Here is a 72,089-nt window from a genome sequence, read left to right as displayed (position 1 = left end):
GAGTCCAAGTCTTTATTACTGGAAGCTGCAGCGACTGCTCCAATAACTGTACTACCTTGGTAGTAATACAAGTTATTTTTCCTGATGCCCTTCAATATCACAAGTGCGCCAGATGTCACTTTCAAAACCCCATCTCTCATAGTAACAACTGAACCATTGGATTCCAAGGCTCCCAATGAGATGAGATTTTTCTTCAAACTGGGCACGTACCGAACATCAGTCAGAACTCTGGTTGATCCATCTTTATTCTTTAATTGGATTGAACCTATCCCAACAGTTTTACAGGCATTGTCATTGCCCATATAAACAACTCCTCCATTTAGTTCTACTAAATCAGAGAACCACTCCCGGTTAGGGGACATATGATAGGTACAACCCGAATCCAATATCCACTCATCTGAATGGAACGACGATGATGATGCAACTAGTATAGTTCAGAGTCACTAGTATCATGCTTAGCAACACAAGCATCTACAGCAGCTTTTCCCTTATTCTTCAGCTTTGGACAATTTTTCTTCCAGTGGCCTTTCTCATGACAAAAAGCACATTCATCTTTCCCGAGTCTGGACTTTGACTTTGATCTCCCCTTTTGAGTTTTCTTTCGAGTGTATGAACGACCTCGGACTACTAAAGCTTCTGTATCTCTGATTGAGTTTTTCTGTTTGTCCTTCTTTCTCTGTTCATAACTGTATAAGGCCGCACAGACTTCGCTCAGAGATATATCACTCCTGCCATGAAGTAGAGTAGTTTCTAGGAACTCAAACTCCTCAGGAAGTGACCCCAACAGCATCAAAGCCAAATCTTCATCTTTGAATGTCTCATCCATATTCAGCAAATCAGTGACTAACTGATTAAATTTGGTGATGTGATCATTCATTGTGGTACTTGGGACGTATGTGAAGCGAAACAGTCTTTTCTTCAAGTGGAGCTTATTTTGACTGTTTTTCTTCAAAAAAATTTCTTCAAGTGCCACCCACAACTTATTTGCAGAAGTCTCCTTTGAAAAAGCATACCTCTGCTCTCGAGAAAGGCATGATCGAATTGTGCCACATGCCAACCGATTGATCGCCTTCCAATCTTTCTCCTGTACATCATCTGGTTTCTCTTCATCAATGGCAATGTCTAGACCCTGCTGAAAAAGGGCATCTAGAACCTCACTTTGCCACATACCAAAATGGCCCGTGCCATCAAAGATCTCCACGGCCAATCTTGCATTTGCAATTGTCGGTCTTGTCCACATGGACGATGTTGAAGCTCCTACACCGACTGTTTTCTCCATAATATTTCAATATACCTAAGGAAATCTTTTCTGATGTGGAAGATCAGTTCAAACTGCAACCACAGAGCATACTACGATTAACCTTCGGCTCTGATACCACTTGTTGTTCCAATAGGGTCGGAAGCGTGTAAATTATTGTACTAAAAAATCACACAAAGTTTAATTCCCAGGGAAGAGAGGTGGATCACAAGGATCTCTTAAATACCAAGTATTTCCTTAGTCAGAATATTCCTTCTAACGTAATTTAATAGCACAATTAAATACTACTATTATACCCTTAAATATTGAAAGAAAAATAGGACAAAAAGAACATAAGAGTTTTAACGAGGTTCGGTAAATTATACCTACGTCCTCGGGCACTAACACCAGATGATAACTTTACTATCTCCAAAATATTACAAACAAATAGGATTCCTTAAGAATTCTCAAATGGGAGAAGAGAGAAAACTAAGAGAGAAAGATTGGTTGGGATGAATTGAAATGAGAAATGAGAAGGCCTATTTATAATTGAGGTTTAAGGACCAAACAATAAATAGCCCATTATCTCAAGGACCAAAAAAAAATTTATCCCATGCCACTTTTTCAAAGTCAACTTTAGGGTACTAAACTTGCACCACTTTGTATTGTTTGCCATTAATGTTGTCTCCCATTAATGTTAACAGCTCTAAGGTTACTGTCAACAGTAATGAACTTGGAGATTTTGATTTATTTTCTTTCCACTTTTCGTTAACTCTTTTCATTTTTTCCTCTCAACCAAACAGACCTAAACGTGTTAGAGAGTATAAATATTCTCACTTTTTCTGATATTTTAACATAAGTATGATTAGAAAATGAAGAAATGGATAAAATTAGCATACCTTGACCAGGATTTCAGCTTTGTAAGGCCTGCTGGCACCCCAAATAATCAAGCAAAACACAGTAAACAATACCACAAAAGTGAAAAGAGCAATCAAGGCCTGGCAACGCCTAGTGAAAGCCTTATCCTCGAACTCATCATAGGGCCCTTCTTCCATAATTACCCCACACTCAGGCCACCCTTTATCATTCCTCTTCCTCCCCCCTTTCCTACCGGAGGACGAGCGGAATATCCCCGAAAACCGACTAGCCGAAGAGTTCCTGGAATGGCGGCCAACGGAGGAAGGGTGTGAAGGTGACTCCATGGGACTCGGTTGCATGGTGGATGACTTGTCTCCATCATGAGAGTCTCGTGATGGACTCTGAACATAGTATACGGGACGTTTGGGAGACCTCGACGGTGATGATGGAGCAAGGCTTGTGATATCCGATTCCGACTTCGTTCACAGCATCTTTTCTGCTTGGGGTGCACTCCAAAACTCTAAGAAAACAACTAAAGCATGCAGAGCAGAGCACTAAAAACAGAGAATTTAGTACCCAATACAAAGAAAATTCATGGAATTCTTGCCAAAAACTTTAAGCAAGCAAGGAAAAGAGATGATACAAATTAATAACTGAAGAAGGAAAAGAAAAACATTACAGATAATATAAAGGTGAAAGAGGCAGCAATTGAGTTCACTAACTCTCTGTTTCACTCTTTGTCTGTCTTTTTATTGTTGCATACGGATAGAGTAAAGTAATCCAAAAGAAAGACAACTGGTTTTTTTTTTTCTAATTTTAAAAAAGTCCATGAATTTTTATATTAAATAGACAAAGTATCATATTTTAAAATTTTTATTACACTTAAATAAGTCATTTTCTTCTAATTTGTATTAAATAAACATTTAATCTTTAATTTATATTCAAAGTTCTAGTATTTTAATTTATATTTAAATAAACATTTCATTTTGCATAAAAAAATTATTTAAAAAATCAAACACATTTTCTAATAAATAATTCAATAAAATTTATAATTTTATTGACCAAAAATAATTTTATAATTAGTGTATTATATTTTATATTACTCATATAAATTAATAAAATAAATTATTTATATTAATTATATTTAGATATATCATATCGTTTTTTTAGTCTATAATTATTATATTTGTTTTGACTTTTTTAAATAGGGCATGTTTTATATCATATATATTTTTATTTAAAATTTTTTTTTTTAAAAAAGTGAGATGATGTAACATAGAGAAGAGGTTTGGGACCATAGCTGGCTCCTCGCACTGAGTGGTAGGTTCGGGAATATAAGTGTCGGCAGCTAATTATTTTTCTATATTTTGGAAAAATCAGATTAAATAAAATTTTGGTAATATTTATATATTATTAAAAGTATTGAACTAGTACCTAATTTTGATTGGATTCCTTCACTCAACCACCTTTTCTTGTCGTCGTTTCTTCTGCCAAATTATATTAATTTATTAATTCTTTGTATTATTTGGGTAAATATACATTTTGGTATGTAAACTTGCCTTCAAAGTTCAAATTGGTACCTAAGGTTTTTTCAATCCAATTAGGTACTTGAACTTGGCTTTAACATTCAATTTGGTACTTAAAGTTTATTTTGATCCAATTAGGTATTTAAACTTGGCTTCTTGGTTCAAATTGGTACCTAAACTTGGTTTTTTGGTCCAAGTTAGTACTTATGGTAAATGACCTTTTTGAACCAATTTGAATTATGAAGCCAAATTCAAGTACTAATTTGAACAATTTTGGGTACCTAATTGGACCAAAAAAAGTTTAGGTACCAAATTGAACATTGAGGCCAAGTTTAGGTACTCAGTTGGACAAAAAAATAAGTAAAGCCAATTTTAAGTACCAAAATGTATATTTACCCTTATTATTTCTGGTATAGTGGCTGTATTAATTAAATTTATTGCTTTACTTTAGCACCACAAATCCGAAGAAATATGCATTGTTTTGATAAAGAAGCATTAGCCTACTAAGAAAGTCTTATTTTACTTTTTAATGTATATTTTATTGTATTCAAAATAATATTTTACTTTTTTTTTCTTGTATCTAAAAATAATTATTAAAAAAATAGAGAGATTTATTGTATTTTAATAGGTCAATTTAGTCTTAATTTGATTGACATATGCATTGTTGCCAATGTAAGAGGACGTGGGTTTAAGTACGTTGAAGCACATTATCCTCCTATTTATGGGTTGGGGAGGGACTATGGGTAGTTCTAAACATGTATTTCTATTATTATGAAATTCATAAATGAAGTAATTAATCGTGGGGTTACAATTATCTTGTTTGTAGTGACGAATCTTGTATGTGTTCCTAATAAAAGAAAATAAAAGAAATTTGTCAAAATTTTGAGGTCTTAAAGGGTTGTGGAAACACATAAGAACTCTTGAATGGAAGTGTAAAAGAGATGTAACTCAAGTTCTTTCGTAAATGGTAAGATCTTTGGCGCAAAAAGAAGGGGTTGATTCATATTATCTTGACTTGGTTCTGATTTTTCTATTTTTTTAAGAATATCGCTTCTCCTACTCGTATCGAATGGAACATGCTGAGGCAAACCTTCTTCATGTAAAACCTGTTTGATTTAGATCAAGAGAATCGTATGGTTGTATGAAACCATGTGTGTATCGCTCGAATCCGTAGTCAATCCTATTTCTGATAGGAGCAGTTGACAATTGAATCTAACTTTTTCTTTTATTTTCGTATCTGTAATATATTACTTTTTTCATTAACTAGCAAAATTAAAAATAAAATTTATATTATTTTAGTTTTAATTATTTATATAATAAATTTATATCCCATATATAAATTTATAAAAAAAATTTATATAGCCGAATGTAATATAATATTTTATATTTATTATATACTGTCTATGAATTATTATAGTCAATTTATTGATTATTAAAAAAAGAAAAATAATAATTGAAGAGTGAATAGTATTAATTTATAATACGTCACAAATGCTTTAATAACAATTAATAATTCTTATATTATTATAATATTTAAATTATCAAAATACTTTATATATTTTAATTATGATTATTAGTTATTCTACTTTAATTAAATAAAATAATATTGTTTAATAAAATGATAAAAAAAATTTGTATTTAAATCTTTAATTCACATTCATGAACAATTTCTCTCTCATGATATGATATGATATTAGGGCTTTTACTCTCCTCTTTTTGTAAAGATTTTCGGGCAAAGTTGCTTTTAGAATATTTTTTATGACATGAGAAAAACGTTTAACAACCTTTTCTTCTTTGTGCTCAAGAAATCTATAATATTTTGGTTAAATATGCTTTTAAGTCTTTCTACTTTTCATAAATTTAGAGTTTAGTCTCTCTGCTTTTATTTCATGAAATTTAGTCTTTATACTTTTCAAATTTTAAGTCTAATTATTAATGCCAACTTAAAATTTTTGAAATTTGAAAAAAATACCCACTTCATAGTTATGTAACAAATAAATAATGTTTTAGTGACCCTGAATTTAACAAAAAAAATTAATAGTGTTAATCATTAGACTTACATTTTTAAATTTGAAATAGAGGGACTAAAATTTAAATTACAAAAAAAAGTAAGGGTCTTAGAGCACTTTTTAACCTAATTTTCAATTTTGTAATACACATATAGTTAATGTTAAATAAAATAGTGGTGTATTGAGTTCAAATAGTATATGGTCCCATCTACCTATCTATATTTGGAGTTACAATAGTTTCAATAGAATGAATTATTAGAAGGATTTAATGAATAATTAATTCAATTGAAATTGGCTAACTAACAAGCTAACCAACATAAATTTAGAGAGAATTTTTATATTTATACAAAGTAAAACTCAAATATGGTTTACAAATTTTCGAAAACCTAAATTTTACTAATGAAGCAAAGTAAATATAAATCTATATTTTTAAGTTTAAGTGATTAGAGTTGTCCATGAACCAAATCGAGACCTTGTTCCAAAAATTTCTTATATTTAGGCTCGTTTTCAGATTGGTTCGGCTTGCCAAAAAACTCATTTTACTATTAAAAATTAATAAAAATATTTTTAATTGATATTTTATGTATTTTATAATTATATTTAAATTAAATTCAGACTCACTCAACTCAAGGTACAAAATCTTTATCGAAACTTGACTCAAATAAAATCAAATCTATTGAATTGGTTGGGCTACCTGGCCGTTGAAGCTTACAGGACAGATCCTGTCACAGTTAAGTCGCACCCTTCGTTTACTCATTTTTGCCTTTTATATAATTTGTATCTTTGTTGCTCTTCCGTGTGGGATGTTGTCGATGAGGCAATCAATGCGCTCATGTCCTTTGCTTATTATTTAGAACAAAAAGTCAAATTCCCAGCACTTTGTTTGTGTTCCATTGGAACACCGATTGGTTAATTTGTTTATATAATAAAAAACTTACCCCACCACTAGGTCAACATTTCTAGCACTTTGTTTGTGTTCCATTGGAACACCGATTGGTTAATTTGTTTATATAATAAAAAACTTACCCCACCACTAGGTCAACATTTCTAGTTGCTTTTCCCTCAAAAATTTATCTTAAACATAAGAACCTGACATAAGATTTCAAATATGGATTCTACAACAAAACTATTTATAGGCTAATAATTTCAATATATATTCTTAAATTATCTCTAATAATTATCTCAAAATAAAGTAGAATAATTTTTTAAAACTAATACATAAATCCACTAGAATAAGGATAAAAGATAAGTATAAGTTTTATCCACACAGTTAAGTTAATATTAATCTCTTCAAGACTCCAAATTCGATCATGACTATGAGACACAATGAAACACATCCATAAATCACAATACAAGTCAAATAAGCCAATAAACCCCCCCCAAACTATTCTAAAATCTTAATTGATCAGGTATTAACTGATCAGGCGTCGAGTTTTCAGTACTGAACAACCTTGATCCTATAAAGAATTGCTCTTAAAATTTTTTTACAATATTATTCATGTATTGCACATTAAATTAAATGTTGCGATTAACTACAGTATCATAATACTCATTTCAAATTTATTGCTAACCGATCTTCATTGAATTGGGGTGCCAACAATTGATATATATTGGCTAACGGATGCTACAAATAACATAGAGAACAATTATAGAACGACTCCGTTTCTTCACAAACATTGCAACCAATTATAAACATGGTTTATGAAATGATTAATCAAAACCAAGTAAAAGTTGAAGACATGCATGCATGCTATTGCAACCAATTATCGCAATCTTGCGAAAACATTCGCATTGAGTCTTTCGAGTTTGGTGTTGGGTAAACTCTGGCAGCATTGCCATGCGGGTTCCTCCGCAAAACCCACTATGTATGGCTTGCAGTAACCTAGGAAACCCGTAAACACTCCAATCATGTTGCTTCTCGATGAGCAGCAACCCCTTTCTTCAATATAAACAGGAATATATAGTACTAACTTAGCATTTAGAAAGTCACGTAGTAAATAGATTTTAGAATAATTACTTGTAATTATATAAGAATAGCATGTTTGAGTAACCATTATAATTGATAGGTCTTCTTGAATTGAGTATAATTAGAGCATCCAATTACACTTTCTAATTCTTACCCTAGTACTTACACTCAAATTCAATTTTTAAAAAATATTATTATACAAGTTATAAAATTATTATAAGCATGACAGGTATAACACCCCTTACCCGAGACCATCGCCGGAATCGAGTACGAGATGTTATCCAACTTAACTTACCAATTCGGAGCATAAAAATTTGCTTTTAAAATTAAATTCACTGTTCACAACAAAATTGTCCACCTGCGCGACTGTCACTAATTTAATTATATCTTGAGTTACGAAACTCGAAATTTAAATCTGTAAATTTTCCCTGAAACTAAACACATATACCTTCTTACCGTAAAATTTTTAGAATTTTTGGTTTATCCAATTAGTACATTTTATTCATTAAAGTCTCCCCTGTTTCACTACTTGATAGTTCTAACCTCTTGGAACTAAAAATAAATTATCTCATTGTACAGAATTTATATAAGGTTATCATTTATTTATTTTGAAAATAGACTCACCAAGGAATCTAGACATATAAATTATGACCTATAATTCTTTCTGTACAATTTATAATGATTTTCTAAAGTCAGAACAGGGAACTTCAAAAACCATTCTGACCCTATCACACTAAAATTCAATTATCTCAAAATATAAAATTCCTTTGCCTACACCGTTTCTTTTATTTAAAAATAGACTTGATAAGCTTTAATTCTATATATCATTAACTCTCTAATTCCATTTCTACTATTTATGGTGATTTTTCACATTCACGTCACTGCTGCTGTCAAAGAAACTGCTTCTTTGTATTAACTACCATTTACACATATATAACACCAAAACATAATCTTTACTAACCATTTCAATAGCTAATCTTAGCCATATCATATGAACATACTCAAAATGATTAAGACTCTATACATGCCATAGTTTTAAACATTCTGAAAAACACATAATACCGAGATGGTTATGATAGTGTGATACGAGCTCCGACGATCCCCAATTCGAGCAAGCTTAAATCACTATAAAACAAAGGAAAGGAGAAAATGTGTAAGCTACAAATAGCTTAATAAGTTACATGTAAACAATAATTACTCATTTAATAATTAACACTTTTAACATATAACTAATCAAAACATTTCTTAGCAATTTCAATCACTTACACATGCACAATCTTACCAATTCACTTGCATATACATTTTCACACTTAACATTTATCACATATGCTCAATTCTTTCAAATTGTACCTGCATACACACTTCATTTCATATTCACTTTAACTCATTATTAATCCCGTTGAACACTCGGAATATACACAGATACGTAGAGATTTAGCACATAAGTGCCACACTGATATGTAGCCGAAGCTACCACTGAAATGTAGCCGAATCTACCACTAATCAATAACACTGGAAATGTCCACGGGCCTGCTCACACAAGCTGTCAGGTGTCTGCAACACATGCTAGATCACCCAGCACCCGGGACTCACTGTAACACTGTAACATTGATCTCTAGTGACATGTCACTTGTATCCACTTCTATTCCTAAGTTCAACCGGGAATTTACACTTAACACTTTATTTTCAACACTTTATCACTTGAATAATTCATGAACAATTTTCCTTCCACATTCAATATTAATTCACATATCAAATATAATTCACAATTTATAAAAATATAACTATTATTTACACGTAACTTACCTCGGATGCAAAACGACTATTTTTGTAAATTAGTCGATAACCTTCTCTTTTCCCCGATCACTTCCACTATTTCTTCTTTCTTGATCTATATTAACTCAATTTAATGCATTTTATCAATATTCCATTCAAATACAACTCATACACAATATTTTGACGAACTTACATTTTTTCCCATAACTTTTCAAAAATTCCACTTTTGTCCCAAAGCTCGTAAAAATAAAATTCACTAAATTCTTAAATTTCAAACTTCACTAAGTCATATTTCATGCTCATAACAGCCCCCAATTTCACAAAATCACAACTTCATGCACACTTTACCATCTTTCACAATTTAGTCATTTTTCAACATTTTCATTGAAATTCATCTAGTAAAACTTGTAATTAACAATTCAAACATTCATTATCTAACATCACTAATCAATTTACAATTATATCATGAATGGGTCAACTTTTAAACTTTAATTTCATTTAAATTAAATGGTAGAAACATGAAATTCAAGCTTCAATAAGCATAAAAATACGAAAATAATTAAAAACGGGGCAAGAAATCACTTACAATTAAGCTTAGAAAAATCAAGAACCCTAGCTATGGTGACATGAATTTTTTTTGGCAGCAAACGTCTGATTTTGAAGAATATGGACACTTGTTTTCACTTTATTTTGTCTTTTTCTCAATTTGAACAAAAATGCCCTTGACTCATTACTTAGATATTTTTCTAGAATGACCCTTTTGTGTCCATATCACTAATTTATGGTCTAATTGCCACATAAACACTTCCAAATTCATGCAATAATTCAATTAAGTCATTTAATCACTAATTAGACACACTTTGCATTTTTCTCAATTTAGTCCTAAAAATTCAAGTATGCACTAAATCATTAAAATTTCCTATCCATATTTTCACACAATATTTCAATCAATCGGAAATTAATAAAACTTTATAAAATTAAACTATTTCACTTCGGATTTGTGGTTACGAAACCACTATTCCGATTAGGCCCTATTTCGGGCTATCACAACAGGTATACCTATTTATGGGTGAGCTGCTCCCCAAGCCCGAAGGCCTATCCAAAATTTGGGAGGGTTTAGGTAAAAATATTAGGCTCAACCCTTTTTTAAGTTTATAATATTTTATATAATGTAATTCTTTATATATTATGTAATTTAGAACACATTAAAAAATAAATCTATACTAAATATATAATATTACTCTAATGTAAACATTAAAATAATATTAAGATGACTATATAAAAATTTTTAATAAATAAAAATATATAAAATTATTAAATATTAAAATAAAATAAAATAATTATTTTTAAAATTAAAAAATATAATATGGATGGGCCTAAAATGGGTTTGGGTTAGTCTTTTGTAAATATGGACGGATTTAGTCAAAAAATTAGGCTTATATTTTGGTCGGGTCAAGCTTGGGCAAGCATAAAGTATGTTAATATCATGTTTAGGCCTGGCCCAAACCGACTTATGAGTATCTCTAATGACATGTATGACTCTTTGGAATGGTTATGACAAAAAAATTTCTTTATTATAAATCCTAAAAAATAATATTATAGAAATAATTTTGTGTATTTTATAAAGTTATAAAAAATATTATTTAAATTCTAAAAAAATTAAATTTATGATAAAAAAAATTGTTATAAAAAATAATTTACATGTTATAAAAGTTTTATAATATATTATTTATAAAAAATTATGGTCAAGTATGAATATAATTTATTTATGTGTCATTACTATATATTATAAAAATAATATACTTATTCACAAAAAAATATTATACTTTTTTGTCGTAATTTATTTATAAAAAATTAAAAGTAATGGCAAAAAATAATATTATTTATAAAAAAATATTATAAAAGTTTTGGGCAATTTATATTTTTTATAAAGGTGAAATACTATAAATATTATATTTTTAACTTAATTTATGCATTATAAAAAAATTTATATAATCTATCATAAGTCTTTCTCCAAATTAAGTATATATAAGTTTTTATAATTAGAATTATAAATTATCTGAACTGTGAAGTTAAATATTATAAAGTCAATACTAATTATGTAGATTTAGGGATTTTTACGGATTAAAATACTAAGTGAAAAAAATGCGTAATATAGATTGATAATGACAGATGAAGTCTAGGTCAATTCTTTCTTGAGTATTGTCTCGCTTCTTGGTAGTTAATAATTTATTTTCTATCGTGTTCTTTAGTTAGTTAATTTTAATTTTAATAAATCACTCCAAATTTTCGGTTAAATAATAGAAAATGGGTAATTACTAGTACTTTTAGTCTTCGTGGGAACTAAATCTTTGCTCACCGTAGCTATACTATTAATTGATAGATGCACTTGCCTTTGTCGAATTTTTAATTGGTTTACAATTGCATCACAAATATAAAAAAAAAATTACAATGTAATTATATTTTACCAACCAAACACATTTAAAAAATTATAATTCTTTATAATTATAAAGAAGTATAATTATTATCCTGATAATTATATTTGTATTGCGTTGCAGAATTAAAACCTAAATCCTTGCTAGTTGCTACTCTTTGACTCTACTTAGTGCAACCATTTAATATAGGCCTGTAGAGTTCATGCATTAGTGCACAAAATTGTTGCAGAATTAATGTTCATATACTAGGGTTGTATTTACTGACTAGACTTCATGTATTAATATAGGCACATAATCAATGTTCAGATTTCATCTATTAATGCAAATAATTATTCATTTTTGGGGACTCTAGTTATCTTTAATTTAATTATTTGATTGAAACCCATCTCTATTTTTTCTTCTGGAATAATCAGTATGTCATTTTTAAAATTTTATTAGATTATGATATATTGGTGAAAAAAATTATGTAAAAAATTATATTTATTAAAAATTTACGTTAAAAAACAATATAAGTAATGTAAATTTATTAAAATTTATTTTTTAACAATTTTATTATTTTAAATATCTATTTTTAATGGTTTTAATTTTTTAAATATGTGTTTTAGGTTTTTTATTTTCACTGTATTTTAAATGTGTTTTCAAATATTATTTAATTTAATATTTAAATCTATTTTTATAGATTTTGTAATTTTAGAAATTTGGTTAATATTTTAATTTTTTTTGCAAATTCTTTTTAATTTGATTTTTGTTTTTATAGAAGTATTTAAATTTATTTTTAAAAATTATTTTAATCTATTTTTAATGTATTAAAATTTAATTTAAAAAAAAATAATACTACATCTACCTTATGCATATTGACATGCAGACTGCGAATACTCGTATGAACATGCTTTGCATGACATACTTAGACGACAACAATCAGAACAACCATGGTTGGAGTTTAGAAACTCACCTAAAGCTTCATCGTTTTCACAACTTAGCTTTCTCGAACGCCAAAGCTTACATTCTCTTGACAACAGCTTGTTGGTTTCCCTACTTTTCCATCTCCATCCTCATGGAGTCTGCTCCATGCAGACCCTTCCATGGCTATTCACTCTTCAAGCTATTGAAGAAGATGAAGAATAGAAGAAAATGAAACAAATTCGGGAAGGAAATCATCCTTGGGAAGCTATTTTCCAACTATTTATAGTTCTTCTCGCACTAATACCAACCTTATAAGAACCATCCATTTCTAATCATGTTGTCCCCCACTAAGGAACCGACTGGTTCCATTCTAATCAAACCAGATTTGGTTTTCAACCATGTCTAGTTTAGTTTCTAACTTTCCTGTTCCTTTTAATAGAGGCTACCAACCTGTGGTCTTTTTCAATTTAATCCTTCAATTATTTTAAGTTTTTGGGTCAATTGGAAACCGAGTGTTATAGGGCGAGTACCTCATCAGTTCTTTCTCTATCAAGAGTGCCCATAGGGTGATTAAGAAAAGTTCGTGGAATTTGAGGGAGGATGCGTGGAACGTGCTATGGAAATTTTAGGGACCTCAGAGGGTTTAGGTTTTCATTTGGCTGGCTTTCAAGCAACGATTGCTTACTCAAGTGGAGTGGCTAAGGCGTGACATTAGGATTGATGAACATTGTATGAATTGTGGGTATGATTTGGAGGATATACTTTATACCATTAGAGACTATAGTGTAGTGGATGGTGCCTGGTCGTAGATCGTTCTAGTTGAGGAGCATGGATGCTTTTTTTTCCAGGAGCTTGCAGGAGTGACTTGTGTCTAATTTGCAGACTCGTCAAAAAATTTCCTTGGGAGGGGTTTATTGGCCATGTTTTTTTGGCCTAGTTGCATGGCGTATATGGAAGAACAAGAATACCTACATTTTTCAGGGAGTGTCGTGGAGTGTAGAAGAAATTATCAAAGGTTCGTATAGTTGGGCACAACAGTATGTTTCTATTTGCAGGGTAAGTTCCACTGTGAGGCAAGTTGTAAGGGGGAGTCCATTTGGACAGGTAGTTAGATACGAATAAAATCTGATGGTGTTGTTAAGGTGGATTCAGGGTATGCTGTTGTAGGAGGAGTTTTGAGGGATCAACATGGGGAGTGGATTCTTGGTTTTAACCAACGTTTGGAGAAATGTTCAGTCTTCGATGCTAAATTATGGGGAAGTTTAGATGGCTTGACACTGTTGCAAACCAGAAATTGCGATAGAGTGTTGGTGTAGATGAACATCTTGGAGGTTATTGTGGCTATCTAGGAATATACTTCGAAGACTTCAAGCTCGACGTTAATCATGTGAATGCATCAGCTCCTAGAGAATGTGGGGAATTGGATGCTAGAACATGTCCCTAGAGAATAAAACGGAGAAGCCGACAGAATAACCAAAATGGCGTTTGATAGAGAGGAATGATTGCAGTCGTTTGTAGTAAGTCCTTTTGTTTTAATTTAGTTGGTTGTAATCCTTTCGTTTGTTCTTCACCAAAAAAAAATTATTTAAATTAGATTTTAAATGTATTGATTATTATTAATTTAATTCTCATTAAAGTTACAAATTTGTATTTCTATATATGGAGGTTTTGTTAAGCCTAAAGAATAAAAATATGCATTGCTAGAATCATAATATTACGTTTTGTTCTTTAATCAATAAAAGAAAGGTGGATTAAACTTTCTCGCATTTTAACTTTAATTCCTTTCATCTTTTGGTTAGTGTGGCTTATGTTGGAGTTAAGTTCACTTCTTTTTTTCTATTTAAAGCAAATTTGACAGATGTGGCACAGATGAAGTGGGGCGAAGTCAACAATTCGTTATGGGAGCAAAATAAAATTTTAAAAATTTAGGATCAAACGTAAAATAAATTTTTAAGAAGAGTAGTATAAATTAAATATTTTTTTAATTAAAAAGGACTAAAATTGATATGCTGTTGACTCGTTGCCCATTAGGACAACCTTTTTTACTTTTGAATTTTTGTTAAATTTTGGCATTTAAATTTTAATGTTTTAACTCTACGAAATTTAAAATTAGTTTTCCTTTAATTGCACATTTCTTTTTCCAAATATCAATTTAGAATATTAGAATCCGAAAAATATCAAATTTATATATAAATTTTGATTCAATATACGATGTCATGTGAGAAATTTGATTTGCAGAATTTTATATGATAACTTTTTATTTGATCCAAATTTCATAAATCACAAACAATGTTATCGAGTTAGTGCCGTTTTATGTTAATATATATATTGCATGCACAGACAATGATATTAATCTAATATGAAAATCAATCTATATATTCATTTCTTTAAATATGTAGAATTAAATCAAAATCAAAGCTTTTATATACGCATATGATCAACAATTCGAGGTTTTTTTTTTGTTGAAACCAGGGTATCCACCACCGGTAGCAATGACTAATTCCCTCACTGCAAGTGCTCTTCGAATAGGTAAATAGCTGACCATGAAATATGCTCCATTTTCATGAGCGGAAATTAAAACTTCGACCACATAATTAAAGGATAAAGTGAGCAATCATCCCATTATACCTCATAATTATAATTGTACTAAATATATAGTTACATATTAAAGTAAAATTCATGTATGAATTTGATATTTATCCTTTTAAAACTATTATATTTATTTATGATTTTAAGATTCAAATTTTGTCCCTTCACCATTTGCAAATCTGGTGTTTGGCTGTTTAACTCTTAAGATATATTTATAACTTCTATTTTTAAATTATTAAAAAAAAACCCTTAAGTTCGGGCCTTGTATTTTCTCCGTAATTGAGTTATACGTTCATTCAATGATTTATTTTTATTTAAAATTATTGTTTAATTATACTTTTTTTTCATTAAATATATATACCTAAAAACAAATTCAAGATCATCAATTTCTTTTTGGTATTTCCATTTGTAAAAACAGTATATATTATATTGGATAAAATAATCGGTAATTTTAAATTTTTGAGGGAAAAGAGAAAGAGATGTTATCCTAGTGGTGGGGTAAGTTTTTTTATTATATAAATAAATTAACCAATTGGTGTCAAATGAAACACAAACAAAGTGTTGGGAATCTGACTTTTTGTTCTAAAAATAATGACTAAAAGACAGGTTCAAATTTACAATCTGACATCAAGCAAGGACCCAATCACTGCATCATCGACAAAATCCCTCATCGAAAGAGGAACAAAGATATAGATTGTATATAAAGCAAAAATGGATAAACCACTGTCACGACCTTACTTGAACAGGATCTGTTCTATAGGCTCGTACTTCTGTTACCTTTAGCACAAAGGTGACAGGATTCCAAGTTTGGTTGATAAACTGAGACTGTGCGATCAGAGCGTGATTATTGGTCTTGCCTTCCTGTTGATGGTTGGCTTTGGCTGCAGAGGATCGTTCTTATCCAGCTTGGTCTGGCTGAGATGGTCACACAGTTGTCTGACAAACTACATATTTCTTTTTTTTTTCCCCTCAACAGAGCTGCTGCGACGATAGAGTAAGGATAGCTTGCTTACAAATCTTGGAGAGGAGTAAATTAACTGGACTCAAAACTCACCTGAAAAAACATCAGACAGTCAGTTGGAAGAGAGAAATAAGATCCATGAATGAGAAAAAGACATTTTTGAGAGCACAAAGAATGTCACACTATTACAACAGATTCTAACCCTTTTCTTCACAAAACCAAAAAAAATATGCAATGCCGACGTTTCATGTAATCATCCACTCTAATCATTTTCGCAGCTCTTATATTTATGTAGTTATTGTTCAATTTCTGGCTTTTCTGAATTGGGAGTTCTTTGCTACAGATGCTGGGTTGAGAGAGAGGCTTAACAAGATCATGGCTTTGGATTATTTTACAACCACGCCGGAGATAGAGGATCCTGCTGCTGGGACCTATACTTCTTTCCAGGTTCTGGTGCACGCTGTGCCCATTTTCGTGCCTGTTCAGGTGGAAGATTCGGTTGGGCAGTACCAGCAGAAGGAATTAACTTTGCTTCAGCTCAAAAATAAGAGGAGTGCATTTTGTTTCGGATAAATGTTTTATGCACTGTTTTTTATTGCGTTTGGGGTTTAAAAGTATTTTTTCACTACAAAGCAATGAGCAACATTTTGCTTTTGATGTCAAACTGTGGTGGAAAAAATGTTTTTTCACTCAAACAAAACTTAGAATATAAGTGCATGAAATTTATATAAAAAAAACTATTATTTATATTATCCAGGTAAATAAAAAATAGATTAGCTTATATTATATGTATCATTATATTAAATTAAAATTTATATTTCATGTTTAAATGATATACAATTTGTGATACGTACTAACTCAATTGACGACATTATCGATAAGATTACAGCATACTCATAATGTGGGTGTAAATAATTATATAATATATTTATTAAGAATTCACATAAAAAAAATACTACTTTAATTAAAATGGTAAAGTTGGAAGAGTGAATATTTAGTGTTTTGAGTTTTAATTCCATCATAAGCAAGAATTTTTTTAAAAATTTTATATAAAAAGATAAAAATACCCTTAAATTAATATTTATTGCTTTGTTAAAATAAATATAAGTTGATAGTTTAATAATTAAATTGGAACTCGATTATGGGTAACACCAACTCAATCAAAATCTTTATATATAATATAGAAAATTTAGTACAAATTACACCTTCATTGTGTGAAAATTAATAAATAAAAATAAGTAAAAACAAAAGAAAATTGTTATCGGTGTTTGAGTAAAGAAAATAATTAAGTTTCTATAAATACAAAGAAAGTGCAAATTAACCAATGCTTCACTTATTAATGTGGTATCTATGTAATTATTAGACCCCAATTGAATTGGTGTCATAAGTTAATTGGGCACTAATTCAGTCAGGAAAATTACTAAAATATTTTTTTTCATATTTAAAATAAGTTATATTATTTGAGGGTATTTTAATTTTTTTTAGTTTAACAAATGTATTAGTAGGATCTTAAATTTACCACACAATCAAAGTTTTATTTTGATTTTTTGTACATTTTGTTTTTATTATGCACGAGTTATTGTTAATTAGTTTCAAACTAAAAATTTCGTTATTTATTGTGTGCTACTTTTAAACACTCTTCTTTGTTCTAAAAACGTGGTTTCCACAGACATACACGTGTGATAAAATTTCTAATATTGATAATGTTGTTGATTGAGTTGGTGTACAAGTCAACTTGACACTAACTCAAGATTGATGATAATATATTCAAACTATTCCAACTTCAAAAATAGATAGATAGATTCACATATGAGACGATATATTATTTAAACTCAATACACCATTGTTTTATTTAACATTAACTATATATGCATTACAAAATTGAAAATTAGGTGTCGATTGAATCTTAACTTGGTTGGTTGGTATTAATGTTGTTGTCAATGCAGGAGTATATGTGTTCAAGTGTATTCAAACATGTTTATCCTCATATTTAAGGGTTGAGGAAGGGTTATACCTAATTCTAGGCATTCTATAAAAAATGAAAATTAAGTTCACTAAAACGTTAATTTTTGTTAACACCACTAAACTTTTTTTTTTGTTAAATTTAGTTTCACTAAAACGTTAATGTTTGTTACATAGCTATTAAGTTAGTTTTTTTTTTAATTTCAAAATGTCAAACCAACGAATTTGACGGAATAATTTTAAAACGCATTAACAATTAGACTTGAATTTGAAATTTTGAAAAACATAAAGACTAAATTTGATGAAATAAAAGTAAAGAGATTAAATTTCAAATTTACGAAAATTACAAAGCTTATAACATATTTTAACATGAAAATTATAAAAAAAATTATTTAATAAATATGCGGTTATGGTTAGTTAGTTAATTGAGGATTTTGCTCTTATTGTTGCTATAATTTCTCTTGGAAGACTCTCATTTGTGCTTGGAGTTAAAAAAATTTCTTGGAATTGGAATTTGGGTTAGGATTAACTTGATTATTAAGAGTTGGGTATGGTCGAATTGAAGAACTTCCTGAGGAGATCTTTGAGGATTTGTTGTGGGATTTGCCTTGGGAATGAGAGTTCTTTAGTCATATGGATCTAGTAGGTTATAAGATTAAGCTGTGACCGGGGGATAACTAGTACTAGCAAAGAGGTTTTGTTGGTGGGTGCGCTAGCTTCATTAGGGTTCTCCATTGAAGTGATTGAAATTTCTAAAGCTTACGTGATATATGTTCATACTTATCAGTCATCATACCAATTGTTAAAGTTGTGCTGATATTTGTTCCTAATTCCAAAATTAAATTTGTGCTTGGTTGAAATGAATCCATGGCAATAATGTTGATCTTCACCGGAGAGAAAGAGCACAGACGGCTACTTGCACTCTAGCTTCTCCATCTTTGGTGTTATCTGTTTATTTTATTATTTTGATGTTATTGTGTTTTTATGGTTCATGGCTTGTTGTGTTTCTCCGTTCACACCACCATACCAATTGAAAGCTCTTCTTCCCTTTCTCTTCTACGGTTTAATTTTTTTTAATGAAACAATTTAAAATGTCAGGAATCTATAAATCAAAATCCAAACAACTTTCTTCTTTGATCTCTACCAATGACTGTGAAATCAACTTAGATTTAAGGTATGCTCTTTTACTCGTTGATGGGTAGAGATTCTGTTGGAACTAAGAATGTGAAATGAATGAAGTTAGAAGTTTCTTGAGCTTGAAGGCTCGATACTTGTTGAGCAAACAAAACAGAATCGAGCTTGAAAGATAAAAAAAAAGCAAGAAAAGAGAATTTGATGATAAATTTTGATGAATTTTTCATTAACTTGAAAGAAGGCATAATGCCAATACATATACCAGACATAAGTTGGTCAAAATAAGAAAATTGTTACCTAAACATTACCTGCTACCACTAAATATCCTTGAAACTAATGAAACATAACTTGCACACTTAGTAAAACTGATTTATCAGCTCAAACATTGACAAATTACATCAAGTACATTAACAACTTGGTTTGAATCTAACTAAGTTACAAAATGCTAATTAAAGTAACAAAACTAAACAAAAATAGCAGCACCATCTTCAGCTGCAACATTCATGGCTCGGGCTGCTTCTCTGCTTCTTGGCTGTATGCAGGCTAACTTCAACACTCCTTCTTGGCTTGCATGCTGCATACTCCCATTTTGACTCTCAAATGCACGAACCTTGACACATTAAAAGGATTTGTCAAGATATCAGCAAGCTGATCCTCAGAACTGCAATGAATCAATTTCTCCTCTTAAGCTTGTTCTATTTCTCTAACAAAATGAAACTTAATCTTGAAGTGTTTTGTTCTCCCATGGAACATTGGATTCTTTGCCATTGCAATAGCTGATTGATTGTCACGTTTAATCTCTATTGCTTCCCTTTGGTGAAGATTCAAGTCTGTCATGATTTTTCTTAGCCAAATGGCTTGGTTAATAGCACTAGCAGCTGCTACATACTTAGCTTCAGCAGTTGATTGAGCAACTACATTTTGCTTCTTTGAACTCCAACAAAAACTGGCTGAACCAAGGGTAAATAGATACCCTGAGGTGCTCTTCATATCATCCACTAATCCAACATAATCACTATCAGCATAACCAAGTAACTTCATCCTATCAACCTTGGCAAACATCATATCATACCTGAGAACTCTTGTTGCAGCTTGTAAATGTTTCACATTGTAGCAATGCATGAATCTAGATAGCAGACTTATAGAAAACATAATTTCTGGTCTAGTGGCAGTAAAATAGAGCAGACATCCAACCAAACTCCTATAGGTTGATTCACAAACCTTCTCGAAATCATCTTGGCTTGATAACTTCTCTCCAACAGCAACTAATGAGCTTGTTGCCTTGCAGTTCAGCATGGAGAATTTGTTTAGAATCTTCAAGGCAAATACCTTATGACTTAGAAAGATTCCTTGCTGAGTTTGAGACACTTTCATGCCAAGAAAGTAGGACATTTGTCCTAAATCAGACATCTCAAACATTTTCTCAATTTTGCCTTTGAAATAAGCTAGTATTGCATAATTTTCTCTTGTCACTAGCAGGTCATCAACATATATGAGCTGTGATTCATTACCTTCCTTCTTCATATACAAGGTTGGCTCACTGATGCTTCTCTCGAGCCCCAAGCTAGCTAGGTAGCTATCTATTCTTTCGTACCAGGCTCTTGGTGCTTATTTTAAGCCATACAAGGCTTTCTTCAGCTTGTAGACACTATCTTCCTTGCCAGCTACTTTGAAACCTTCAGGTTGTTCAACATATATCTTATCATCAAGAAAACCATTGAGGAAGGCGAATTTTACATCGAGTTGATGAATATTCCAATGATTCTGTGCAGCCAAGGCAACCGACAATCTAATTGTGTCAAGCCTAGCCACTGGTGCAAATGTTTCAAGGTAATCAATGCCATACCTCTGACTGAATCCCTTCACTACCAATCTTGCTTTCAGCTTGTTCGAAGTTCCATCAGCATTATGCTTGGCTTAAAACACCCACTTCACTCTTATAACCTTCCTGTTGGTTGGTCTTACAGCTAGCTCCTAGGTCTGATTCTTGTGAATTATGCTCATTTTATCAAGCATGGTTTGTTTCCATCCTTGTTGAGCTTCAGCCACTTCAAAACAACTTGGTTCAACAGCAGCCACATCAGCTCTCTCATTTATTTCAGCCAATGGTCTGGTTCCTCTAACTGGCACATCATCAAATACTAGGTCACTAGGTCTGGTTCCATTTCAGGATCATTTCAATCAGATTCAGTCTGATTTGTCATAGGTCTTCAGCAACAGTCTCTGGTTCATTTTTATCCCAATTCCAGTCTGACTTCTCATCAAATACTATATCTCTACTCACAAAGACTTTATTGGATGAAGGGTCCGAGATCCTATAGCCTTTCTTGATATTGATATAGCCCATCAGGATGCCAGGTTGAGCCTTTTTGGCCAACTTATCTCTTTTTACTGCTGGGACATGTGTATAGCATATGCATCCAAAGACCCTCAAGTTAGCAACTGATTGTTTGAACCCAAACCAGGCCTCAAATATAGTTTTATGAACCAATGCCTTGGTTGGTAACCTGTTTTGAAGATATACAATAATGTTAACTACCTCAGCAACAAGGTTTTGGGCAAATTTCTCTCAAATAACAGACATCTTGCCATATCCATCAAGCTTCTATTCTTTCTTTCACTAACACCATTCTATTGATGTGTGTAGGTGTTGGTTAGTTGGTGCTTGATGCCTGCTTTATTATAAAATCCCTGAAACATAGCTGAGGTATAGTTTGTCCCATTATCTGACCTCAATGTCTTCAGCTTACAACCTGTTTCTACTGCAGCCTTGAACTTCCAAAATACTGAGGCCACTTCTGATTTGTGCTTTAGGAAGTAAATCAAGCAATATCTCTAGTAGTCATCAATGAAAAGGATAAAATACCTGTTGCCATTCAAAGATTGTGTCTTCATAGGGCCACACACATTAGTGTGGACTAGTTGTAACTTTTTAGATGCTCTCCTGGCCTTATTCATAGGAAATGATAGTCTAGCTTGCTTTCCTAGCTGACACACTTCATACACCTTTTCTTTCTTAACTGATTTGGAGAAGTTTTCAACCAAGTCTTATTTGGTTAGCTGAGTCAGTGACTTGTAGTTAACATGGCTTAGCCTCTTATGCCACAGCTTGGATTCATTCAAAACAACTATATAGGTACTGTCTAAACTCTTGTTCCAGTCCACAACAAAACTTCTACCAGCCATGGTCACTAACATGAGTTTCGATCCACATTAATCACTGATCAGGTATTCTTTGCCTTTGAACACTATTGAATAGCCCTTTTCTAGCAATTGAACTATACTAAGTAGATTTCTGTCAATTTCAGGCATAAACAAGACATTTGAAACAAGTTTGATACCTGTAGGAGTGTTAATTAGCACATCTTCCTATTTTGATGAAGTGTCCATTACCAATTTTCACCCTTGTGTTGAAGGTTCTATCTAAGTTCTTAAAAATAGCAGCATCAAGAGTCATGTGGTTTGTGCAACCACTGTCTATTAGCCATCCTTTTGTGGCTTTTCTTCTGGCAACTGAGCATGAAACAACAAAGACTTGCTCTTTTTGGTCACTGCCTTCTTCTGCCACTTGAGCTTCAGCTCTTGGCTGTTGAGGTTGGTTTTATCTCAACTTGCCTTTGTTTCTGCAAACTTTTTCAGCATGATCCATCTTTTTGCAAACTTTGCACTGCAGATCAAGCCTGAACCAACAATTTTCTCCCTGATGACTAAGCCTTTTACAATGTGGGTAAGATAGATATCTTCTTCTTGCTCCATCTCTCCTAGGCTTGTCTTGCCAGGTCTTCTTCCCTTTGTAGCCAGATATGCTCGAGACAGGTCTGGTTTTAGCTTAGAATGCACATTCTTGATGCTCTTCTTGTCTGCTGGCTCTTCTTTGCTCTTGAGCATAAAGCGCATTGATCAGCTCAGTCAAGGAGATGCTAGTCAAATCTCTCGAGTTTTCAAGGGATGAGATCTTGGCCTCATATCTTTCAAGCAAGGTTGAGATAACCTTCTCTACAATTCTTACTTCACTAAACTGGTCCCCAAGCAATCTGATGTTGTTCACAACAACCATGATTCTGTCTGAATATTGCTTCACTGTTTCTTCTTCCTTCATCTTCAAATTTTTAAAGTCCCTTCTCAAATTCAATAGTTGTTGCTGTCTCGTTCTTTCAATCCCTTGAAACTCCTCATTCAGCCTGTTCCAGGCCTACTTTGGTGACTCACAAGCCATGATCCTTGTGAAAATCACATCAGACACATTGTTTTAGATGCAAGACATGGCCTTGTGTCTCTTGATTCTTTCATCTATGTGCAGCCTGATCTGAGCCATTGTGGGATTGGCTCTTAGAGGTGCTGGTTCAATATCCGAGTTAACCACTTCCCACAAGTCAAATGCCTACAGGTAGGTTTTCATCTTTACTACCCAAATGTGATAGCATTCTCCATTGAAGACTAGTGGTGCAGCTGGAGAGAAACCTGAAGAAGACATAGTTTTGAATAATGAAAAATGGCAGGTCCACTAAGAAGATGAGCTATAAATACCAATTATTGGAACTAAGAATGTGAAATGAATGAAGTTAGCAGTTTCTTGAGCTTGAAGGCTCGATACTTGCTGAACAAGCAAAATAGAATCGGGCTTGAAAGATAAAAGAAAGCAAGAAAAGAGAATTTAATGATGAATTTTGATGAATTTTTCATTAACTTGAAAGATGGCATAATGCCAATACATATACCAGACATAAGTTGGTCAAAATAAACAAATTGTTACTTAAACATTACCTACTACCACTAAGTAACCTTGAAACTAATGAAACATAACTTGCACACTTAGTAAAGCTGATTTATCAGCTCAAACATTGACATATTACATCAAGTACATTAACAACTTGGTTTGAATGTAACTAAGTTACAAAATGTTAATTAAAGTAACAAAACAAAACAAAAACAGCAGCACCATCTTCAACTGCAACATTCATGGCTCGGGCTGCTTCTGTACTTCTTGGCTGCATGTATGCCAACTTCAACAGATCCATTATATTGATCATCGAATCATCGTTTGAAGCTCGCTAGCTGGACTTTTAAAAAAAATTACCAACCTAGTAACTTAAATAAAAGCTTTCAAATAGTTCAATGATTTAAATGAAAACTTTCAAACAATTCAATAATCATTTTATCTTGTTAAAGTTGAGTAATTAAAACGTAAATTTACTAACTGTTTAATGACCTTAAGTGTAATTTATGTTTTATGTTTCTATGTTAGGCTTTAGTGTTCCCCCTCATTTTCGTGACAAATTGATGAATCCCTTTTTCGAAGATTCATGAGATTTTTGAGTAAAGGGCTTTATACACAGTAATAGGATTGACCCCCGTTAATAGTTGAAGCTAATAAGAGATATTGTTGCCTCTTGTGTTTTTTCTCTTTGTTAGAAGGGAGATTTGCCTTGTTGGTCATGTTGGAGTTGTACTTAAACATGATCCTATGTTTGATTGATTTTTATAAGTTTAAATATGCTCAAGTTGTTTGTACTCTTTCAAAATTTAAAATCTAATATTTATACTTTAATATATGTGGACATACAAGAGGCAACATAAATGTCTCAACTTAAGTGAGATTTGAACCTCTGACCTATGGAATCCCACCAAAGGTAAGACGCTCACGTCGTTTATTGATAGGTGATTGTACATCTATTTATGGTCAAGGTGTCTCCTCTGTGAACCACACAAGGCTCTTTTTTTGGGGGGGGGGAGAGGGAGGAAAAAATGCTTCCCTGAAGGGCAATACCTTCCATTGTTGAGGGATCGGGTTAATGTCCTCAAGAATGACACTGCAAAGAGTTCTCTCGGAGGAGTCAATCTGCCTTCAACATAACCATTCTTAAAAAAAAAAAAGTTTTGTGGTGAAAATTTTTTATTTAAACATTTTAAAATAAAAGGGTTTTTAATTTAATTGATTTTAGGAAATATATATATATAAATAGTCACTTATGAGTGATCTAAATTATGCTTTTGTCATTTAATTTTAGCTTGTCACGTCATCAAAATGAACATGTAGTACCAAACCAACTATTAGATAATAGGAATAGTCATCAAAAGATTTCATATAGTAATATGCTAATATTTGCAATAGTTAGATAATGAAATTTTGGTTTTATAGTATCTAATCGTATAAAAAATACTTTATAATACTTAGAAAATAATTTTTAACTTTTCAAGGTTCAAACTATGTACTGTACTTAAAAAAATTGGAGATAAAAAATTTAAAAATAAAAAAAAATAAATTATAAATAAAAAGGTTAAGGTCCCACAATTGTCGTTTTATCCGTGGAAGATCGAGAACATTTGATTCAACATGAAAATTACCCTAACGACCTGACGAATATTCTCATTATCTAACGATTGGTCTGATACCATGTATTCATTATGATTTTAGGCGTTAAATTTCTAAAATGAGGAAGTAATAAGGGACATTTTTTATTTTATAATGTATTAGATTATTTATACTTTTTATGAATTTTTTTACTTTTATAAGTTTATATAAATTGTTAAATATTTTTAATATGTTTTATTATTTTTATAATTTATTTGAAAAATCTATAAGTTTTTATAAATTTAATATTTTATTTATTTATAAGTTTATATAAAATTTTAATATTTTTATAAAATTTTATATTTTTTACTATTTTATTAGAAAAATAAAAGATTAAATTAGAGATTGTCATGTATCACCTTATTGACCCATAAGTTGATTTTAACAATTAAAGTGATTAAAGACGAAAATTATTAATAAAAAAGTTCCATTGAATTTTTTTTATTAACAATAAGGGTTCAATTACGTGGGAATTAAGTTTTTTATTTTATTTTTTCCAATACCTATTAAGGCTATAAAATTTATGCATGTTAAACGAGTGGTGAGATATTGTAGCATGGCATTCAGTTCAAAGCATGGTTTGACTATGGAATTAAAACTGAACCATCAATTGTTAAGCCTTTTGCTTAAATGAAAAGAAGGAAAATAGACCCTTTCAAGAATAAACTAAATTTGATTTCTTTGATCATTATTCTCCTCGTTGGTCTCATAAACATGCACCCCACGTTCATCCATGTCTCAAATATGGAAAATCCAACCCAACTTTACATTCCCCTCCATCTCACTAATATCCCCATTTTCACCATTTATCTCTCTCGACCTCATTTGGAAGAGGGGATTCTTTTTCATATATCTCCTGCAACAAACATAAACAACGTTAAACATGGTTGGTACACTTGGGTTGTTTAATTTCCGTGGTAAGAATGAGAAGAGACGTAGCAAAAGTATGAGCGTCGGGAATGGTAGTGTATTAGAAGGGTCAGGCGGTCAGCAGCTGGGAATGAAGAGGCTGCAGATGGACCTCAGGGATCGGATCATCCGAGTGATCTACCTGAATCGGATCAAAACGAGAAGCTGAGGCAGGTCATGGATGATTTGGCTGCTACTTTCCAAGCCAGAGAAAAGCAGCTATTAACTGGCAAGATTTCATACATGCTTCTTCTTCTTCAAATTGCCTGCAATGTATTTTGTATTGTAGATTCCTTGTTATGAAGATTTATGCCATGATTTTGATTCAGATATGGAGCAGATGAAGGAAAAGTTTGCTAAATTACTGTTAGGAGAGGATATGTCAGGTGGAGGAAAGGGGGTTTCATCAGCTTTAGCACTGTCAAATGCCATTACAAACCTTGCAGGTATTGGTCATTAACAATGTCTTTTTTAGTGTAATCGATAGAAAATTTCTCACTAATGTTCATCATTTTCTTGTGCAATTCCCCTATTGGGTTTCAGCTTCTGTGTTTGGTGAACAATCACGCTTAGAGCCTATGACAGCTGAAAGGAAATCAAGGTGGAGAAAAGAAATAGATTGGCTCGTCTGTGAGTGATTGCATTGTTGAATTTGTTCCTTCTCAACAAAAAGCCAAGGATGGATCAAACATGGAGGTACCTTTCTCTCACTATGCCTATATCTATATCCATATACATATGCATTACTTTTATTTCTTTGATTTTTAGATAATGGTGACAAAGCAACGATTTGATCTTCTAATGAACATTCCAGCCCTCCGAACTCTTGATACAATGCTTCTTGTAAGGATTATTTACGGATATAAATTGAGCAGTAAACTAGTAGTACCTCATTTAATGATTAATTTGGTTTTAAAATGAACAGGATTGTCTGGATTCATTCAAAGACCAAGACGAGTTCTATTATTTGTCAAAGGATGCGACAGATGAAGAGAAAGGGAACAGCAAAAGAAAAGATGACAAATGGTGGCTGCCTACTGTTAAAGTTCCGGAACAAGGTTTGTCAGATGCAGCAAAAAAGAACCTGCAGAGCCAAAGGGAAGCCATGACTCAAGTGCTTAAAGCAGCAATGTCTATCAATGCTCAAGTTCTGACAGAGATGGAGATCCCTGAAAACTACCTTGACTCCCTCCCAAAGGTAAACAAAAGAAGATGATGAACATAGCATAATTTCCATGAATCCACTGTCATAAAATAATCCTTCCATTTATTTTTGGTTGGTGGTGTTTAGAATGGGAGAGCTAGTCTTGGTGATTCAACCTATAGGAGTATCACAGTAGAATTCTTTGACCCTAATCAGTTTCTAGCAACTACGGATTTATCAAGCGAGCACAAGATATTAGACCTGAAGAATAGAATTGAGGCATCTATTGTGATATGGAAGAGGAAGATGCACCAAAAGGATGGGAAATCAGCTTGGAGCTCTGCTGTTAGCTATGAAAAGAGAGAACTGTTTGAGGAGAGAGCTGAGACCATCTTACGCATTTTGAAACATCAGTACCCTGGCATTCCTCAATCTTCACTTGACATCAGCAAAATCCAATACAACCGGGTAACCATACCTCTTCTGCTCATACATATCATTTATGCATTGGACCTTGTTAAAAGGACTTGTTGTTGGTATCACAGGATGTAGGACAAGCTCTCTTGGAGAGCTATTCAAGAATACTGGAAAGCTTGGCCTTTACAGTGTTGTCCAGGATAGGAGATGTGCTCTATGCTGATTCTGTTGCTCGAAACCCGAGTCAAGCAACATCCAAGAGCCCGGCAAATCCGAGTTCAGGAAATGACAATGAAAAATCGAATTTGATGACCCTCTCAGACTTACTTACTTGGAGTGGAGATCTACTCGACAATGACTTTGAGGACAGCAAAGATTGCAAAGATGACTTATCCAAAGATATGGATGAAAAGAACCTAAACGTAGCGACTAGCAAGGTTTCATATCTTGAATCCTTGGGTGGAGTAAGAAGCCCGAAAGAACGCCATTAATGGAAGCAGTTGGAGAGATAGACAACTATACGTATGTATGTATGTATGTATCATATTTCAACTTAGATATGGGATTACTCTTGTTGACTTGTAGGCTGCTAGCTACATTCAGTATTTTTACATGGCTTATTTTCTGTAAATAGGGAAGGAAACTAATACTATGGAGCTTAAAGCTTTCCATGTATGCTGTCATTAAAATACCAAGAAAAGATATTGTAGTTTGGTAGCCATTTAATATGATTTTATTTTTAGAAATTCATGTTTCTTCAATAGTTGTTTACTCCCATTGATTGTGATATTCCTATAGGTTTTCAGGCAGCTTTCTTACGAGGAACAGTGGACACTGGCAAAGAACACTATAAATTGAATCAGAGAATTTAAAACTGAAAGACACCAGCTAAGCATGAACCAAATGGCTTTGATTGATACCAAAAAGGTCACATTAACTAATAGAGTCAAGCCTCTGATTATTATCACTGAGTTCGACTCTCAATGAACGCAACGGATGATTTCAATATCACAAATTCGTTGCAAATTTAATCATTGCCTCTAATACTTGTGGGGGTAAGAAGGTTATGTGTTTCGCTCCTATATAACATCAATCAGCAACCAACTCAATTTGAGAGAAAAATTTTAAATTGACAAGTTTTATTTTATTATCGTAACTTAATATAAATTTTTTTTAATCAAATTAAATGAAATAAAATTCGAGTTTAATTGAATCGAGTTAAATTAAAGAATTAAATATATCAACTTAAATTTTGTTACAGTATAACTAATTCTATGTTAGAGCACATAATGAAATCATATATATTTAAAATTTTTTCAAAGCAAAATAATAAAAAAGAATAAAATACTTTAATATTAGTATGATAAACTTGAATCATTAACTTATTTAGGTCCTCAAAATTATTATTTTAGAATATTTTTAAAATTGACCAATTTACTCAGAGATCAAAAAGGTATTTACACCAATTTGTTATTTGGATTATTCGAATTGTAAAATTCAATTCGATTCGAACTCAGAACTCAAATTACTTATTCAAGTTAACTCGAATCACTCAATTCGATTAACTCGAAATTAAAATTTTTTTTAATATTTTCAAATTGAATCAAGTTTTTACTGAGATGATGGATACCAATTACCAACTCAAATGTAATATAATTAATATATCATTTTTTAAATGATAACAAATATTATTATGATATTACTTTTTTTTTATCTTTTTGTATTTAAAAATCCAACACATGTATTATAATTTTTACATATTTTATTAAATATTTTGTAAATTTATGGAATGTAAAATTGTGATTAATTAATTGGACGGTTCTCACTCTCAACTAGTAATATATCCAACGGTCCCAACTAGACTTGCCCATGGGCCGGGCCGGGCCAGGCCCACAAAAAATTTTCAGCCTGTTTACTAGGCCCGGCCTGGCCCGGCCCGAAATATGGGCCTGAGATTTTGCCCAGGCCCGGCCTAAAGAAAAAATATGGGGCCCGACCCGGCCCGGCCCGGCCCGTTTTTAATTAAAATTAAAATTAAAATTAGTTTTTTTAATAAAATTAAAACTAATTGTTATTAAAATTAATTGTTAGTAAAATTATCAAATTATTAGTTGTTAATTGTATTAATTGTTGTAATAAAATCTAACATTTGATTAGTAAATTTATCAAATTATTAATTGTATTAATTGTTGTAACAAAATCTAACATTTGATTAGTAAAACAAACTTGATGTTTTATTATTATTATTTTGTAACACTAGTCAAGGAAATGAAAGTAAATAAACTTAAAATAAAAAACTATTATATTTTAAAAATAAAAAATATATATTTAATATTTTTCGGGCCGGGCTGGGCCCGGGCCAAAAAAATATTGCCCGAGGCCCAGCCTATTTTTTAAACGAGCCTAAAATTTTGCCCAAGCCCATATTTCGGACCTATATTTTTACCCAAACCCTCCCATATTTCAGACGAGCCGTCGGGCCGGGTCGGGCCGCCCGGCCCATAGACAGGTGTAGTCCCAACTCCCAACCCCAAAACGCCCAATCCATAGCATAATAGAAATAAAATAGAAAATCCTCCATTCCTTTACCCTCCCTTCTTCAACTCCCAACGCCAAAGACATTAACCCAAAATGTCAATGACCTCCTCTCTGCAATCTCTGAAATTGTCATCACCATTTCTCCACGGCGGCTCAACCTCCCTTTATCGTCTCTCAAAGCCCAATTCTTCCCTGTCTTGCCAGCCACTGAAATCCCCGGCTTTTCTCCCTCCAATCAGGGCAATGAAATCCATGCAAGGCAAGGTCGTTTGTGCTACAAATGATAAGACTGTGTCGGTGGAGGTGGTGCGCTTAGCCCCGCATCCTAAGTACAAGAGGCGTGTGAGGAAGAAGAAGAAGTTCCAGGCTCATGACCCTGATAACCAGTTCCAAGTCGGTGACATTGTGCAGCTGGAAAAGAGCAGGCCTATTAGCAAGACCAAGACTTTCATTGCTGTGCCCATGCCAAGCAAGAATGGGAAGCCCGGGAATGAAGAGACAGGGGAGCTTGGGATCCCATTGGAGTCAAACCAGCCTTGAGAGGAGCCGGCTTAGTGTTAAACTCCTTGGGATGTGGCCCTTTTGGTGCGGTAAATTTGTAATCTTTTGCAATTGTGCTTGTGTCAATGTAACAATTGTTGTTTCCAATTGATATGGATTGTTTATTGGGTTTGTGATGATATTGGTGCTTCAACTTTGATGGGCTTCTTTGTTAGTTAGTAAATAAGTTTTTTTTTAGTGATCAAGCAAGGTTGGGAGGCTTTTTGAGTCTGGACGCAGAGGAACTTGATTTAGGCAAGAAAATTCAGAGTACTATTGGATTGGGTTATGAACATTTCTAATTCACAATCTTTAATATCTAAATTCATATTTTCAAATTCAAGTTCCCAAAGATTTTACTTCAAGGATTGTAATGAATAATGATAGAGAAGTTAAGAAGGCTATTGTAATAAACCATCTTCACATTGTTTCGTCTTAATGTACAAGATTCCACAGGTTACATGGTTAGTTTAACGGATGGGGAGCTTTTTGTTAGGATTTGTAAGCAAACAACCTCCTTCGGCATCATTGCTCTTCTCGTGCCTAAAAGTGATCACTAACGCCCTCGACTCGAGCCCGTCAGGAAGATTGGAGAAACCTGAAGTTAACATCGCAATGCTGCTTGGGTTGCATCCTTTGAGCACTGACTGCATTCAAGTTATGTACACAGGAGCAAATACCACCATGGATTCGAAAGCATTAGTGCAACTGTCTTGGAGCACCCCCAATGCTATTCTCTTCAGATGCAATTTTTACGTTGCCATCCAATGCCTGGTATCAAAGGCTAGACACGACCACGGTCCGATTCATGGTGTGGACAGTTCTTTTCTTGGAGCATCCAATTACCATACAATGGCCATTGGATGATGCAACCTAAGGGACGTTTTCTGCATTTTACCAAGGATGCATCAATGTTTTCACTGTTTTCTTAAACTTTGTCGATGGAAATATTGAACAATCGCCCATTGTTCAGCACTCAATGCTCACACCAATGGCGCTCAACAACATCGAGATACGTTTAAAGATTGAATTTTTAGGCGATAATAACAAATATTATTAATTTTTTTAAAAAAAGTACATTCATTTGGGTGGAAAGTCTGAATTTTTTATACTAAATTTTGTAAACACTAAATTTATATTAAAAAAATTAATTGATAAATTAGTTAAAAATAATTACAAAAATTAATTATATTGTATTATAAAAGTAATAAATTATTTATTTATTAGTTTTAATTTATTAATAAGATATTTTATATTATTTTGGACAAAATTTAAATATGATAATTTGAATCTCTCATTATTTTTTAGAAGGATAATTTATTTCAAATATATAATTTTTAATAAAATAAAATTAATTTGATATTTTCAATAACAAAGGATAAACAGCTACCTATATACTTATCTTATTTAATATTTTTTTGTTAAAAATTTTATATTGAGTAAAAAATTAAAATGATGATCAAATGTTGAAAGTTTTTATTTGATATCGTTAATCAAACACGCTTAATCCCATCCCATTTTGTGAACAGACATTTTAATAAAATTTTAATTTTTTTTTAATAAATCATATTAGTTTAATGAGAAAAAAGAGTTAAAATGTGAGAGTATGAGGATCAACATTTCAAGGCAAACTAGTTAACAGCGTGATTATTTACGTATTAAATTGAAAATAAAATTTCTTTAAACATCATACTCATAAATTATCAATTTTATGAATTTGATCAATTTTGTTCATGTTGATAGTGGAACCTTAAAAGCTGATACATTTACCACATGAATTGGTGTAGATAGGATTGAAAAGGATTTAGTTACATTGTAATTTGTTGAATTGAATTTGATAATGATTTGGATTGCCAAATTTTTTAATTTTCTAATTTTGCCATGATTGGAGTTAATCATGTTGGAATGTATTTGTTGATTCGTTGAATTGGCAAGGAATACCATTTTAGCTCAAGTACCAAAATCTGGTAAAAGATGAAACTTACTTAATTTATTTTTTGTTTTGTTTTTTTACATATATTTTGAATTTAGTGATTTTTTTTAGATATATAATTTTTAAAATTTTTAACTTTATATATATTTTTGAAATTTTTTAAAATTATAGGTAGTTCCTCTTACATGTTATAAGTTCCAGCTATCATCTCATCACCTTTTAATTTTGTTAAATATACCAAACATAGTCGATAGAAAAAAAAATACGAGTTTAGAAAAGCACCAAGTTCAAGTGTTAAATGAGTATTTAAGCTTTTGATTTAGAGTTAATATATTAGTCTGTATCTAAGTTTCTTTCTTTTTTTGTACTTGCTTAATGAATGTTTGACACATGTGCTCTAATAAAAAAAACCATATAGCTAATTGAGGCAAAAAACTTAGATACCTAATTGACCATTGAAACTAAACTTAGACATTTAATTGGGACAAAAACCTCAAATACTAAATTGAAAAAACTCAATTATTAAAGTAACATTTCAGTCAAACTTAGTTACTAAATTGGGATAAAATAAAACCTAAAATACTAAAATAAACATTAAATTAAGTATAAGTACCAAATGATATATTAATTATTTTCACTAAAAATATGAAAATTGTGTATTTCCAAAATCTAATTAAATAGAAAAGGAATATATAAAATTAAAATTGTAAGAGAAATTGGGCAGTTCATCAAAGCGGTTCATATGGATCAAATTTGATGAAAAGGTGAATTTTAAATCGTGTTCTATACGGTATGCTTTTCGACTTTTTTCTTTTTGACATATTTACTCATTTAATTAAATAATTAAGTATTAGTGATTTTATTCTTAATTCTTGATTTCAATTTCTCTTTTACTTTCATTTATATTTTTAATTAATTTTATAAATTTTGAAAATGTTTATTTCCATAAATAAATTTTAAAATCAACATTTTCTCCAAATTTGCTCTATAAATATGAGCCATAAATCATACCGATCAAGATAGACCCTGCTACACTAGATTTCACCCTCCTTTGATTTTGAGGCCCATATTGATTACTGCCATGCCTTTCGTACTTTCCCTGCCTCACCACAGATTTTTTATTTTATTTTAAAGGGTCTTCCTCTCTCTCAGTGTCTCTTTTAGCTACAACTAAGGTAAATCTAAAGTCTAAAACCCTTTTGGACTCCCACGAATATAACTCATTTTTCGGAATTGCTTTTCTTTGCGCTTTTTAGCAGGTTTTTTCATGGCTTCCATTACTGTACACCTGCTTCCGCCATTGCTTTTACAAGATAGAAAGACCCTTTTCGGGACTTTTCCAAAACTCCCAGTTTCTTATACCGGAGGTGTGTTCTTCACTTTATTTATCCTAAAGCAACTGTTTTTTTTTAAGGTTTTACTGTAAATTTAAATATGATGGTTCAATTTGCACTTGGATTGGATTGTTTTTGGTTAGTTCATGGTTGAATTTGAGCCTTTATTTACATTAAGTTTCACCTTTTTATGTTAGTTATAGATTACTATGAGATAGATGACGCTTGGAGTTACAATATAAATCTTCATGGGTTAAAAATGAATATCAATCTGGGATATTATGGTTAAAATAGGTTTTTTTTTGGGGGGGGGGAGAATTATTGTGGGAGTTGGGCTAAAACAGTGGTAATATTGTGTGTGTGTGCGCGCGCGCGCGCGTTTGAGTGACAGTCTGGTAATAGGATTCCTAAGGGGATATCAATGTGGTCTTTTCTAGTCCAAATTTATGACATGGAAATGAACAATTCTTGTGAAAAATGGCAATCATTGGTGTCGAGATAATCCAAGGAAGAAATTTTCAGTTAATTATCTTGGTTTGTTGTGTCGTATGCTTATCCTTCATGTCAGGCATGCCGGCCTGCGGAATGGGATTCAACTATGTTAATCCTTTGGCAGTTCCAGTGTAGGTACAGGACAATTACTTGAGAATGGTTTGGGTGTCTAAGATTTATTGCATGGGGATTATAGAGTTAGCGCTTTTAGTTGTCTCTGATGTTCATCAGAAACTTGTTTGGATTGAAAACTGAAAATGTTTGGCAATTAGGTTCTATCAGTTGCAATATTTCATGCTTTGGGTAATTTACTCTTTCCCTTTTCACTTGATATTCTTGCATTGCAGGGAGGCGAAACTGTGCTGTTTTTGTGAAGGCTACCGGTGATAGCTCAGAGTCTTCTACCTCACTTAGTATTGTCGAGTCTGTGCGAAATGTTGTAGGTTTCTCTCCTAGACACACACTTGCGTATCATTGTGATGATTGCACTCCATATATGCTCAAAACATATTGAGGGGCGGGGGGGACAGTTAGTACTTTGTTCAAGAAATAGGAGAATTTCTATGCTTAAATATAATATAACTTTTATATTTCATTTCTCCTTCTGTATTTTCCAATTCTGTCTTCTTTTCTGATTTCCATAAAGCAAGGAATAGTATCCATCCTCGACTCTTGCCTTAAGAAGCGGTATTCATAAAGTATATTTTTTGTTTTTATTTTTTTCTGATTCAGCTTTAATTTGCTTGGAACAGTGGGATAAATCTGATGAAGATAGGGTAGGTCTCATTGGTCTGGGATTTGCAGCTATTGTGGCCCTGTGGACTTCAACTAATTTGATTTCGGTAACTGATTGCTTTGGAGTTTCAAACCATATTTTTTAGTTTTGACTATTGGAGTTATAACTCTGAGATCAAACATAAGGTCAAGTCTCTTTGATATGAACAGGTTATTGACAAATTGCCAATTATCCCAAATGTGCTGGAAATTATTGGCATACTGTTTTCCTTGGTAAGTTGGCCGAGCACGAGCTTTTGAGTTTGACCAATGCTTAATACCTCACTGGTATATATATTTATGTTTCCCCATCTCCATGGAGGCTTCAAGTACTAACTCATACTTTCCTTTTTCAGTGGTTTATTTACCGGTATCTATTGTTCAAACCAGATCGGTAAGTAGAATTCCTTGACATTAGAGATTTGTTGATGGTGAAACCCATAGTTGTTACTTGTGCATGCAATATGATTTTTTTGGTATATTGATGAAGAGAGCACCACTTTGAGCTGTGAATCTTTAGCTCAGTTGGAATAACCTAACTCCGAACCATCTGTTTTTGCAGGGAAGAACTGTTCCAAATCATCAACAAGTCATTATCACAAATATTTGGATAGTGAATTCGAATGCTAAACAAGTAATCTAGGACCAGCCCTGCAATTCTAATGTGGTTCGTGTTGCAGTGGTGTTGAAATATGGCATCTTCTTTTATGGTGTAATCTTTTTTTCTGTATTACTGTTAAGTGTGATGCTTTTTAACTTCAAACCCAACGTAATTATAAATTACCTGAAAGTTGAGCCAAGGGCCTACATTTTCCACTGTTCTTAGCCATAGAAACAACCGAAGCATATATCTATCGAAGTTATGGGGCAGGCGCACAAATGAAAATTTTCAATCGAACCAGTCAAACTGAGTACTATAATTGAAATATGTTTTAGATTTCTTGATTTTTTTTTCCTCAGCTTAAACTGTTATCGTCCTTGTTTTAGTTCAGTTATATCATTTTAAATCGATTGAATGAAAGCAGTAAGATCAATAATTCATAGCAAAGTTATGCGCTATGCAACTTGCCAGATAATGGAGAAACAAAAGAAAAATGCTGATCTTCCTGTATTAGAGACAGTAGAAAAATCTGAGACCCCAACATCACCTGCTGTGAACTGGGTAGAGAAAATCAGGTCAGTGAAATGTAAAACAGATGTCAAATTGTAGAAATGTTTTAAGTCCCGGTTTCCTGTTTCAACTAGTTTAGTAGTCTACAGTGTACCCTTCATTGAGGCCGGTAATGCCAGCACAAATAAACGTGCCAACATTTTTCTTTATCATGAGCTTTAGGATGATTACTGCTGCCAAAAGCTCAGCATCAAGTTGAGCTAAACTTCAGTTCCTGTCTTCAGCATTGTCCATCTGAGTATTAGCAATCCTCCCGTCATGTTCCGCAGAGTTCTTACTGATCATGGAAGCACTGATTTGTCCCGTAAACACGAAGAAGATAATGAAAGGGGAATAGAAGAGCATCATCTACCTGTGAAACCAAAAGATTTTGAAAAAACAGGATGTTAGTTTTATAAGCACAATAACAAGGAAATATATTTGCATTCACCTTATATTTTCTAGGTTGAGACACAGATATCATCCTGATGGTTCCGTATGACAGGCAGGAGAGGACAGCAACTCAAAGTTCATATTCTTTGTTTTGGTTGTCAGTTCAGTTCCTTTGTTCTAATGTCTTAATTATCTTCTAATCTATCTGCCTTAGAAGTCTTGTTATTTCCTTTCCAGTGACAGTTTTATTATCTATGTTTCCTTAACTCTTCCTAGACAATAATTTTACAGAGGATATGTTATTCAATTCAGGATATAGTTACATGTTCTCACATAACATTTTGTATCTATTAGATTGATAGATGAGATGAGGCATGGGAATCTTACTTTCATATTTTTTGAAATGATGAGTTTCTCAAGAAAGTCTAGGAAACTTGACAAAACAGACCTTTCCTGCTCTGCATAGGCATTCTTGAGGTTACGGTTCAGAATCTGGTCTACTGAAGTAGGTTCCATCAACTGTTTATTTTTTTCATTACAGATTAATCCGACCATTCCAGGAAGTGAAGCCCTTCCTTCTTGCACATCCTTAGCAGCCAAACCTAGATTAAGGTCATCAGCTGCCTTTTTTTGAACTTGAGCTGGTCGCTCCTGATAGTCATCTTCCTTGGCTCCAAGAATGTCACCATTCTTGTTTTCTTCTCCATCTTTCACCTCTGGTTCAGAGTATTAAAAAAAACAAGCTTCATGTAAAGTTACAAGTCAAATATAACTTTCGGCAATTTGATCTCAGATACACAATAATAAGTGAAACAGTTGACCAAGCTATCGAAAACAAAGGATAAGTGGATAGGTAAGCAACAATTAGAATATAATATTTTGGTCCAAACCAAAGTATACCTGCGAAAAGATTGGCAGCTTGAGCTAAAGCTGCGGCTTCTGCTAAAACGGCCAATCCTGAGCAGACTTTGCTTGTGTCAAGTAGATGATAGACATTAGCTACCGTCAATCTTGTACCATAATCAGATGTCACCAGTTAGTTTTTTTTCTACAAATAGAATGCAAAACTTTCATTGAATAAACAAATAATCTCTCAGGATAATATAAACCTGTATGGATCCCTTAAAGAGCCCACCATAGCAGAATTAATTATATGACAAGTAGGGTCAACTGACAAGGTAGATGAGGGGCAAGAGCTTCTTTGACTGATCACCTGCCAAACAAATAAGAAAAACTGTAACTTATTCAAACTGAAAGTCAACCTCTGCACATTTCAATTGTAGGAATCTTGCAGTAGGAAATAATATATAGCAGTTTGGTATTTCCCCAACACCCAACCACAGAAAGTGAATAAAATACTCGAATGTTATATATAATATATGTACCTTTTGTAAGTCAGAGAAGCTTTGACTTGGTGAAATTTTCTCATTTGAAGGAAGCTCCTGAAGTTTCCTCTTCCTAGATTCCTGGGACAAGCGCTGACCCGATAAACCAGTGGCATCTGAAGTTGTTGTAATAACCCGCTGAATGTAGATTTTTGTATCAATGCAATCACCACCAGTGATTGCCATAAGTCCCTCAGATCCTTTAAAGCTCTTGTAAAGTTTCCTGCTAGCATTGTCCATCTGAGAACTAGCAATCCTCCCATAACATCCCTCAGAGTTCTTACAGATAATGGACGTACTGTCTTCCTTGCAAGAAGCAGTTATCAACTCCTTGCATGCCTCAAAATTCTTGCAATCCACACATTTGCAGTTTTGAGAGCAGAAGACATTAGCTTGGAAACACTCGCAGTACCTCTTGAGGCATTCAGATTTCTTGCAGTGGCATCCCCTCTCGTGCCTCCCCACTTGTGGAGAATCTATTTTATCTCCCTACTTGCAGATCATTTGTAGTTGACCATGACCAAAAACAAAACGACAAGAAAGAAAACATTAAAAAATAATAAAAGCAGAACATAACCTGAAAATCATTTGCATTTTAAAATCAGTTGTACAGGGTGACCTGAACTAAACCTGAAGGCCATCATGCTGAAAGAAAGAGATGCAGCAAATTTCACTCCTCTCAATCACTCAATTCAGGGGTAATGAACTAACATTTTTTTTTGGCATCCTTTACTGAAGAAGGGTTATTGTAATTGCTAAGCGTCCAACTTAAAAACAATTAGTATAGGTAGAGATGTTTAACTTAAATATAAGATCACAGGTAATTTAAGATTTAATCAATGTGAATTTAACAAGCTAGGCAGAGAAAGAAGAGCCGACAGGTATGCAAAAAACAACAAAATAAAACTTGAATTTGGTTACCATGCTAAGCATCTAACCTAAAACCAATTGGCAATAAGTAAAGAAGGCCAACTTGAAGATAATGCCCACAAGCAATCCAAGAATTAAGACAAGGATATTCATGAACGGAGACAGGAAATTTTCAACATATAAACTAAGCTAAGCTACTGATTAGCAATTGCTGCATGCTACCATTCTGTATAGCAGCTTTTAACAAATGTATCCATGTGCAAAATATTTAATTTAAATGTAACTTTTCAGTTTGCAATGAGTTTATAGACATACAAAACCATCCCAAAAAAAGTATCTGGGAAAACATTTCTGGCAAATGTGAAAGATTTAGTCACATACCTCAATATCTTGAGGACTACATGGACTGTTTGAAATCTTTGGCTTGAAAGCACGTGGATTACGTTCTAAAATGATTTCGGTTGCTGCTTTCCGCAGATCCTCATTCTCAACATTATTGCAACAATCAGCACATGTACACCCATTACAATACTCTCCGGAAGCAAAGCAATCACAATACCTATCGATTTGTGCGTGGGAAATTTCAGAGAGGTTAAATCTTTGAAAAGAAAACGCACTGAAATGTACTACTCTATGAGCAAAGTAAAAAGAGTAATGTAGCATCCAAACAACCAAATCCAAGCAGAGTAATACATTAGGTTACAGAACTTTGTCAAGCAAGAACAGATATCATAAAGAAAACTTACCGGGACCAATGCTTTGGGCACAGAGGAAAAGAGAAAGATGGATAAACAGATGGAAAATTAGTAGCAGATATATTATTATATTCTTGGATAAAAACCGAAGAATTTCATTTGAAGGCCATCGTACCAGAGAAAAATAAAATTAAAAATAGTATTTCGTTTAGATCAGATCAGAAACAACAAAATTCTAACTGTTAACATGCAGCTCTATGTAGTAGCCCATGCATGAACTAAACAATTCAAAATGTAAGTAAATAGAACTCACAATTTTAAGCATTTAGATTGTTTGCAACCGCATTGTTTTGGACCTTTCGGAGTACCATTGTTTGCTTTAATATTAGCCCATGGGACCGGTATTGGAGAATCTGATGACTTGGATCTTGAAATAGTTAAAACAAAAATGGAATTAGATTTTACAATGGCAAAGAAGCTTGATTTTAAGAAACGTAAAAGTGCAAAAAGGTGCTTATAATAAAAGTAAACCTTTAATAATAAGTACCTTTATCTATGTTCTCATTTATCTAGCCCTATTGTCTCAGCAACCAAACAGAAAACAAAGTTGATTTTAAATTTCCCTTCTTTTCTAATTTTAATACTCCAATCAACCAAAAAAAAGGGCGGGAAAGAAAGAAAGTTTTCCAAAAAAGGAAAACAAAAACCAAAACTCACATCGAGGAAAAAGGACTCCTAGGAGACAAATGCATCTCGGAGCCCGGCTTCTCCACCGGCAACGGTGATGAAGTTGAGATGATGGGAGATAGGCCGAACTCTGTGAAGACAAGCTGCCTAGCCAGATTCTTTTTTGGCGGGAAATGTGATGATGATCTCTCTGTAACTGTAATCTTAACTGAATCGGACATCTTTTCAACTGATTTTATCCTTTTCGGCTGGTAACAAGGAGTAGATGAGAGTGTAACTAACTCGACACTTTTTGGCGGGAAATATCCATTCTCAATCTCAAGTTGCTTCATTGGCCTTAGAGATTTTCGGATTCACTATGTAACAAAGGTGAAGTAAGAAAATCAATCAAATTCGAAAATCAAAATTAGAGATATCATGCTCTGCTTGATCGCTAGGAAAATGTGAGAAAAAGAAACTGTTACATACGAAAATTTGATTTGTTCGTTTCCAAACAAGTTTTTCTTTTTTTCAATTTTGGTGTTTTTGAAGCAAAATCGACGGAGATTGAAGATTTTTCTCTCTCTTTCTTTCGTGTTGCTCGATTTTCGCACCAACCAAACAAAAAATCTAGGTGCTATTATATACGTACCTGAAAATCAGTGAGAGGATTTTGGAGCCAAAGTTTGAGTGCGGATAGAGACAAGGAGCAGGGATGGTTAAATTTAGTTCAAAAGGTCGTTAATTTAACGATTTTTTTTACGAAAATGATTTATTCTTTTATTTATTATGAGATTAGATACCATAAAACTCATCAATCTTTTAATTACTTGAATATCTAATTTACATTTTTAAAAGTATTTATAAAATTATTCAAATTCGATACTCATTAAATTGAAGATTATTATATACTTAAACTAACTCAAATTTAGCTCCTTAAATTAATGTAACTTTATCAATCCAAATCTAATTATTTATTAACAATAATTATTTGGTACATGATGAAATTTTTTTATCTCATAACCGGAATTAAAATTTGTCAAATATACTTAAATTATATTTAAAAATTAAAACAATAAATAAAACATGTGGCTAAATCTTAACCTTATTAATTAAATAAAAAAATTTAACAGAGGTACCAAATAATTACCCTTCCTATCAATATATAATTTTTTTAAAGTAATCAATAAATAAAATCTTTAAATTAATAAAATGATATTACTGGCCAAAAAGGAAAAATGGAATGACAGCATTTTTACCTAGATAGAATTGATAACTAAGATTAGTCTTTGACCAAAAGAGATGAAAAATAAAATGGTAAATCGCACCATGATGACTCTAAAATAGAGTTTTATTTTGATATTTTTTTTCATTTTTTACTAAAATTTTGGGGGTCTATCTATAAAAATTAGAGAGAAAAATATTGAATTAATTATAAGAAAATTTTTAAACTTTAATCAAAAGTAAATAAAAAATGTAATATATCAATCACTCAATATATTTATGTACTACATCCGTAATTTTTTTTACAATAATAATTAATTCATACAATTATTTTATTTTAAATTATTAAATTAAAAAAAGAATTAGATGAACAAGAATAAGTCACCAGGGTGTAGTTTATCCAAAATAAAAGCTCGTACCCATTCTAAAACTTCAGTCCCTTGGGAAAACGACGGCGTATCACCTCGAATCAATCATCTTCATCCAACCCCAAAAAAAGAGAAGCAAAAAGTAGATCGACCCCCCCCCCCCAATTTCTTTCCGCTTCTTTCCTCGATCCACCGAACTTTTCTTTCACTCTGTAAGCCAAAACTCTTCTTTAAAAATAAAAAAATCTGACTTCCGCATTTTCTTTCAGGTTCGATTTCTTACTCATGCTTCTTTTTCCGGTACTTAGAATCTCTCGTTTTCTGTAGAATATATATGTATATATATAATTCCTATCAAATCGGTTTAAATGCGTATTCTTCTTAGTTCAGGTGTCTTTTCTTTTTCACTTTCTTTGGTTTACTTATGAGTTACATGACGATGGATTAATTAATCACAACAGCAATCTTTCATAGTTTCTTTACAAATTTTCATTGTCTTCTTTTTTTTAATTTTACGTTTTGTTCCTCAATTTTCAGCGTTCTTATTTTTTTGAATGGATCGTTAATTTGCAGTTCTTTCCTGATATGCAAATTGGGATTTAGATCCTGTTGGGCTCTGATTTGAACTAGTTGGATCATTGAATTTTTATGATTTTCTATAAGTTATTTGTGGCGTGTCAATGTAGGGTTCCTTATGTGCTTGAATCGGTGGATTTGAGTTTTCAGATCTAGTTGTTTTTGGTATTTATTGTTTAAAAAAAGATGGCTTGGTTCAGCGGGAAGGTGTCCTTAGGGGGCTTTCCTGATCTTGCTGGGGCAGTCAATAAGCTCCAAGAGAGTGTGAAGAATATTGAGAAGAACTTTGATACAGCTCTCGGGTTTGAGGAGAAGTCTGAATCAAGCAACAATGAAGGTGCTTTTTTGTTTTACATTGCTCACATTGTTAATATTTTGTGTAATCTTTATGCATTTGGATGCAAATTTCTAGTATAAACCTATGTTAGGTTTTGCATCAAGATATTAGGTTTTTTTTTTGGTAAATATTATTGGGTGCTGTCATTTTCATTTTAGGTAGCTTCTGTGAATTATTAGGACATTAAGTTGGAGTTGTAAAGTTTGTTAAGTAAGTGGCATGTTGCAAGGAAAGCATGCTGCTTTAGTTCCATTTTGTAGGATGTCAACTAGGAAGCTTAACTTGTAGTTTGGCGCTACTGCCTATTGGAGTGCTGATCTTGTAGTTGCAGCTGGAATCGGAAATGTGAAATATGAAAAAAGAAAAAAAAAATCTTCTATTGATTATATTTACTATTCCTGAATAATCCAGTGAAGGGTTGATTCTTTTATTATTTTATTTGAACTTGGAATAATCAAACAATAAAGCTTGATTGTTATCTAGTCTGTTTTGTTTTACTTTCTGTGGAATCCAATGGAGTGCCTAACTCAATTTTCGCTTTCTTTGAAATGAACTACCTCCATATTACTATATTTGGTCACATTCCTTGCATAAAAAAAGTCATTGCTGATCTGATACTTAAAGAAACACTACATGCTGGTGACTTGTTTTTGAACTTATTTTTGTGGGAAGTCCCCCAAAAAATGATGCATGAAAGTTATAATGTGGGTTTTGAACCTGTCACATTATGGCTTCCTGTTTGTATTCATTTCAGCCTCAGGATTGTGGTCTTCAGAAAGAAAACCACTATTTGATCCAGTTCTGGCCTTTATGGGTCAGAAAAGTGAGGAGAGTGCTGCTGAATCATCTGGAAAACTTGAATCTTCGCATGCTCCACCCGAAGCTGAGGAAAAAGAAAAGGCTGAAACTGACAGGTCTGTTCATTCTCATGTGAAAACCACTGTTGAAGAAGATAAACAAGCTGATGAGTTAGAAAAAGATAACGAACATTTAGAGACTGTGAATAGAGAAGATACTGCAACTTTGGACCCCTGTAAAGCTGAATCTGAATCTGAATCAGAAACAGTTTCTGCAGAGCCTTCTGAATCTGTCAGTATGAATGTTGATTCGTCAGATTCTCCAGACAATGAACAACAGAAAGAAAGCTCAGATGTAGTACCTTCTGCAGGTTCTGACTCCATGGAAGCCAAACTAGATACTGCAGAGGTAAGCCCAGTTGAGGTTGCTGAGCCTGTGCCAGCTGAGTCTAGTACTGCTGTAGACATGCATGAAACTAATGAACAAAAGACACAAATGAACGAGATTTTAGAGAAAGGTTCTCCAATTAAATCTGAGGAATCTAGTGATAGCCAAGCTGATGCTGGCAATGGCCCTGATGATCCGACGCCCTCAAGTTCAAATTCTGTTGTCGTCGAGGAGACTAAAAGTGCCCAGGCACTTCTGTCTCCCACTGAACTGGTTTTTCTTGAAAATGATGAAAGTGCTAAAACAGTTGAAGTGGACCGGCAGATCAATGATGGTGAAGCTGATGCTAAAGAAGAGTTACGCTTGAGTTCTGCAGCTGCCACACCTGACTCTACAGATACTATCCATGAACTGGAGAAGGTGAAGATGGAATTGAAAATGATGGAATCCGCATTGCAAGGTGCTGCAAGACAAGCTCAGGTGCTTGATGTTTTCCACTGTTTTATGATGCTGTTTCTAACAGAAGTTGACTAATGTTATTCTAAGTTTTCTAAGCTCCTGAGCATATTATCTTTTCTTGTTCTTCCCCATCCACAACCCACAATATGCACGTCACTTCCTCTATGATGTTCTGTGACACTAGAAGGCTTATGTTTAGTGAGTTTCTTTGTTCAAGATTTGTTGTTGGTTTTTTTCGTTTTTTTTTTTGGGGGGGGGGGTTATAAGAGGTTTAATGTCACTGTCTGCAAGGTAGATTTTCGGAGATTAGAACTTATGCTCCTGGCTTTATGTCCTATGAGAAGATGCTTTTACCACTAACAATTGAAGGGAAACTTATACCTTTGATTTATTTGGCTATGAACTTCACTTTCTCTTTCATGTGTTTCACTTGTGATACCTTGTGCTACATTTGTTCAAGAGAAAGGGCACCGGAGGAAAGAAACCTTTATATTATCTGTTCTGTTGAAATTTTATGGTTCTTGAAATCTCTAATTTATATTTGTTTCATTTTCAGGCAAAAGCTGATGAAATTTCTAAGCTCATGAATGAGAATGAGCAGCTTAAAGCTGTAATTGAGGATTTGAAGGTATATACAGGCATTTCCTCCCCCAAGATGATTTAACATAGTTTGGTTTGTCTCTATGCTAATGATAACTAGATATGTTTTGTTCTGTCTGTTGACTTTTGGTGCTTGAAATGAGCATCTCAGTAGAGATTAAAATGAACAAAGTCCAAGTTATCAATCAGAAGATTTGACTCAAAGTCACAGCTGTTACCATGGCTGATGTATGATAAAATATTGATGGCTAAATGTTTTTCTGATCTTCATTTTTCCGTTTGATACACTCTTATGTTTTATTGTCATTGGTCAAGCTTTCTCTTGTTTTGCATGTGGTTTACTTCCATGTATAAAAGTCAATATAAACCTTTACAAACCTTAGTATCATCAATTTCTAAATGCATCTTTAAATTGGATGTCTTATAGATGATAGATGGTGGAATCTCTCATATAAGAAAATTTTTATTATATATTATTTTGCATGGTGTTTGTGTTGGGCTTGAGGTGGGCCCCCATGGTATTCTTTTCTTCCCTCACCTATGACGTATGAGCATATTTGCAGTAAAATGCTGCTTTATATGGATTATGAATGTCTGTCTTAGCAGTGGTTAGAGTTCTTTTTATGCATATCATTCTCTATGATGGGGACTATTCTTATCTTTGATTTTTATTTATAGTTCAACTTTTTTTGAGAAGTTAACAAGGATTGTTTGTCGGTGCAGTTGTCAGTTGAATAAGTTTAATGGTGTAAATACCTACTAACACATTTCAATGAGAATACATGTATATTTTACTTTCTACTGCTTCCCATGATATATCATTCAAATTGCTGTAACCTATATCTTAATTTGTAACTTTATGACACTGTCATTTGTAGCACATTTGGTTGGCATAAACGGCAAACTAATTCTAGCCTCATTGAGTGAGGCACAGGGGTTTCGCAGTTTGGTTCAATGACTTGCTAGTCCTCAAAATAGTCTGTAACAATCATACCAGTAAATGTCCTGAACAGCCATTTTGGTTCCCCCCTTAGAATGGCTATTCAGTGCCACAAGGAACAGCTCTAAAAAGTTCCAAAAATACCCTTGCAACCAACTGCCACTAACAATTCTCATTCAAATTTCCCCCTGGATATAATAAGTCAATCACTTTCTACTAGTCTCCTTTTTCATTTGTTGTTCAAGATTAATTATCCAACAGTTGAATATTGAGTGATTACTACTTCAAATTAGATCTTTAGAGAGATACTCTATTGCCTTTATCCTAATGACAATGAACAAAGATAGCAAATTAATAGCTGAAAGCTTGGAACAGAGAAAATCCAATGAAGCAGAAATGGAGTCTTTGCGAGAGGAGTATCATCAAAGGGTTTCGACTCTTGAAAGGAAGGTATGTTCCATGCATTCATCTCCTTTCTTTTTCTTGATTTCTATATTAATTGCTTGTTTATATTCCTTGTGATATTGTTATTGACAAATGTTAGGACTTTCTCCTGAAGCTTGAATCAGTATTGGTTTTATTTTTTTTTGTGGTTGAAAATTTTGAAGTGGTGATTGAACTGGTCCTTTAGAGGGTGAACATAGTGAACTGTTATCAATAGCATATCTTGGTTATATAGGAAGGCATACCTTTCTTTGGGCTGCACATGAGGGCATGCCCCCTGAAGTTCAAGTCTAGGACCTCCCAGTTAAAACCCAGAATCTTTTATATATCTATATTTATTTAGGTGATTCAGATGCCACTTTCTTTGTTGCTTTCCCTTGTGCATGCATATTTGATGTCTATCAACTATATGGTCCTGATTCACGTATCAGCTTTCATACTATGTTTCTAGTTTGTTGAGTACTCAAAATTGATTGAAGGCTAGAAGCATATAAGTTGTTAATGTCAAATACCTAGTGAAATTGATTGCATAAATACTATCATATTGCAGCAAGTTTGGAGTCAAGGATTATTTTGTTGAGCTTTATCGTAATTACATTTTGTAAAGCTAATTGATAAGTTCTTATATCCATTATGCATTTCTGTTGAAAAATAAAAGGAGTATATGGGCAACTGAGTTCAACTTGTGGTTATAAAAATCCTTTATTAATGTTTTGTAGTGTCTGTAGCCTCGTAATATAGTTTATAAATTAATAATTTAGTTTTATGGAACAGGTTCACTGATAAGACTTCCACTTTTCAATTGTCTCAATATCTCGTCTCTGAAGGAGAATTTTTGTCATATCTTTTAGGAGTGTATTGGGTTAAATGTTTATTGTGGATTATATCTATGAGATTAAGTATGATATCTAGTTTTCAATACTTTTACTTCATTCTTATAGGAGCAACGGCAATGGTTTCCCCACAATAATATTTTACTTTCTTTTTACTATGCTGTGATTATCTCCATTACCTAAAATGCAGTGTCTTGAAAATGGTGTCAATGCATTGCATGCTTTCATAGAAGATGGTGATAAGTGGACAGTTATTCTAGGAAAAGGTTGTCTTTGTTAGCTCAAGTATAATGTTTTGCAGTTATTTGAAAATGGTGTCAATGCATTGCATGCTTTCATAGAAGATGGTGATAAGTGGACAGGTATTCTAGGAAAAGGTTGTCTTTGTTAGCTCAAGTATAATGTTTTTTACAGTTTTCACTTGGTATGTGCTTTTCCAGGTTTATGCCTTGACTAAAGAAAGGGATACTCTTCGAAGAGAGCAGAATAAAAAAAGTGATGCTGCTGCTCTTTTGAAGGAAAAAGATGAAATAATTAATCAAGTCATGGCTGAAGGTGAGATCTTCAAATTCCTATTTACATTTGATGTGATGCTCTGCGGCATTTTTTTCCCCCTTGTTCAAAACGATATTATTTTCCTCTATTAGATATCTTGGCACTTGTTAGATAGTCCTCACGTCTTTTCTTTGTAACAGATTTTCTGTAAAAAGTTCCCAACTATAATGGAGAATAATATATATATTTATATGGACACATTCATTATCAAGAAATAACTTGAGTAGGATTTTCTGCAATACATTAGGTGGACAGGTATAGGTTGTAAATAAGAACTCTTCAATGAGAGGGGTTAAAGTTCTCTGTCTATACCACCAATTCCTTGCCCACCTAATCCTCACATGGGGCTATGATTTAATGGAGGCTTCTATAATTTATTATAGAAATTTAGAGGGCAATTGGATGAAAGTATAATTACTAGGGTAGTAATTACATCCTCTTGTAATTACAAGAAATTATAATTCCCTGGACATGTTTGGCTAATAGAGTGTAATTCCTTATCTGGCATTAAACACGTACTCCTTGTGATCACCGATTGGCCATTAGCTAAGTACAAATAATTAATAATAAATACTAAGTAATTTAGTTGGAACTTGTATAAATAATTTGTAATAAATACTATTTAATGTAGTTTATTATTAGCAAGTCAAAACATATGAGAAATTATCTCTTCAATAAAAATTTCAGATTTAAACATGATTAGTAAAATAATATATAATTATATTAAAAAATAAAATATATGCCATAAAATAAAATATCATTATTACTCTATAAAAATAACATTTTAAACTTAATCATGTAGGGGCATGTTTGGAAAGCCATAAGGAAATTGAATTTGAGTGTAATTGTTTATAATTACCTGTGTAATGACTCCAATTCTTAGGGGGGGGGGGGATGAGAATTGGAGAGTGTAATTGGAGTATTCTAATTACACTCTCTTTGGTGGGACCCACTGATTACAGTGGTTACCCAAACATACCTCACAAGTGTATTACAAGCAATTATACCTAATTCAGTCACTAGGTGGCTTTCCAAATGCACCTTTAGTGTAAAAAGAGTACCCTTGGTGTATCTACTTCTGTGTCTGATTGAGATTTTAGTTGGTTGAATGATTATTGAGCAAACCTAGTTCCCTTCTAGGCTATGAGTTCTTATTGCTAAATATTTATTTCTCTCTCCTCTCAGGTGAAGAGCTTTCAAAGAAGCAGGCTGCTCAAGAAGCTCAAATCAGGAAATTGAGAGCTCAGGTATGCCGATATGTTTGATGGTTATTAAATTTCTGGTAAATAATCTGTTCCCTTCATTTTCTGACTATTCTTTTTTCTTGCACTTTTGTTACTCTAGATTAGAGAGCACGAAGAGGAGAAGAAAGGCCTGACTACAAAGCTTCAGGCAAGTACATGCCTTAAAATTGGAATGTAGTTGGTTGATTTCTTATGTCCCTCCTATCTTATCAATCTTATCAATCTTATCAAGAATTCAAGATGATATGAGCTGTAATATGAGGCTATATTGCATCATATCTTTTGCCCCTCCTAAGCAAAACATTGTCATTCAGATTTATTGTTTTTTAAATACTAATATAAGGCTTAAAGTCAGTGTTATTATATCATTTGATTGTGTTCACTATAATTGTGAACACTGTTTGGCATGGGCCTTTGGTTTCATATTCTGTATCCATACTTTTGGTACCTGGTTTTATATTTGAGATTTTCAATTGGGTTAGTATTTGATAACTGGCAATGGAAAATTTTAATTCCAGAAGCAGGATTATGTCACTTTTTTGGGTTTATTTTTGTCTGAGCTCCTTTGAATTTCATAAAAAGAATTGTCATTTATTTCAACTTGTTCATAGTATGCTTCTTGCTATGCTTTCAGGTTGAAGAGAACAAGGTAGAGAGTATCAAAAAGGACAAAACTGCTACAGAGAAGTTGCTACAGGAAACAATTGAAAAACACCAAGCAGAACTTGCAGCTCAGAAAGACTTTTATACAAATGCTCTAAATGCTGCAAAGGAGGCTGAAGCGCTAGCAGAGGCACGTGCCAACAATGAAGCCAGAACTGAACTGGAGAGTCGATTAAGAGAGGCTGAAGAACGTGAAGCCATGCTAGTACAGACGCTTGAAGAGTTAAGACAAACCTTAAGCAGAAAGGAGCAGCAGGTTTTTCATTATATTAATTGATATTCCAGATTTTGTCATGCTAATATATGAAAGGTATGATGTTATTGCTATTTTCTAACAATGTAGGCAGTATTTCGAGAAGACATGCTTCGCAGGGACATCGAAGATCTTCAAAAACGTTATCAGGTGCACTGATCTTGTACTGACCTATATGGATATTAAATTTTTCTGCAGTTCCCTTACTTTCAGAAATTTCCTTCTAGTAGTTCACAGCTCAAATTTTGTTTTAGGCAAGTGAACGTCGGTGTGAGGAGTTGATTACACAAGTGCCTGAGTCTACAAGACCTCTTTTAAGGCAGATCGAAGCCATGCAGGTGAAATATGTTGTTCTAATGCGTTCTTAACAGACTTAAGGACTATTGGTCTTCTTATTATTTGTGTATATTAATTGTTTGCTTTATTTTTACTAGGAAACAACTTCCAGAAGAGCAGAAGCTTGGGCTGCAGTGGAGAGATCTCTAAACTCTCGTCTCCAGGTATGTACAATCTGTACAATGTTATTGCATGTTATGACATAACATTTGAAGCTTACAGAGAGTCCTATTCTCATAATTATCTATTCTATTGAATTACAGGAAGCAGAGGCAAAAGCTGCTGCTGCTGAAGAGAGAGAGCGGTCTTTGAATGATCGCTTATCTCAAACCTTATCTCGAATTAATGTTCTTGAAGCTCAGGTTCTACATCTCTGGCTAATGTATGTTTTATCTGTGGAAACATTTCTAGCTATCAGCTTAACCTTTGTTTTGCTTTGGTTCAGATTTCATGTCTTAGAGCGGAACAAACACAGATAAGCAGGTCCCTTGAGAAAGAGAGACAGAGAGCTGCTGAGAATAGACAAGAGTACCTTGCAGCGAAGGAGGAAGCAGATACTCAAGAAGGTCGGGCAAACCAGCTTGAGGAAGAAATTAGGGAACTAAGACGGAAACATAAGCAAGAGTTACAAGATGCTTATGTGCAGCAGGAACGTCTACAGCAGGTTGTGCTTTTGATTCATTGTTAGGTTGCAATTACTATAAATCTCTTTGCATGTGTTTGACCAAGCAGGTTATCTCCCTTTTATGTGTCTGTAGCTTCAAAGCAAACAATCTTCATTGAAAATGCTTTTTCCTTTAATGATGAAAAAGAAGACCATTTTGTACGCTTCATATGATTACAGATGATAAGTGTCAAAAAAAAGAAAAGAGATTACAGATGATAAAAGTTGCATATATAATTTAGTATTTTAAAACTTCTCTCAAGTTATCGGCTGATGTTAGATGAGGCATTGTTTTGATAGCTTCTTGTGCCTCTATGAGCATGGAACCATTTTAACTGAACTGTTAGTATTTATATTTGATCTCATAGTTCAGTTTAGTGAAGGAATCTTTTCATTTGTAACAGGAAGTAGAAAGGGAGAAAGCTGCTCGGTTAGATTTGGAAAGGACAACGCATGTGCATTCTATGGCTATATCTGAGCAAGCTCCAATGGCAAGGCACAATTCTGCTTCGGAGAATGGTATGGTGCTTCATATTATGATGTAGATGATCTTATGATATTCTTTACTTATTGTGGGACTTTTGCAGGAAGCTTGTCCCGGAAACTCTCTACTGCTAGCAGCCTAGGAAGTATGGAGGAAAGCTATTATCTGCAGGCATCTTTGGACTCATCTGATGGTTTCTCTGAAAAGAGAAATATTGGAGAGGCAACATTAAGTCCGCTCTACATGAAGAGCATGACACCCAGTGCGTTTGAATCTGCCCTTCGTCAGAAGGAGGGTGAACTTGCATCCTACATGTCTCGTTTGGTATGTATTATTCTTTGAGCTCCTGAATTCAAATATAACTGTGATTCCTTGATTACATGTATAAACTGTGTTCAACATCCTTGATTTTGAGTTGTGGGTCTTTACTCTTTTAATAGCTTATATATCAACTAGTTTTGTTTGGTGTTTACTTCAGTCTTCCATGGAAGCTATCCGTGACTCCTTAGCTGAGGAGTTGGTGAAAATGACGGAACAGGTGAGTTCTTCAGCTGCTACCTAGTTAAATGGGAGTGGGATTTATTCATCAATGTTCTACTCTTCTTCTCAAATCATTGCTGTTAAACTTGTCTACATTTGCTGCAGTGTGAAAAGTTGAAGGCAGAGGCCGCCACACTGCCTGGAATCCGGGCAGAGCTAGAAGCCTTGAGGCGGAGACATACTGCTGCACTGGAGCTAATGGGCGAGCGTGATGAAGAGGTACATACCCTTGTAATTTTGGGAAACAAAAATTTATATTCAAGGATGTTCAGAAGCAATAGTGTTATGAATATCATGTATCCTTGTGTTAATGTATTTCGGACTCATTCTGGTTTTACCATAATGAAATGAGAATATTATATGATATTGTCATTATCCATTATGTTCTTACATTTAAGTGGTTGCAACTTTCCAGCTAGAGGAACTCCGAGCTGACATTGTAGACTTGAAGGAAATGTATAGGGAGCAAGTAAACTTGCTTGTGAATAAGGTATTTTCTTTTGTTTTCAAATCTTTATCTCAATTTATATCATAACATAATATTAGAAGTGGTATGCTGATTCTACAAGCTCTGCTAAAAGCTGCCTTTCTGTGTTCGACAGATCCAAATAATGAATTCTTCGGCGGGTAATACATACTAGGCATATTCTTTTTTTTTGGTATGATAATTTCCAAGAAATTATGTGCATGATATACTTGTAGCAGATGATGTTAAAAAAAATTTGTTCTTAAAACTTACTGGTTCAAAGATGTGGTTTTTTTGCGAGCATTTGGTTAATTGAGAGATTCAGGGAGAAATAGCGTCCCCTTGAAAGATTTTTCTACTTTGTTGTATAGGACAAATCTTTTCTATTTCCTAGCCAACATAAAAATCGATTTTATTGCCTACTTTTTTTTTAAAAAAAACATAACTATATAAATTTATGTTCTTGTAGTAAAGAGGATATTATTTCTTTTTTCTCCTATTGTGGCCTTATTTGGCATGCTACCGTGGCTGCCTGGCCCGGCCAAGGCTCTTATAGGTTGGGCTTTTTGGAGAAGGTTTTTTTTTTATTATTTTGAGTTCGGTTGAGTCGAATTCAAATTAACAATAAAAGAATTTAGGTATAAATGTATATATGTACATTAACATGACTATCAATGAATCTTTTTTTTTTTTTGACTTCACAGAAATAAATGCAGTATGTTTGGTTTTAAGGTTTTAACTTTGTCTTTTTTTCTGAATCATGTGTTGTCTTGTTCTCGTAGTTTTTAATTTTTTAAATATCAATTAAGAGGGAATGTTGGTTTTTCAACATTATTTGTGAAATTAAATTTTACAATTAATGTGGTAGGTAATTATCCATTTTTAATATAGCGTATGGTGATGTTTTATATTTTTTTAATAATCCCACTTGCAGTGGATTACATAATTTTCTTAGTATATGGTAAGAAAATTCAAAGCCAAATACTTTTCCTAACATAAAAGTAAAATTTTAAATTAGTTTTATTCGAATAGCATAATGGGCTGGGTGGCTGAGAAGGGCTCAAAGTGCATCTACGCATGCAATTTTTTGAATCAAGTAGCCGCATGATACAGCCCAACTCATACTGAATGCAGTGAATAATTCGGTTTGGAGCATTCGGTGATACTAGAGAATAAAAAATAATCTTTTATTTTTTATTTATGCAATATGCAGTATTTTTATTTATTTATTACCTATACTTACTAATATTCCAAGTTTTTATTGAGTTGGTGTCACCTTCGGTTGAGTTTCAATTTAGTTGTGAATTTATTAAAAATCTCTATTTTTTTGTATAAAATATAGAAATATATGCAAATAATGAGATTCAAATTCAAAACATAATGACATTTAATATTTACATTAATTTTTATAAATTTATTAGATAATTAATTTCACCCACAAGTGTATCATAAATCTAATTTCTTTCTTAACTATTTTTAAATTATGAGTAAATAAAATGTTTTCAAGACATCTTGTGAAGGAAGTAGAACCCTTAGGTTTGTTTTTTTACTTATTATTTTTATTTTCATGTGGATGATAAATTTTAAAATTTTTAACCTTTTAGAATTTTATCAATTGAAAATTTAATGAGTTAAAAAATTAAGTATAAACTATATTAATAGTTACTTAACTATGAAAAGTTACAAAATGGTCACTCAACTGCTTAATTGTCTTTTTGGTCACCAGTTGGCTAATGGAGGCAGCTTGGTAAAGTGGTAAAATAGTAACTTTAATCCTTAACATTTATAAATTATGTCAATTTAGTCTTGATTGTAAATGAATTTAACTCTCAACATTTACCACATTATGTAATCTTGCTTTTGTGGCATGTATATAGGGATAAAATATATGTTTTTGGATAGTAAATTTTGGGTTGGTAATACTTATATGCAAGTATGAACTTGATGGTGGATTACTAGATGTTATTATATGTGTTTACTTGGATGGATAAATTGGTTTGAAATGTTTAATGTTGGAAGTGTAGATTGATTAAATGCATAGCTTAATGGTAATGTTTGGTATCACGTAGTTATGTTTAATCTATCATAAATTGAGTATGTTTTGATATGGCATGTAGTAATGTTTAATCTATTATAAATTAAGTATGTTTTGATATGGCATGGTTAAAAGAGATAAAGATGCATTGGTTATATGTTGTGTTATAATGAAGATAACTTGATTTGGTATTTTGAGTTTGTTAAGGTATGGTAAATTGGATGATTATGAATGTTTATAAACCAAAGGTTGATTGAATGAATTGGTATAGCTTAGGTTGATATGTTGTTGCTAAATGTGTGGAATGTTGGATTGGAAGTTTGAAAATAGATAAATGAATGGTTAAACATGATCTTGAATTGGTTTTATGCAGAATATAAGTGTGCATTATGCACCATTTGAGGTAAAGGTTGGCTTCTTATGGAATAGGTAACATATGACTTAAAATGTACCAAAACAAAGTCCACATCGAGATGAGAAACTCTCCTAGCCGCAATGTCGGCTGATAGTTTGTGATGTCCCGACATCGAGTGGTTGGACGTCGCAACGTGAAAAATTGTTTGGAGATGTCATGACGTGGAGGAGACGACGACATGACGTTGGCCCTAAATTTTTAAAAATTTACAATTTGGTCCTAATTCATGCTCGGGTCAACAAAAAGCTTTCGTAAGCTTGATTAAGGTCTGAATTTAGTTGTAAATCATATTATGAATGTATTTTAGTTATAAATGTTTGTTTGACTGACATAATTTTTGTATTTTCATTGATAATTTCTTCGGTGACATTCGTAGCATTCCATAACTCAGATTCGGCGATTGAGTCAGGTGAGGGGTGTTACAGGTCTCCTATTAAATTTTGAGTTTAAGGAAAATTTGTTTCTTTAAGAGTCAGGGTCGGGGTAGATTCATCAAGGTTCGGGCGGGGCGAGGTCGGGGTGGGAAAAAATTCGCCCCGCCATGTTGCCATCCTTAAAAAAGAGAATATTGAATAGTTGGGTGATTATTTTGTAACTTCTCATAGTTAGGTGACCATTTTTTAACTTTTCATAGTTGGGTGACCAAAAAAGAAATTTACTAAAAAAATTGAAATTTTTTAATCCAAAAACAATCTTGCCTACTCCAAAAATTGTGTGTATATACCTCTCTCGGCAACAGAAACATCTTGTTTTGGCCTTTTCTTTTAAAAAATATATTAGGCCTGAAAATACCAAGAGTGGGTGAATTGGTATTTTAAAATTCTTTGCAAACTTTTCTAAATAATGAGGAAATGAAAGAAAAGTTTAGACAATTCGATTTATAGTAATTCGACCCCAATTGTTTACCTCCACTACCTTGGTATACCTCAACCAAGGATTTCTCAATTCATTATAAGAATTGCTACCTTAAAAGAAAATGTATAACCTTTACAATCTATATCTTTTACAAATGCTAAGATAGAGCCTTCCCCCTAGTTTTTATGCCTAAACTAAAACCCTCTAGCTTTAATGGCTTAACTAGAAACCATTTACAATTCACTTAAGGTTTTATACTTCAAAAACCTTAAGTAACACTTTACAACAAAGATGAAAGATGTAAACAATGAAAGCCTTTCAAATGTGTGTATTTACAAGTGTTAGCTCTCTTTCAAAAAAAGAAAATGAGAATGATAAATAGATCTAAACAATAAGCACATAAGAGATACGAACCAGAGAGAATGAGAAATAAAGAGTTGGAGATTTTTCTCTTGATTTCTATGCTTGGATGTTCATCTCTTGTGCCTTGAAGTGTTCTTGATATGTATATATAACAAGAGGAAAAAATTGTGATTGTTTATGGCTGTTAGAGACAATTTCTTGTTGTTGGAAGCATTGCAAAAAAAACTTGTATTGATACAACTCAAAAGATGTATGGGTAGAAGTGAACTTGTATAAATATAGAATGTATGGGTATAAGTCTTAGAGGTTCACAATTTTTCTTACTGACTTAGTCGTATCGATACAACTAGGTCAGGGTATCGATCCTACATCCTAACTTGTATAAAATGAGTTTAAAACACTTTAAAACATTTTGAATTGACTCAAAAGTATTTAGATAAATACAAATTTAAAACTAGTTTTTAAGTACTTTTACAAGTCATAAAAATACTTTGAAAATGTTTAACAAAATTTCCAATAATTATTTTCATCAAATGAATTAGAAAATATAAATAAAAGTTTCTCTTAAATGTTGTTATATCAAAAGATTGGGACATCAAATCTAAAAATTTCCCCCTTATTGATATAACAAAAATTTAAGAGAAATTTGCATTTTGAAATACTCCCGTTAAATCATTTAGACATTTTAAAATATAACCCCCCCTTAATAAGTTATTCCCTGAAAGATTTTAGGCACAAACACTTAAATAAGAGCATTGAATTTCAACAAGAGATATGATAAATAAGCATGCAAGAAATTCAATGAAGAATTCCAAGATTTTATAAATGTCATACATTTAAGCAATGTATTAAATAAGCATACATGCATGAACATTAATTGATTTGCATATGCATATAGAAGATAAACATATGTAAAACCTTCAAAATCATCAATTTCCTCCCTATTTGGATGGTAGAAAACCTTCAGAATCATCTCACCATTTTTTTGGATGGGGTGGGCTGGCCATGCCTCTTTGGGATCATTGTTTAGCGTATTTGGAATGACCGGAACTTACTTACCTTTCAAGGCATTTCTTGGAGTAATGATGAGATTCTTAAAATTTCGTTCAATTGGGCAAAACAATACATTTTAATCTCCAAAACTGCACTTCATAAGCCTCACAATTATCTCCACTCTTCACCTTTAGCTAGTAGTTGGGCTTGTTTGAGAACAGATGGTTCGGTTAGGCTTGACGAAGGTTTTGCAGCAACTGGAGGTTACATATGCGATCATAATGGTGGGTGGATCATTGGGTTCTTCCTGTAACACCCCTAACCTGTATCCGTCGCTGGAACAGAGTTACGGAGTATTACCGAAATATACAGATTAAATACGGACATTTCAGATTATTTAACATTCATGCCAGAAATTTATTCATAAAGTCCCTTATATGAGCCCTCGAGATTCAAAACATGCATTAGAATCAAGTCGGGACTAAACCGGGTACTCAGAGAATTTTTTGCAAAATCTTAAAATTTTTCCAAAGTGCAGGAGACACATGCCCGTGTGGCTCACATGGCCAAGGGACACGCCCGTGTCTGAGGTCGTGTGGGAATTCAAAATAGGGTACACGGTCATGTCCCAGCCCATGTCCAAATTAGGGAGGTTATTGACTTGGGTCACACGGCCAAGCCACACGCCTGTGTGCTAGGCCGTGTGTAGGTGCAGAGGTCACACGGCCAAGCCACACGCTCGTGTGCCAGGTCGTGTGAAAAATCCTGAGCATTCTGTTTTAAATTTAAAGATGTAAATGACTCACGGCCAAAACATACACCTATGTGCTAGGCCGTGTGTCATATATGACTGAGACACACACTCGTGTCTCTGCCCGTGTGGACAAAATAATGCCATTTCCAAGCCATATTTTTCACCCAAACATGTCTTCCACGTACATTAACACTTAAACATATTCTCAATCCAATATAAAACATTTGAATCAAACCAAAACCAAGTCGTATGCATAACATTTCATCTTATATAATCAAGTATTCATGCTTAACAATTTGATTACTTACATATATATATATTCATATTTGTACCAACTCAAGCCATGTTACAATTTGCCTATTAGTTAACCATCAATCAAATATACCAAAACACATATCAACCATGATAAGGCCATATACTTATATATATCAAAATTTATCAAACATAAGCCATACCAATGGAACCAAACACTTACTTGCCATCATTTGGTCAAATTTAGCCTATACATGCCATTATACCCAAAAGAAATTTTTGCTATTTATATCGAAACAAGCTGAAGGATAGTGTGATGTAGCTCTGACCAACTTTCAACCTTTACGAGCTTCCGAATACTATAAAATAGGGAAAATAAACAAAGTAAGCTTTAAAGCTTAGTAAGTTCGTATAACGAGAAATTAACTTACCAATCATTTACATTTAAAACAAGCATACAAAATACATCCAAAGCAATTTGGCCAAAAGCCTATACACATATCCTCATCAAACATGTTAGTCATGTATTTCACATGAATTTCAAGAAACATCTATGAGCTCATCAAATATCAAATTTCCATGTTCATAAACTTTCCACATATTGTATTCATACATCAATTCCACATATTTCGAGTATATACTGGTAAATTCATTTCAATTTCATGTTATCTCATTTCAAAACTTTGCTTGTTAAATCATTTAAAATATCGATGGATACACGGGTAGTACACAGGAAGTGTACAAATTGTAATCCGTCAATTCATATTCAGGAGTGCTCATTAGAGCACATAATCGGGAAACCCTCTCTCGAGCCATATAACAGGAAGATTCAAAATTTAGTCCTTAAATCACAATTTCATCAAAATTCACTTTACAAAAGTTTTTTTCTATCAACAACATTTCTTTTTCTTCCATAAAAATTTAAAATTAATGCATATTCATCCATGGAAAAACCCTATTACTTTGATAACTTTACAAATTAATCCCCGAGATAGCTAAATTAAGCTATTACGATCTCAGAAAAATGAAAATCATTAAAAACGAGACTTGAATACTCACCTAATTGAGCCAAATAAGCTTGCTGCCTTCAAGCTCTTCTAACTAGGGTTTCCATGTAAATAATTTGGGAAAGGTAATGAAAAAGATGATATTTTCATTATTTAATTACTTATCATTTTTTATTATTTTTACTTTCCAATTTAGTATTTTTCTTTAATTAATTTTCCATAGATGAATCATCATACTTATCTACTAACCCCTCTTAATGGTCTATTTTCCATATAAGGACCTCCAATTTTGAATTCCATAGCTATTTGATCCCTTTAGCTATTAGAATTCAACTTTTTCATTTTATGCAATTTGGTCCTTTTCTCAATTAATCATGTAATCGGTAAAAAAATTTTAATGAAATTTTTATACAATATTACTATCATACCGTAGACCACAAAATAATATTAAAATAAATTTTCTTTTGAGCTCGAATTTGTGGTCCCGAAACCACTGTTCTAATTTCACTGAAAACGGGCTATTACACTGCTGATATTTGGGTAATTACACAGTGACGGAGGCTGAGCTTTGGGGGATCTTGGATAGATTAAAATTTATTTTGGAAAGAATATTTGATAGGGTCTCGATCCAAACTGACGGTATTGAGGCCGTTAACATTATTCAATATGGCTCTTCCAGAAACTATAATTCTACCCTAATAAGGAGAATACTTCAAGTCCTGAATATGTTTAAGGAATGGAAGATTCAACATTTTCCTAGAGAAGAGAACTCAATTGCAGATAGTTTGGCTACGTCAGTTCGCAACTAGAAGCCTCAGTTTAAGATTGTTTGAGGATCCTCCTTTGTTGATCTAGTTTAATTACTTTGTAATTTTACTTTTTCACCAAAAAAAAAACCTACGCACATGCAAATTTCATGTTTTCTCCCCCTTTTTAGTATATCAAATAGCAATAAAGGCATAGAAAGAAGATACCAATTTTAAAGATTTTTTTTAAATTTGGGGCTCAGGGAGAATAAAGATTGAATGAAAATAGGCATAATATATTCAAGTTAATAGCATTCAATTGCATTCTTAGAAAGAGATAATGAACTTCAAGAAATAATGGTATAGCAAGGAAGCATATTTAAATCCGTTGAAAAGAACACTTATGCAAAAGTCTAATGATAATACGAATAAGTCTAAATTATATATAGGTTTAATTAAAATCATACCTAATGAAAGATAGCAATTAATAATTAAACAAAAATATCAATTGTTAAGAAAAAAATGTGAACAAGGCATGAATCAAGAATCAAAGAATTGCATGTTAATGATAATTCAATAAGTTCCCATGCATTTTTTTTTATTTATTTCTAATGCTCCCCCTTACTAAACGCATATCCTAATGATTTTCTCTTCTTTTCTAGTTACCAATTATTAATGAATTAAATAAGACACAGAAAGTACAATGATATAAAAAAATAGATACCAAAAGCTCATCAAAGCTACAATTGAATGAGAAAAACATATGAGAAATATGACTCATTTCATTCAACAAGTATACTAATAATCACATATTATCATCATGCTTAAATGGAAATTCTATAAAGCATAAGGCATGGCAATGGCATCCAATCAATGATAAAGCAAGGTGAGCAAACGATGGATACCAATGTGAGTGTGATGTGAGGAAGGTGATTATGACATATTAGAACCAATCATATTTTAATTTAAATCAAAAAATATGTTATGGAAAAGTGGTATCTAAAAGATATGGCAATGCATAGCAAGATACCAACTAAATGGATGCTAAGTATTAAGTCCTTAGTTCTAAGTCTTAATCCTTATTAAATCTAATCCTAAGTTCTAAACTTAAATCTAATTCGAAGTTCTAAACTTAAGTTCTAAGTTCTAATCTTAATTTTATGCCTAATCCTAGACTTAAATTTAAAACTCCTCCTAAGTTTAATATAATCCTAAGTCTAGTTCTAAAACTAGTTTTAGAGACTAATTTTAAGACCAATTTTAAGCCTATAAGATCGGCCCACCTTAAAACAAAAACTGGAGTCGCCACCGATCCTTTATTAAGGTGTGATCGGCCCACCTTAAAAATAATTTTGGTCTGCGAAATTTGAGGAAACAGGTTCGGGAATCAGTTACGCACGAGGAAGGATTAGCACCCTCGTAACGCCCAAAATTGGTACCAAATTGATTTTTTAAATGCCTTGGTGTCGAAAATTTGAAAAGATTTTAAAAGGAAACTTTTTATTTCATAAACGGACTAAAATAATAAGACAATTCTTATTTCAAAGAAATAAAACACCACACCCAGTAAGTTAGGGCACAATATTTTTAAATCTTCAAAACACCCGAATATTGCCTTTTGTTTCTAAAAATTCTTATTTCGAGAAGAAAATGTCATGACCAGTAAGTTAGGACCCAACATTCTGAATTCCCGAGAATCAGCTTTTATTAAAAATTTGTGAATTTGTTGCAAAACAAATACTTGGCTTCCTAAATTCATCGAAAAATAATCGCGATCCAGTAAGTTAGGACACAATCTTTCACGAGAATCATGAATGCCAAATATTTTGGAATTTATAAAATAGGATGATTTAAATACTTTGAGAAAATCAAAATAGATATTTTAAAAGGGATGCTAAAAAAGAGTTAGGGCATAACATGAAACAGATATTTTAATTTCAAACATATATGAATAAATATTTATAAATATATACAAGTAGGTATAATATACAAATAAATTTGCAAACAAAAAAGAATGAATGAAATACATCCAATAAAAAACGAATAGAAGTACATGTATTAAAAATAAAAGTATAAAAGTATAAAAGTATGCATATGTATATATATATGAGTGAAATGTATAAAAGTATATATAATATAAAGTATATAAAAAAAGAAAAAAAATAAAATAAGGATATGAGGAAAAACCTATTATATAAAACAAATGCGCATGCATGTATTTTACGAAAAAAAAAATTTGAAAATGAAATTCGCAAAATATATGTTTTATAAAAAAAATATGAAAAGGAAAAAAAATAGAAAATTATAAAAAAATGCGCATGTGAAAACCAATATATGTATAGATATATATACTATATAAACGTGGGTAAATGTATAAGAATAATAATAAAAAAACTAAAAAACTAATGGAGGATTAAATCAAAAATAAAAGAATTTTAAGGGACGAATTTAGAGTAAAATTTTTTAAAAAAAGGGGTCATTTGAACACGCGCGCAACAGTGGAGGACCAAAAGGGGAATTATCCCTACCTTCCCAAAACGCTGCGCAGCAAGGGACTAAATTGAATCGGACATGAAATATGCGGTCCAATTTTAAAATAAGTAAAAAAAAGTTTAATTGGAGTGCGCTGCAAAAGGGAGGAACCAATCGCGAAAATTTTCCATCTGACGTCAGAGCGCGCGGATCTCCCCTTCGGGTTGGGTCACCGCGCGGGTCAGGCCTGGCTAAAACGGCGCCGTTTTGAATATTGTTTAAAACCAAAATTTTGCCCTCCAAAATCAGTTGAAACCGAATAGGGAAAAAATAATGAAAAAAATATATAAAAAAAAATCTCTGGTGCTCTGCTAGGGTTTAAACCCTAGCATCCTCGCGTCGCCGCCGCAACGCGCCTTCGCTTCAAGCCTCAGCCCTCCACCGGACCTCCGATTTGAACGCGGCGAACGTGGGCTTCATCGGCGAAGCTTAGAAGGTAAACCCCTCACCCTTTTTGTATTATTTTTAAAAAAAAACAAAATAAAAAGAATGAAGCATATAAAGAACCGATTCACCTTAAAAAAAACTTTGAACTCTCAGTTTTACTTTTCGATTTCTTTGTCTCTTTCTCTGTTTATCCCCTTTTACAAATTTAAAAGGGCCTTTTATAGGCCGAAAAGAAAATAAATCGAGGGAAAAAAAACAATATTGCTTGCTGTTTTTTTCTCTTTGGACTCCTTGAGTCCGTTTTTCAGGTGTTCGTGGAGAGTTTGGCGCGCGTGGAGGCTCCGAGACGTGCGCATGGAGGCTGAAACCTGCGGCGGTTGGGGGCTGTGGGAGCGGCGCACATGCAAGGCTGCTTAGGGTTTTAGGTTTTCTTTAGTTGCTGGACTAGGGACCATTATTTTTGGCCTGTAATTAGGTTTATTATTTTTTTGGGCCACTGTATTGGGTTGTTAATTGGGCCTGTTTTAAGTGGGTTTGCACTATGTCTTTTTTTGTGTTTGGACCCAGGCCGATTGGGCCCTATTACATATATATTATAAAATTAAGCATTATTTGTAATATTTATTTTTAATAGTGTTTAAATTTATTATTATAGTTTAGAATGTAATAAATTATTATTTTCGTTTGTATTTTATTTTTTTTAATTCATTATACACCAATATTTTGAGTCAATTGCATTTTAGTTTTGTTTTCTTTTATTATTATTCTAATTTCATTTAAGCTTTGATTTAAAATTAGTTGATTATTACTATCAATTTCAAAAATACTTTTCATATTTAATTTTGATTTCAAAAGTTTTTTTAACAAATCAATTTTCATATTCATTGTCTTTAATATTATTTTAATATTTAGCTTAATATTGTTTTTAAACATTTTTTTGTATAAATTTTTATAAATAATATACAAATTCTTTCATATTATTATTTTAATATGCTTTAAATTTATTGAATATTATTTCAAATTTCTATGGTATATTATATGTTCAAATTTGATATTATCATTGATTCATTTGTTCTTGACACATTTTTATTGGTCACTTTATATCTTTGAATGGTGTATTTTAAAATATAACTTAAATCTTATTTTCATAATAATATTTTATGATTCTTTTGCATATATATAATTTATATGAAAATATTTTTAGTATTTATATATATAATATAGCATTAACTTTGAATTAACTTTTTCCCTTTTATATAGTTTTAAACATAAACATTTTGTTACTTAAATTCTATTTATTTTATTGGTTTTATTGGGTGTTTATATAAGTTTGTATGATGTGATTTAAATTAATGTAGGTATTTGCATGACTCTTATTTAATTGTTTTTTTAATTTAAGTTTAGATTGTATTTCATCTTTTTACATTATATGTGTTGCTATTCGATCATGTTCCATTCATAAGAATTGTATTTTATTAAAGCACTACAATCATTCAATTTCGTAATTTTCAAAAAGCTTGGTGTTCATAGGTTCTCGAGAGAATTGTGCCCTAACTCACTTAGCTTCAATTTTTCTCGATGAACTTAGATAATCAAGTGTTCATTTTATTAAAACCATACAATTGCTAAAATAAAGTTCTTAAGATTACAAAATGTTGGATCCTAACTTACTGGATACGACGTTTTGTTGTCTCGATTTTAAATAAAGGCAATATTCGATATTTAGGAATTTTGTGAAATCGAGCCCTAATTTACTGGGTTTTGATTTTCTCATTTGACCCAAATAATCGGATATCCTTCTTAAAATGCATAGGTTTTGAAAATCAAAAGATAGACTTAATTTTGAGGATTTAAAATGTTGCACTCTAACTTACTGAATGCGACAATTTATTTCTTTGAAATAAGTGAGTCTCATCATCCAATTTATTTCATTCAAATTTTTCTTTTCAAGGGACCGTATTTTAAAATCTTTTCAAAAATTCGACACTAAGACATTAAACAATCGATTCGGTACCAATTTTGGGCGCTACGAGGGTGCTAACCCTTCCTCGTGCGTAACTAACACCCGGACCTATTTTCTCAAATCTCGCAGACCTAAAATTTATTTTTAATGGTGAATCGATCACACCACAATAAAAGACCGGTGGCGACTCCTATTTTCATTTTTAAAATCGATTCCCCTTTTCAAAAAAATGGTTTCGACATTACACATGTACAATTTTATCATCATACAATTGTTTTTTTAAATTTATTTAATAATAATAGTAACAATATAATTAATATAATTAAAATTTGAATAATCACTAATAATAATATAATAATATATTTTATAATTACTTAACATAAAAATCTAAATTTTTTATACACATTTGTCGTCTCATTTAATAAAATAGGCTTAATTTCCTATTTGGTCCTTATTTCTTCCTTCTATTCTACAATTAAACTTTTAACATTTATTCACTTTAGTCTCTTCTTACTAATTACTCTAAATTAAACTAAATTCACCTAATTAAACTTAATTAGACACACTACTAGACTCATAAATATTCCTAATAATTATCTACAAGTTCAATTTTCTAAGACGGAGGCCCAATACTACTCTTTTCCGATGCCCGTGAATTTTGGGTCATTACATTTCTCCCCCCTTAATAAATTTCGTCATCGAAATTTACCTAAGAAAAGATAAGGATATTGTGCTCTCATCGTCTCTTCCAGTTCCCAAGTCGCTTCTTCCACACTATGACTTCTCCATAATACTTTTACTAAGGGAACCTGCTTATTTCTTAATTCTTTCACTTCTCGAGCTAGTATTTGAACCGGCTCTTCTTCATAAGTCAAATCAAATCGAATTTTAATATCTTCAGTGGGAATAACATGAGAAGGATCTGATTTATATCTCCAAAGCATCGAAACATGAAAAACATTGTGAATCTTTTGTAATTTTGGTGGTAAAGCCAAACAATAAGCAACCGGTCCGATTCTTTCCACAATCTCATACGGCCCAATAAAACGTGGACTCAATTTACCCTTCTGACCAAATCTCAAAAATTTCTTCCACGGTGATACTTTGAGAAATACTTTATCACCAACAGAATATTCAATGTCTCATCGTTTCAAATCTGCGTAAGATTTTTGTTTGTCGAAGGCGGCTTTCAGTCTATCTTTGATCTTTTTAACTGTTTCCTCTGTCTCTTGAATAAATTTCGGCCCAATCATTTTTTTTTCTTTTAACTCCGCCCAACATACTGGCGATTTACACCTTCTACCATATAAAGCTTCATACAGAGCCATCTGAATACTAGATTGGAAACTATTATTATAAACAAATTCTGCTAGTGGCAGATATCGTTCCCAACCTGACGCAAAGTCAATGATACAAGCCCGGAGTATATCTTTCAAAATCTGAATTACCCGCTCGGATTGTCTGTCAGTTTGTGGATGAAATGTAGTACTAAAATTAAGTCGAGTTCCCAACGAATCATGTAATTGCTTCCAAAATCTCGATGTGAATCGAGGATCCCGATCTAAAATTATCGATACTGGAATACCATGTAATCTAACAATTTCCCGGATATAAACCTCAGCAAGCTTCTGTAGTGACCAGTCGGTTCTAACTGCTATAAAATAGGTTGACTTTGTGAGTCAATCGACAATCACCCAAATGACATTCTTTTTACTCATTGACAATGGCAATCCCGTAACAAAATCTATGGTAATGCAATCCCATTTCTATTCTGGAATAGTAATAGGCTGTAACAAACCTGTCGGTACCTGATGTTCTGCTTTTACTCGCTGACAAGTCAGAAATTTACCAACATACTCGACTATATCTTTCTTCATCCCTGTCTACCAATACAGTTCTCGTAGATCACGATACATCATCGTTCTACTAGGGTGCAAAGCAAAAGTACTATCATGTGCTTCTCGAAGAATCAACTCTTTAATCTCAGAAGTAGCTGGGATACATATTCGGTTCTGAAACTTTAAACAATCATGCTCGTCAATACTAAAATTTTCCACCGTACCATACTGTGCCATTTCTCTTTTCTTCATCAAATTTTCATCTTCTAGTTGTGCTACTTTGATTTGATCAAACATTACCGGCTTAACTCTTAACTCAACTAATAAACTTCTATCACCATTAATACTAAGCCAAGCGAACATTTCCTGTAATTCAACCGCTGCTTTTCTGCTCAATACATCTGCTACAACATTTGCCTTTCCTGGATGATAATCTATAACACAATCATAATCTTTTAGAAGTTCTATCCATCGTCTCTGTCTCAGATTTAACTCTTTTTGTGACAAAAGATATTTAAGACTTTTATGATCAGTATAAATATAACATTTCTCACCATACAGGTAATGTCTCCAAATCTTCAATGCAAAGATTACAGTAGCTAATTCTAAATCGTGTGTCGGGTAGTTCTGTTCATGTGGCTTCAACTGTCGAGATGCATAAGCTATTACTTTTCCGTCCTGCATCAATACACAACCCAAACCATTCAACGAAGCATCACTGTACATTATGAAATCTTTCCTCGATTCTGGTAAAGTTAGAACTGGCGTCTCTGTCAACATTTGTTTCAATGTCTCAAAACTTCTCTGACACTGATCATCCCAAATAAATGGAACATTCTTTTGTAGAAGTTTTGTCATCGGTAATGCTATCTTCAAAAATCCATTTACAAATCTTCTGTAATACCCAGCCAAACCAAGAAAACTGCGTACCTCAGATACATTCTTTGGTGCCTTCCATTGAACAATTGCTTCAATCTTTTTCGGATCAACTGTAATCCCATCAGCAGATACGACATGTCCTAAGAATACTACCTCTGATAACCAGAATTCACATTTACTCAGCTTCCCATACAACTGTTTTTCCCGTAGAATCTGTAACACTGTTCTGAGATACTGATCATGTTCTACCTTAGTCTTCGAATAAACCTATATGTCATCAACGAAAACTACCATAAACTGATCTAAATACGGCTGAAAAATACGGTTCATCAAATCCATGAAAGCAGTTAGAGCATTAGTTAACCCAAATGGTATCACCAATAATTCATAATGACCATATCGAGTACGAAATGCAGTCTTCGGAACATCACTTTCTTTTACTTTCAGCTGATAATACCCAGATCTCAAGTCAATCTTCGAAAATACCGAAGCTCCTTTTAGCTGATCAAATAAATCATCTATACGGGGCAACGGATACCGATTCTTGATCGTTACTTTATTTAACTGCCGATAATCAATACAAAGCCTCATTGATCCATCTTTTTTCTTAACAAATAACACTAGAGCTCCCCAAGGTGAAATGCTCGGTCTAATGAATCCACGATTTAGTAAGTTCTGTAATTGCACCTTCAACTCTTTTAATTCAGTGGGCGACATTCGATACGGAGGTATAGAGATTGGTGTTGTACCCGGGTACACTTCTATAGCAAATTCAACCTCTCTATCAGGTGGTAAACCCGGTAATTCTTCAGGAAATACATTTGGAAACTCGCATACGGTTCTGATTTGACTACACTGACTTCCAACTAAATCAGAATTAATAACATATGCCAAATACGCTGAACAACCTTGCTGAAGTAATTTATTAGCTTTCATCACTGAAATGATGCGTGTCGAGCCACTGGTACGAATACCGTTTACCTCAATTTTGTCTGCATCCTCTGTCTGAATGTTGAACCTCTTTTTGTAACAATCTAAAATCACCCCGTATTCGGATAACCAATCCATACCTAATATTATATCAAAATCGCTGAAAGTCATAATCAATAAGTCAACGAAAAATATTTTATCATGTATCATCAATGGGCATCTCCGGCATACTCTATCTACAGACACAGTTTGTCCCAAATGGCTAGACACTTCTATTAAAACTATAGACATTTCAGATTTTAATTTTTCCAACTCAACCAGTTTTGAATTAATATATGAATGTGACGACCCTGGATCAATTAAAGCATAAACAGGCTCAGAATGTAATAAGAATATACCTGTCACAACATTGTGGGCATCACCTTCTTCTTTTATCCGAACTACATAGACTTTGGCCAGTGCTCTTGCTTCTGACTGCTGTGTAACTATGTCACTATTCCTCCGAACACCTCCACCTCTGGATATAAAACTACCTTTGCCCGAACCTCTACCTCGAGCAGTAGATACTGATCTCTGTGATGAGACGAAAGTATCATTTTTATTTTTTGGACAGTCTTTAACAAAATGTTCTGTTGACCCACAACGGAAGCAGCCTCCAGTCACTTTCCAACACTCACCTAAATGTTTCTTCCCTCAATATCTACATTCTAGAATTTCCACGTCCCGGGGTAGAGCTCTTACACTACCAGTGGATACCGTCGATTGTTTCCCCCGGCTTTTGTCCCCTTGATCAGATCTAAAACTTGACCTCAACCACCTCTAGATTCTCGAGATCTTTTCAGTAAAGGATTTGAAATAGTAATGCCAACTCGTTTCTCAGTCGATCTAGCTATCTCGGGCTTTTTGTCCAAACTCAAAACCTGCTTTACCATCTTTGCTTTCGCTACCAAATCTACAAATTCTGTAATTCGGTGTGACACCAGCTGTACCCTGATCTCATCTCTCAATCCCCGAAGAAACCTTTTACAACTATAAGCCTCTATCGGTATGAACTCGTAAGCATATCGGCTAAGTCTGGAAAATTCACGTTCATAATCTACAATTGACAGATTACCTTGTTTCAACATCAAAAATTCCTGCCTCTTATCTTCGATATACAGCTCTCCAACATATTTCTTCTGAAATTCTTTTTGAAATAAATCCCATGTTACCTGTTCTATAGGCAGATGTCGTATTACAGATTCCCACCACAAATACGCTTCTTCTTGCAGTAGAGAAACAACACAAATCAAGCTCTCTTGGAGGGTACATTCCAATTGCTTTACAACAAATATGAAGGATGTAAACAATGAAAGCCTCTCAAATGTATATGTTTACAAGTGTTAGATCTCTTTCAAAGAAAGAAAATGAGAATGATAAATAGATCTAACAATAAGCACCTAAGAGATATGTATAAAAGAGAATGATAAAATAAAGAATTGGAGGTTTTTCTTTTGATTTCTATGCTTAGATGTTCATCTCTTGTATCATAAAGTGTTCTTGACGTATATGTATAACAAGGGAAAAGTTTGTGACCATTTATAGTCGTCAGATAATTTCTAGTCATTGGAAGTATTGTAGACAAACTTGAATTGATACAACTCACAAGATGTATGGGTAGAAGTGAACTTGTATGGATAAAAGTGAACTTGTATCAATATAGGATGCATGGGTAAAAGTCTCCAGAGCTTCACAATTTTGTTTAATAACTTAGTTGTATCGATACAACTAGGTCAGGGTTTTGATACATCCCAGACTTATATAAAATGAGTTTAAAACACTTAAAAATATTTTGGATTGACTTAAAAGCATTTAGATAAATTAAAAAACATTTAAAAATTCATTTTAAATGTTGTTATATAAAAAACTTATGACATCAAAGCTAACAAAAATGTAAACTTTATGGCGTTAGAAACTACATAATTACTAGGGACCTATGATATTTTCGATATAGAAAATTGAAAACATTTGAATTTCTCCGCATCGGATTAAAAGACAAACTAAAAGACCAACGAAATGAAGCAAGGGAAAAAAAAAAAAAGGAAACTCGAGTTTTTTATTTTTATCTTCCAACTATCCCATTTCACATGAAAAAAAAAAAGAAAAAAAATATCTTTTATATATGAGAAACACGAAGTGATTATTTGCAATATAAATCTCTCAGTATTTTTAATTTATTTTATTAAAGGTTTTCACCTTTTTAATTTTCTCATTTAGTCCTCATAATTTAAAATATTATCTAACTTTAGAAATATGTTAATATTATTAACTTTGTTAGTTCCTATAATTTTGATATTACTTATGAAAAGGAATTTATCTTATTTAATTTCCATTTTTTAACAATTAATTTCTAATATCACGCTTTAATGAAATTACATAATTATTTTAATATTTATGCTTTTAGAAAATTTTACATATAAATAAATACAAATATCTTGTATATTTATATTTATTTAAATATTAATATAGTGAGTTTTTTTCACATAAAGTATTTAAAATTTTTTATTAGAAAACGATAATGGAATTATTTTAACATTATAATGTCTAAATTTTATATTTTACGTAGTGTTTTAATTTATTTAACCGTTGGTTAAAATTAAATAATTTTTTAATATAGAACTTGCTATTAACTCTTGACTTAAGCTTTATATAAATTTATTTATTTTGCAACTTATACATGTTATTAGTACAAACAAATATTTAACACTATTTAAACCTTATTATTTCCATAAATTTTACATGAAAATTAAAGAACATTATGTTCTTTTTACAATACTTCTCTAACTTTTATTCTAAATAAAACTATGATCATATTATTATTTTTAATATATGTTTATATTTTTATTAAAATAGTAATAAAAATAAATATATTTTAATTAACAAATGACCTTTCCGTGTAAAATAGTTTTTAATACTATTTGAATTTTAATATTTTCTCGCAAAATTTATACATATAATATATTTCAAATAATTCATATACAT

The 72,089-nt window shown here is 32.5% G+C and overlaps 5 protein-coding genes, 1 long non-coding RNA gene, 1 other non-coding gene and 1 pseudogene across 11 annotated transcripts in view; 6 read left to right on the top strand and 2 right to left on the bottom strand.

Annotated features, from left to right (window-relative positions):
- LOC107913904 (uncharacterized) overlaps window positions 1-2,908 on the bottom strand; it is a 7,248-nt gene extending 4,340 nt beyond the window's left edge. Inside the window, exon 1 of the mRNA XM_016842573.2 lies at window positions 2,137-2,908. Within this exon, the coding sequence (XP_016698062.1) occupies window positions 2,137-2,454 (318 nt within the window). The 5' untranslated portion in view covers window positions 2,455-2,908. The remainder of the gene's footprint in view (window positions 1-2,136) is intronic.
- A 13,119-nt stretch (window positions 2,909-16,027) lies between these two features.
- LOC121222953 (small nucleolar RNA U3) lies at window positions 16,028-16,245 on the top strand. Its single transcript, XR_005920323.1, has one exon. It is a non-coding gene; the product is annotated as a small nucleolar RNA U3 (small nucleolar RNA).
- Window positions 16,246-26,591: 10,346 nt separating this feature from the next.
- On the top strand, window positions 26,592-28,875 carry LOC107915247 (rop guanine nucleotide exchange factor 12-like; annotated as a pseudogene).
- A 1,867-nt stretch (window positions 28,876-30,742) lies between these two features.
- LOC107914837 (30S ribosomal protein S17, chloroplastic) lies at window positions 30,743-31,396 on the top strand. The gene has a single exon (XM_016843882.2). The coding sequence runs from the start codon at window positions 30,810-30,812 to the stop codon at window positions 31,254-31,256; it is 447 nt and encodes a 148-aa protein (XP_016699371.1). The 5' UTR covers window positions 30,743-30,809; the 3' UTR covers window positions 31,257-31,396.
- A 2,785-nt stretch (window positions 31,397-34,181) lies between these two features.
- LOC107914096 (protein CURVATURE THYLAKOID 1C, chloroplastic) lies at window positions 34,182-36,589 on the top strand. Of its 2 annotated transcripts, none has more exons than XM_016842844.2 (7): window positions 34,182-34,364; window positions 34,449-34,556; window positions 35,363-35,454; window positions 35,768-35,857; window positions 35,961-36,023; window positions 36,146-36,183; window positions 36,352-36,589. In XM_016842844.2, the coding sequence occupies exons 2-7, from the start codon at window positions 34,457-34,459 to the stop codon at window positions 36,401-36,403; spliced, it is 435 nt and encodes a 144-aa protein (XP_016698333.1). In that variant the 5' UTR covers window positions 34,182-34,364; window positions 34,449-34,456; the 3' UTR covers window positions 36,404-36,589. The 2 variants fall into 2 exon arrangements, with proteins under 2 accessions (XP_016698333.1, XP_016698334.1); XM_016842845.2 differs by having other exon boundaries at window positions 34,206-34,364; window positions 34,446-34,556.
- Window positions 36,590-36,867: 278 nt separating this feature from the next.
- Window positions 36,868-41,740, bottom strand: LOC107914095 (protein tesmin/TSO1-like CXC 6). 3 transcript variants are annotated; one of them, XM_041102992.1, is made up of 9 exons: window positions 41,601-41,740; window positions 41,000-41,325; window positions 40,596-40,709; window positions 39,969-40,146; window positions 38,718-39,206; window positions 38,442-38,545; window positions 38,233-38,342; window positions 37,720-38,048; window positions 36,868-37,312 (listed from the first exon to the last, which is right to left on the bottom strand). In XM_041102992.1, the coding sequence occupies exons 2-9, from the start codon at window positions 41,299-41,301 to the stop codon at window positions 37,235-37,237; spliced, it is 1,704 nt and encodes a 567-aa protein (XP_040958926.1). In that variant the 5' UTR covers window positions 41,302-41,325; window positions 41,601-41,740; the 3' UTR covers window positions 36,868-37,234. The 3 variants fall into 3 exon arrangements, with proteins under 3 accessions (XP_040958926.1, XP_040958925.1, XP_040958927.1); XM_041102991.1 differs by lacking the exon at window positions 41,601-41,740 and having other exon boundaries at window positions 41,000-41,534; XM_041102993.1 differs by lacking the exon at window positions 41,601-41,740 and having other exon boundaries at window positions 37,781-38,048; window positions 41,000-41,534.
- An 871-nt stretch (window positions 41,741-42,611) lies between these two features.
- Window positions 42,612-53,547, top strand: LOC107913902 (golgin candidate 5). 2 transcript variants are annotated; one of them, XM_016842571.2, is made up of 20 exons: window positions 42,612-42,809; window positions 43,227-43,453; window positions 44,208-45,118; window positions 45,654-45,725; window positions 47,013-47,087; window positions 48,355-48,469; window positions 49,655-49,716; window positions 49,814-49,861; window positions 50,348-50,632; window positions 50,720-50,779; window positions 50,884-50,967; window positions 51,064-51,129; window positions 51,229-51,327; window positions 51,411-51,629; window positions 52,034-52,148; window positions 52,217-52,437; window positions 52,592-52,651; window positions 52,759-52,872; window positions 53,069-53,143; window positions 53,256-53,547. In XM_016842571.2, the coding sequence occupies exons 2-20, from the start codon at window positions 43,303-43,305 to the stop codon at window positions 53,292-53,294; spliced, it is 2,871 nt and encodes a 956-aa protein (XP_016698060.1). In that variant the 5' UTR covers window positions 42,612-42,809; window positions 43,227-43,302; the 3' UTR covers window positions 53,295-53,547. The 2 variants fall into 2 exon arrangements, with proteins under 2 accessions (XP_016698060.1, XP_016698061.1); XM_016842572.2 differs by having other exon boundaries at window positions 43,114-43,453.
- A 9,362-nt stretch (window positions 53,548-62,909) lies between these two features.
- On the top strand, window positions 62,910-64,147 carry LOC107914454 (uncharacterized). Its single transcript, XR_001688872.2, has 2 exons — window positions 62,910-63,507; window positions 63,767-64,147. It is a non-coding gene; the product is annotated as an uncharacterized lncRNA (long non-coding RNA).
- Window positions 64,148-72,089: the final 7,942 nt, after the last annotated feature.

Source organism: Gossypium hirsutum, chromosome D10 (genome assembly GCF_007990345.1).
Source record: "Gossypium hirsutum isolate 1008001.06 chromosome D10, Gossypium_hirsutum_v2.1, whole genome shotgun sequence".
NCBI classification, from domain to species: Eukaryota; Viridiplantae; Streptophyta; class Magnoliopsida; order Malvales; family Malvaceae; genus Gossypium; species Gossypium hirsutum.
This window is presented reverse-complemented; position numbering and strand designations above follow the sequence as displayed.

Bases quoted from the DNA above. Each gene is read 5' to 3' on its own strand.
- LOC107914837 (XM_016843882.2), top strand. From the start codon at position 30,810: ATGTCAATGACCTCCTCTCTGCAATCTCTGAAATTGTCATCACCATTT.
- LOC107914096 (XM_016842844.2), top strand. From the start codon at position 34,457: ATGGCTTCCATTACTGTACACCTGCTTCCGCCATTGCTTTTACAAGAT. The intron at 35,858-35,960 runs GTAACTGATTGC...TGATATGAACAG, and splicing joins CTTCAACTAATTTGATTTCG to GTTATTGACAAATTGCCAAT. The intron at 36,024-36,145 runs GTAAGTTGGCCG...TTCCTTTTTCAG, and splicing joins TTGGCATACTGTTTTCCTTG to TGGTTTATTTACCGGTATCT.
- LOC107914095 (XM_041102992.1), bottom strand. From the start codon at position 41,301: ATGAAGCAACTTGAGATTGAGAATGGATATTTCCCGCCAAAAAGTGTC. The intron at 38,343-38,441 runs GTTTATATTATC...TTATGGTACAAG, and splicing joins TCTTTAAGGGATCCATACAG to ATTGACGGTAGCTAATGTCT. The intron at 38,049-38,232 runs GTATACTTTGGT...ACTCTGAACCAG, and splicing joins AGCTGCCAATCTTTTCGCAG to AGGTGAAAGATGGAGAAGAA.
- LOC107913902 (XM_016842571.2), top strand. From the start codon at position 43,303: ATGGCTTGGTTCAGCGGGAAGGTGTCCTTAGGGGGCTTTCCTGATCTT. The intron at 50,968-51,063 runs GTGAAATATGTT...TATTTTTACTAG, and splicing joins GGCAGATCGAAGCCATGCAG to GAAACAACTTCCAGAAGAGC. The intron at 52,149-52,216 runs GTATGGTGCTTC...GGACTTTTGCAG, and splicing joins CAATTCTGCTTCGGAGAATG to GAAGCTTGTCCCGGAAACTC.